Genomic DNA, 72,089 nt, shown 5'->3' on the forward strand with positions numbered 1-72,089 from the left:
AGTTATGTTGCTCTCTTTGACAGAGGTTTTGGTAAACAACATAACAAGCAACACAGGCCCAGGACTAAGATAAGTTAGGCAAGATTTACACATTTACACAGAATATTTTGGAATTATTTTTTGTTTATTATTTAGTTTTGTAAGTTGCTAAGACATACTTATTGAAACTGCACATGTGTTAATACTTTTTTTAATTCATTCATTTTTCACACCCTTTTCCTAAACAGTTACCACAGATCTCACAGAAAGACACAGAGCTCTATTGGATAAACAGTGTTAAACAAAAGGAAAAAATAAATTCACAACTGATAGAAATGACTTGCATAATAATGAATCTCCAATTCACCTGTGTGAAACTCAGCTATCAGTCAAGAACAAATTAAATAAATGTGAAGTTCTGAGTATTTTTGTTTGTATATTCTGTTTGTTGGATATTTCTACCCATAAGTTTCCTTTGGTTGCTCTAATGTTTGTTTTATTTTCATACCATGTATAGTATTCAAAATAGTTTGAAAAGTATGGAAACAAGACTAGAATATGGCTGCCTGTGGTCAGGCCAAAAAGAATGACATGGAAATAAATAAAAATAATGTTTCAGAGTGGTTCTGAGTTTGGGTGAAACTCTTCGTTGGTTCGGTGAAGAAACGCAGTTCCGAAGTTGTACCCTAATAAATGTGTGAATTTGTCCAGTCAAATTGCTTACTGTAGGACATACATGTCTAAAAGTTCATGGTCCCAGAAAGACCTGCAGACAAGAAAAAAAAAATAATGACGAAATAGTTCTTAGAAAATGTCTTTTATTTTTATTATTATTATTGTTATTAAAGTATTTCAACAGGGAATCTCAAAAAAAGGTGTAAAAGCTGCTGAGAGCAGCAGTTTAAAAAAAATCTCTAGTAAAATCCTCTTTGTATAAAAGCTTGACTGCCTTTTTGGCACATACTATAATTATGTAAAATATCAACAAACAGGCGTTCAACTCAAAATAAGGTTGACCTGGTTAAAGCTGTACTTTGTTTGAATTGTGTAAGGATTGATTGAAAAAATATACTGATATTCCATAAGTTGTGTTGTTTGAAGGGAATATTTTCTTTTGTTGCATGTGTTGAAAGTTTTGTGTTGGAGCATTTTGCTATCAAAATGTATTATTTCTGCCAGAAACTCTCTGTTTAAGTGTGTCTGGGAACTGTTTGAAAATGAAACTTCTGAGTGGACCAACGTGTTTAAGCAAATGAGAAAAACTTCAAAGCTGCAGTCAAATTCCTTGTATGTGCAGACATTCCTGACGAATAAAGCTGACCCTAACGACAGCACAGGCAAAGTGGATCAAGTTATTATCAGTTACATTTAGGATTGGGTGACTTGTAATTTTCCCTTATTTGCCAAATATTCTGTTCTGCTATGTAGCATCACAATGTTGCCTGTGTGTCATTGATAATGTCAACAAATGCATGCGTCTTCCCCATGAATAAAAGTATTTTCACTGGCGTGCCAAACGATTTAGGTGGTAAGTGAAAACACCAAGGGCCAAACTTAGTTTAGGTGCTGCACAATTTAACAATAAATACCACAGATATGTTGACAAAACAATCTCAATCTCAGAGTTAGTAGACCATGAGTTCAGATTGTTTTGTCAACTGCTGTTTCCAAGGTCAAGAATTCCCTGTGAGGCTCAGCATGCATGAGTTTGCCTCTGAACACAAACCACAGAGATCAATGCATTACAAACCTTATTGATTTTATTCAAACTGTACACGTACAACAGGCTTATCTCATTAAAAAACAAGTAAAAAAGACAAAAATGAGTATCCCCATGAATACAATATGCCTTTACAAAACTGAGTCTGTGTTTACTTGGTAGGCTGTATATGTTCAAATAAAAAAAAACACTTGCATATTCCTTCTGAAAACACAAAGACAAACACAGCTTTCTGGTGTCATCGACACTGGCAGATCTTAGCTGCCTGAAGGCAAATACACTGAATAATAATTTTGCCTCATTGGGTTAAAACATGGACAAGAGAGGACTTGTGTAGTGGAGCGTTGACCTGCTTCCTAACTTCAACCAGGGTTTGAGGTATGTGGTACATTCACATGGGAAAAGTATACATAAACTGCTTTAACAGCACTCTATGGAGATCGGTATTTAGTGTATTAGTATGTCCGGATTCAGGACACAGCTTCAGAGATTACAAATAACGAGTACCAGGTCTATAAGTTCCTAATGCTGTGAGTCCATCCTCATTGTTGCAGTGTTTTTCCATTCATTCAAGAAAACATGTGGTGTATGTAGCGAAAATGTGATCACGAATACATGCGGTAGAGAAGTAGAGAAAATGTGCTTATAAATACATGTGGTGTATGCAGAGAAAATGTGCTATATGACAACAAACAAAAACCTTCTGGCAAACATATGGTGCCTCGCAGCCGACTCAGTCATGATAAAAACATGCTTTTCTGCTCAGGTTTCCCCACAAGATCTCTTACAGATTTTAGTATTTACTCAGAGAAATAACCTGTGCTTTGCCGATTCGGTTACAAAAGCCCGTGTACTGCACGCAACGGGTCTAAATCACTGGTTACTGTGATTTCTTACTTGAATTAAGAGTGTTGAGTTACAGGTGATATTTCAAAAACTACCTGGTTTCAGAAAATGAATGAACAGTACTGAAATACACTTTTGGATTGTGTTATTGTAATGATAGGAGCACTTAGTTGACAGGTTTCATTTAAAAAACTCTTATGAATGGGTCATTAGCAATTAGCAATTGTGTTGTCATAAATTGCTGTATCGTCTATTCCTAGATAAAACACTCCACCTCTGCTGAACACTGCGGTATCTTTTCCGAATTAAAAAAAATACCACCTTTGACCTCTTTCTTGGTGTTTCCACAATGAAGAACAACAGACACAAGTCCTGTTTGCAGATGCATAAATAAATGCAGTTTCTCTTTGTTTTGAAGGCTCCTGTAAGCTTAGACACTAAAATAATGAATCGAATAAAACCCTTAAACGTTCAGTCTGCTTGTGAAAAACACAAAACACTTCAAGTGAATTTATAAGGAATTAAGGAACATTCAGTTTCACTAGAATACAGATGTGAATGTGTACAGTTGTCTTTATCCAGGATAAAATCACATCAAAAAATTCTGAGCAACCATTTCCACTCAGCATGGATTAAATCTAGATCCTTGAAATGGAGCTTTGGATGTCTTAAAAGCCTTTTTGATGGGGGGATCCAACAGTTGAGAGACCACACACAGAGACAAACAATGAGCTGTTGTGTCTTCATTGCAGAATGGTGTGTGTGTTTGTTGTGTGTGTGTGTGTGTGTGTGTGTGTGTGTGTGTGTGTGTGTGTGTGTGTGTGTGTGTGTGTGTGTGTGTGTGTGTGTGTGTGTGTGTGTGTGTGTGTGTGTGTGTGTGTGTGTGTGTGTGTGTGGTCTCTTTTACTGTCGGTCATTTTTAACACTATTGACCTTTAGGATAGCTGTGCAAACCAATACATAACTTCATTCACCTTCGGAGTGAACATTCAATAGTGAAGCAAATACACAAAAGTCTGAAAAATTAAAACATAAAGTAAAAAATGAAATAAAGTTTTGATTTTGTGGCGTGGAGTCACAAGTTAATGGACTTTTTTCTCAGAAGAAAACAGGTGAGATTGTACTCTGCAATATATCTAAACACACATATAAAATAATTTCAGTCTTTAGCTAAAAGCAGAGTAAATTCAAAAATACATGTATAATCCAGGCATCCCTATGTGATGAATTCAATCAGAGGGTGTGGCAACTGTAGGGATCGAACCTTTGACCTTTTCGCTGCAGCATGGACAGAAGGCCTCACAGCTTGACACCAGTCTTTTCTGTTATGGTGCTCTACTGAGAGACTCAGAGTAGACAGGAAGTACATTCAAACTGTAATATTAAGGTTATAATTAATAATATGTAAGGAGTTTCATATTAAAAGTAACCTCACCAGTCTGGCATTACAGTCCAAGGACCAGTATGGGCATTTTATAATCCAGAGATGCAGAAGCCAGGAGTGTGGACTGTCTGATGACAAAAAAAAAAATATATATATATAGACCCTATTGAAAAGTCATCCAACTTCTATCGAATATAGATTAAAGTTTGGTTGTGTCCAAAAATCCTGAATTGCTGTCACAACCTGAAAACACATTTTTAAAAGTCCAAAAATAGTATTAAAAATGAAAGCTATTTGACCTCATTTACATGGTTATTATATCCAAAACCCCTTGGTTTTGGGCCCTTTTCTTCCTCGGAACTTTACACCGTCGTCTCTCCATGGTTACGGTTGCTAAGGCGTTTGTAGAACCTCCGCCATGACTGGAGAGTCTTCCCGGACCAGACCCAGAAACCAGAAGTGATCCCGACTATCATGGTCATCAGGTATTTAATCATGAACACGGTGAAATCTGGGGTCATGGGGGCGAAGTTGTGAACCGGGCAGGGTACGGCGAAGCGCTTACAGGTCTGCATGTGCCAGGTCCTCTGCCAGTGCTCCCTGAAGGCCTGCTCGTAGAAGTAACAGGCGATCACTATGGTGGCTGGTACCGTGTAGAGCACGCTGAACACGCCGATCCGCACCATCAACTTCTCCAGCTTCTCCGTCTTGGTGCCGTCGTGCTTCATGATTGTCCGGATCCGAAAGAGGGACACAAAGCCGGCCAGGAGGAAGGATGTGCCGATGAACAGGTAGACAAAAAGCGGGGCCAGGACGAAGCCGCGGAGGGCGTCCACGTTGAAGATCCCAACGAAACACACCCCGGTCAAGACGTCGCCGTCCACCTGGCCCATGGCGAGGATGGTGATCGTTTTGATGGCCGGGACAGCCCAGGCGGCCAGGTGGAAGTACTGGGAGTTGGCTTCGATCGCCTCATGGCCCCATTTCATCCCGGCAGAGAGGAACCAAGTCAGGGACAAAATCACCCACCAGATGGAGCTGGCCATACCAAAGAAGTACAACACCATGAAGAGGATGGTGCAGCCCTCCTTTTTAGTTCCCTGAGCCACCGTCCTGTAGCCGTCATCCTTGAATTTATCCACACAAACAACTTTGTCCTCCAGGAAAAACCCAGCAGCGTAAGCCACCGCCACCATGAAATAACACCCAGATAAGAAAATGATGGGCCTCTCGGGGTATCTGAACCGCCTCATGTCCACTAAATAAGTGAGTACTGTGAATAAGGTGCTCACACAGCACAGGATGGACCAGATCCCGACCCACAACCGGCCGAATTTGACCTCATCCTCCCTGAAATACATGATGCCGGTTGGTTTAGTGGGCTCACACGGGGCCCCGCAGTCGTTGACCCCCATGAATCGGTAGCCCAGGTAGGTAGGCACCTCCAGCTGGAGGGGGCAGGAAAACTGCTGGTTCGGGTTGTGCTGGGGCGGGCGCTGGTTGGGTCGGACCATGTTGGGAGGAAGGGTCACAAGGTCGGGCGCGTAGGGGGAAGACGAGGACGCTGGGCTGCTGGGTTCGGAAGTGTTCTGGCCCACGCAGATCTCACCGGCGCCGTGGACAGGGAAAGCCTCGCAGCGGAGCCGCTCCGGCCACTGGAAGCCGAATTTGTTCATGAGGGCTTCACACCCCTGTCGTGCACGCTCGCACAGGGACCGACAAGGGGGGATGGCCTGCTCCAGCACCGTGCAGACCGGTGCATACATGGAGCAGAGAAAGAACTTTAGATCCGCAGAACACTGGACCTTAACCAGAGGATAGAACTGGTGCACTTCTAGTCCCGCGTCCTCCTGGTTCGTGTGGCCCAGGAGGTTCGGCATGATGGTCTGGTTGTAAGCGATGTCGGTGCAGAGCGGGATCGAGATTGGCTGGCAGAACCCGTGTTCCGGGATAGATATCCCACTCTCACTGTTGTAATGTTGAGCAAAGGTGGATGAGGACAGCCCGCACACCAGCCACATGATCCGCAGCAACACGGAGCCAGTGGACCTGGCCGCCGCCATAGTTGTTGAGGAGGAGGAGGAGAAGGAGGAGGGGGGGAGGGAAGGAAAAAAACTTTGATCCAAGTAGGGCGACTTGAAAACGGCTGAAAAGCAATTCAAATCTACATTAATTGTCGCAACACTTAGCTTGTAGTCCGAGAACTTCGAGTTGAGATTGCCGTAACCGTCTTTTCCTCGTGTTTTATGAAGATATATCCAAGTGAAACGTTCGTCGTGTCATGACTTCTTGATGGTCTTTGTAAGTGACTCCAAGCAGCCCACTCTCACTGCCGACCCGGTGAAAATAACACTTAAAGTACCATTTTCTCGAAGCAATGCAAACCAAAGTTATTCCAGCGCGCCTTACACGTAAGTGTTGTAGCTTTAGCGCAAAACGAGACACGTTTAAAACTCAAAAAGGGTTATATTTCCATCGTTTTTCGGCTTGACTTCACACGGAGCGTCGGTTCACATGCTGAGCGGTTGGAAGTCCAGAGACTCGCTCTCCTCACTCCGTGCAGATTCCACCGGTTTCCAGGCGCCCCCTCCATTCACAAGACCTCCCGACAGAGACCAGGGCGCCTTGAAACCGATGCCGCGTCTCAGCCAATCCTAGCGTTTGTTTTCCTATAGGACTCGTTCTTGATTGGCCTTTTCCATATTTAGGGGAAAATGTGTTACAATAATTACATTACACAAGATATATTACGAAAAAGATACTACTATTATGTGTCTGCTGCCAAATTCCTTCTCCAAGTATTTTTACTTCTTTATTCCCTTACTTTCATGAATGTTTCCTGCATTTATTGAAAAACAAAGCAAACCCTACTACAGTAGTTACCAAATCTTTTCTGCAGTAACCCCGATTCCCTTTCAATAGATAAAAATATTTTCATTTAGCGAAAGTTAATTTTAAGTCAATTATAAGATGTATTAAAAGTAAACATGTGATTCAACTCTTCAAGTAGGCTACCCTACGTTACTAGTCATTTTTTCTTGGGCCAGTCAAGTCACTTAGGCCTACCTGCAGTATCCTAGTATTAGTATTAGTAGTACCTAATATGTTTTAATGTCCAATTTATCTAAACTGTTCAAAAGTAATGACAATGAATTTGTGTTATAATTATTGTTATTCAGTTAAATAACTGTGATCAAACAAAAATCAAGTACCTGTCAATGTTTTGTTCTGGCCATTAGGTTAATTAGTGATATCAATCATTATCAGGCTATTGGCTAGCTAAGGAGTTGTGAGGAAATAGATTGCATCGCTTATTTTTAATCTTTGTTTAATATTTAAACTGAAAACATAAAATGAACGCAGACAAGTCAATCAAGTGATCATGTCTCAAGTCAAGTCACGAGTCACTTTAACCTCCAAGTCGATCAAGTCTTTTATTTTCTGTCAAGTTGCAAGTCACCAAATCTCAAGTCCACATCTGTGAGCAAAAATAAAAGTCTAATGAAGAATATACTTAAAAAGAAAATGTCTGTGCTACTTTTGACAGCACACAGAGTCCCAGTCCTTCTGAATGGCCACCCACAGCTCATAATTTTAAGCAATTCAGCGTGATCAGCGTACAACCGTTCAATTTCAGATGCATGTGCAGAATCTGCATGTTGTAACAGAGAAGCAGACTTATCACATTAATCCATATTATGCTTTCTGTCCTATTCTATCATGCTCCATCTTCTACATAATCAATCACACCCCTAATATAGCGTGAGGTGTTCTCTGTTCATGACAGAATGTTTATGCCTGTTTGAGTTTGAAGCTTTTTTCCATCTACACTATTTTACTGTGCAGCTGCAAAGTGAGGCTCTCTCCAACTCCTCACAGAATCTCTACACACACAGTCACTCACTGTGTGCAGGACATGTAAACACATTGCAGCACAGTGAGCAAACCATGAAAAAAGACCTAAATGGATTCCAGCCTCTTAACCACTCAACCACAGCAAGCACCACAAGAACCTGTTGCTGTTTACGGCTTAAAGAGTTTCAGTGCAAACAATCAGATGCAGCTCCTGAACTGATCTGTATCATTGTGGGAATTAACAGCAACAACAGTCAAGGCGGCAGTAAATTGGATTGACAGCATGATCAATCTGCCTACAGGCAACCAAGTGTGGGAGGTGTAGGAGGTTCCTGGTGGCCTTACTGCATTTGGTGTGTTTCTACCCCTGAGTGGGATAAAAGAGGGTGGGGGTAGGTTGGTGTGGGGGATGGGGCAGGAAGAAGAGAGAAGGTCGAAGAGGGCAGGGGGAGAAAGAGAAGGAGCGAGAGCAGGAAGGGAAGCTGAACCAAAAGGAAAAGTCAGTGGAGTTCCCAGCTGTAAACTGGCTTATAAAAAAGAAGGCAAGTTAGATTGAAATAGGCTAGTAGGCCAGTCTGGATTTCTGATCCACCACACAGTCATGTTGGTCTAGAAACTGATTCTGACAAAATGTCTTAGTCCTAAAGAATCTTCCGCTGTCTCTCACACTGTTGCCTATAATGCAGCTAAAAGGACTGAAAAGGTACTTTTTAAGATGGTCGTCCAGGACAGAGATTACTTTGTCTCATTCATGTCTCATTCAGCAACTACAGTCCCATAAAGATTCTCTTCACAAGTACATTGAACGCAAAAGAGGCTAAAGTTGTGGGCCGGGCAGCTATCAATGAACTGAAAACTTGCTATAAAGCACCGTAAAGCCAAGGGGAGCTGCAAATTCAGGTGATAATTCTCTGAAGGTTTATCACCACGGGTGTGCCCCCTTTAAATCACACATTTTTTTTCAAACTGTCTTTTGATACATTGTTATTTTAAAAAGGATTCATTAACTTCCTTTAAACTATATGAAAAAACTTTAATGCTCCCCGTTACCTTTTGCTGAATCTCAACATGCATTTATTAATTCCCTTCTTTTACTTATCTTCTTTTTATCTTATCTAAAAATGGTTTATATTTCCTTTACTTCATAATTTTAAATGACATTTCAAATGCTACCTGGAACTGTGTATTCAATAAAACTGTACATAACTTTTCAGTGGCTAGTTTACAATGCAGACTTTTTTACCTGTGTGGGTTTGTGGATGGAATTAGTCTTAAACCTTATTGGTAGCGGTGTCTTTACCATCTACCCAACTTCTAATATGCACAGTACACTCTCATCATAACCAACAATACACTGATTACTGAAAAGTGCATTGTATTGATGAGTCAAAGCGGTGGAGGTTTGTCCACTTGAAACATATGCAATGTGGTGTCTGGTCACTTTCCGGACCGTAAGCTTTCCCGGGAGGCTTTTTAGAGACATGCGGCTGTTGTGGGGGTCAAATATGTGACCCCTGTGTTAAAGTAAGCTAAGAAAAGGTATTACGATTACATGAATATATGAGCTGAAGGACAAACACACAGAGATGTTAGCTGGGGGCCTGAGCTCAATTATCAATTTAAGGGACGAGTCAAATTTTCTGGCTATTGCTTCGGATTAGGGTTGGTTTCACTGGTTGGGTTAAGAATCGCTGTGTAATAATTAAAGACTTCAGCTATTAAAGGTATTGATTAAGAATTTTTGTTAGTACACTGATTTCCCAGGAGGGTATTGGGCAAATCCCCATCTGAATGTTACAGCCCGCACAATCTCAGAAACCAATGGCTATATGTCTAACACAATTTAGCCTCTAGTAGCAATGGCTAATATTTCGGGTTTTCTGTGGTGAAGCCAGTGGCAGGTATTGTTTACGGTCCGATTAGCAACTTGAGAAGCGATAATGTGTCGGAGTTGAGAGATGCCGTCTCTACAAACAGATATCTGCATGAATGGAAGCAAGGGTTATGGATGGCTGGATGGCTGGATGGACAGTTTTTTTGGGGGCTGCAAAGGCTCTGAATGAAGCCCAGTAAACCAATAAAGAATTACATTAACAACATAATTACTTTGGTGTGATTCCTAATATTGCTTGTGAAAAGTAGTTCAACATTTTTGCTGCATTTCCTGTATAACAAATATTTTAACACATACTTTGTTCAATTTTACAGTTAATAATGGCAAAATGATGGTGCCTAAATGGTCTTGAAATGAATTTTATCTCGTTCTTGCTGTCTGTCACTCACTCACATGGACGAACACACACTTGCACACTTGTCGCTTCTCCCTGCGGTGTAAAACCCAGCAGTTAGTGGCCACACAGGTCAAATGGACGCACTTTATCATGGTGAACTGTAGCCGTTTGTTTGTGTGTGTGCGTATTTATGTGGATAGTGTCTGCAGTGGTCAAGCAGATGTGGGCAGTCCCGCAGGTTTTCAGACAGACATTCACTGTTTGGACTGCGGTCTGCTGCAGCTGGACATCTGCTGGGGGGGGGGGGGGTTAGGGTTGGGTGGGGGTGGGGGGGGGGGGGGTGTTACACAAACAACAACTAGATTTACAGTAGACCAAGGTGAAATAAACAAAACTGATGGTATGGACTGTGCTTGCTCAGTTCAAGGATAGCCAGAAGCGTGACCGCCATGCAAAGTATGTGAGCTACCGTGTGAAACCTAATACTGAACAAGTATTTAGATGTGGAGTCGAGGTGGAAAACACAAGTCTTTTTGTTTGGTGTGAGGAGATTTTCAAATTTGAGGATGGCTTACAGGACATGTTGGCTGACCACGTTGGTTTAACCAGCTTTAAGTGTGTTGAGGAGTGAACTAAAAAATGTTAATGCACCACAAGAGTTTATGTTTACGCGTTAATGAGTGTGATTATGAGGCGTGGGATTAGTATTTTGGGACCTTTTGCATTTGAAAATGTAGAAACTACATTCTGCATCTGACTTAAGTATATTGTGGTTTCTTGAAACCCATGCAGTCTGTTCAAATCTCAATGAGACAACTATAAGACTTCATTATTTAACTATTCATCTGTTGATTTATATGAAAAGTCTACAGGGGGTGATACAGATACTTTACAGAAAAGTCAACAAACATTTTAAATTATTTCGTTTTTTGCGGCCTTGTGCCCTCTATGTCAATATAAAACCACTGCGTCTTATGCAGTTACTCTTTAACTACTTACTGTTTTATTAGAATTGTCTGCTGTCCCACCACGTAAGGGTGTGAGGTTGGACATTTTGAATGCCTTCTTTGACCTTCTCCACTTTAAGTCTGGTTATCTGAGATTTAAGCAGCTATAATGAATGATAGTAGGGCTCCAAGGTGGTGTGGGGGTTAGCACTGTCGCCTTACAGAGAGAGGGTTCCTGATTCGAGTCCGGGCTTTGGCCCTTCTGTGTGGGGTTTGCATGTTCTCCCTTTGTCTGCAAGGGTTTGCTCTGGGTTCTCCAGGCTTCCTAAGGTTAATTGATGACTCTAAATTGCCTGTGAGTGTGTATGTTTGTTTGTCTCTATGTGTCCTGCGATAGACTGGCGTCCTGTCCAGGGTGTACCCCGCGCCCGATGTCAGCCCCCTGTGACCCCGAAAGGGACAAGCGGTTGAAGATGGATGAATGAATGATAATGATTTTAAATTCACAGTGGTTCACCTGGCGGTTCACCTAATGGTGTTGCTCACAATGACAAACCCACAGTGCATTTTCTTTGACTCTACAGTTTGATGGAGCTGTATAGTGATTTTCAGCAAATTGTTTAGCTGATAAAGACACTGTTGGCTACTTGTCCTGCACCAAACAACAGACGGACAAAGTTAGCGACTAGCTGGTGAACATAGTGGAATATTTAGAAGATAAAAAACAAGATATTTCCCTCAGGAAATGATAGCGAGACAAACAGAATTGAATCTCTATAAACTAATTCTGCATAATGTAGAGTCTGTAGGCAATGGGACAAGATTTTGGGTGGCTGAAGCAGTCTGGTTTCTGTTTTGTAGTCCAAGTAGTATTTACCAATCATATTTGAGAGGGCTTTGGTTGCATGTGTAAACAGTAAACTGTCTGTGTGTATTTGTATTTGAGTTTATATTCATAACCCATCCACTATCATCTGACAGGAATTTAGCTTTTCATTAGCTTTTTTAAATGCAGATATCTGTTTATAGAGACGTCGTCTCTCAAGTCCAATTCCATTCTCGCATCTTTAGTTGCTAATCAAACGGTAAACAATGGCTGTGACTCAGAAGAGGAAGTCTTGGCCCAGATATCCACTGCCTACACCCAAAAGCCCAAAATATTAGCCGTTGCCCCCAGAGGCTAAATTGTCATCAGACAGATAGCCCCGGGTTCTGAGATTGAACAGAGCTAAAAGGAGAGTGAACGAACAAGCTTTCCATTCCTCTGGTGGACACAAACACAACTCCAAATGAATGTTAATGTTCCACATCTGCTGGATCTGTAAATAAGAAACTGCACGCTAACAAGTTTGCCATATTATCTTGTAAGGTAATGCTATGTCAGTGTTTTGTACACAGCCAAAGGTATAGCAGGTTTACTCAAAAAACAAATGTACAGTTACTCCCCAACCAAAAGCTCAAAGGTAATAGAAAGAGTACTACTATCAAGGTGAAACTAGCAAGTAGTCATGGCAACAACAATGGAGGAAAGCAGAAATAGACCTGACAACTGAAGCTAACCTGCTGAAACACAGTGGATAAAAAACGTCTGATTGGCTGAGGAGGATTTTGTTATGTCAGTTACTTCAGACTTACAGCAACACATCAGGAGGAGTGATGGGTGTTGAATAAGGCAGATTTAAAGCCAGCTGTAAAAGGTGCGACAAACAAAAAAAGACACACTCTATTCTATCCACTGTATGCTTCTTTATTAAGCTGTCTCCTGCCTCCTTGTGTGTGTGCGTTTGTGTGAGGGAGCTATGGGTTAGTGTATATATATAGCATTATAGAAGTATGTGTGGGCCACTCGTCTGACTGGGGGGAGGGGAGATCGACCAAGAAGTCAGCAGAGAGAGAGAGAGAGAGAGAGAGAGAGAGAGAGAGAGAGAGAGAGAGAGAGAGAGAGAGAGAGAGAGAGAGAGAGAGAGAGAGAGAGAGAGAGAGAGAGAGAGAGAGAGAGAGAGAGAGAGAGAGAGAGAGAGAGAGAGAGAGAGAGAGAGGAATGCAGGCAGCTGGTTTGTGTCTGTCAGTGCAACACAGAGAGCCTACAGTACTGGACTACTCTCTCTCACATACACACACACACACACACACACATAAACACACGCACGCACACATGCGCACACACACACACACACACACACACACACATGCAGTGATGAAAGAACGATTTATTTGGACCAACAGAGTGTGCGTTCGGTCCACTGGCAGGCAGCAGGAAGCTCACTGGCTGACATCTCAACTACTTGCACAAAACCTTCATAAGAGAGTGTGTGGCATCACAAGTCCTGGAATTAAAATGCACACAAAACATTGGATGAAAATAATAAAATACCAATCAAATAAAGTCAAAGTTTGCATGGTCTGGGTGTAGGTCGGTCATTGTATTGATCAATTAAATCAACCTTATTAAGAACAATTGTTGGGATTTGTTTAGTTTTCATTGACCTGAAACATATTTCTATTCTGTAACTTGTTACTTATCAGCTGACAACATACAGCTATACTTAAATATCTGTGACTAATAATGGCCGGATGCTACAAGGCAATAAACGGTTTGGAAGGAATTATATCAGAATATATAAATCACAAAACTGCTGCCAGCTGCACTGTGAGGCTCTGCTTTGAGCTAAATGTTATAACATGCTCACAATGACAATACTAACAGGCTGATGTGAAGCAGGCTGATGTGAAGCAGAAGATGAAAACTTTGAATGTTTAGAAGTGAGTATAGCACTACTGAAATCCAGAATTGTAGAATTGACATGGTTGAAATATTGGCACATGGTGAATGAGTAACTCAATGTCAGATGAGTATATTAAGCGAGCCAGTGCAGGCCTTCATGTTATGGAGCCTTTAGACACGAGGGTCTTCCAGCCTGCAGGTCCCTGCTCTGATACTGATACTGTCTGCCAGATGGCAGCAGGGTAAACAGTTTGTGCACAGGGTGGCAAGGGACCAAATTTATCATTTGGGCTTTCCACCGTGTGTGGTAGGTGTTCTGAATAGCAGGGCATGCCAGTGGTCTGCTCCACTGCTCTTACCAATCGAGCCTTTCAGTTGTAAGTGGAGAGCTACTAAATGAGAAATGCAACCAGTCAGCATGCTTTCAATGCTCTTTAAAAGTTTGTGAGGATAGGATAACTTCTTCAGGGTCAAAATAAAGAAGTGGGCCGTTCCAACCACTGTTTCTGTGTGAACAGTCCAGACGAGGTCAAGGAAACTCCTGACCCTCTCAGAAGGACTTTGACTCCCTGCCTGTATGCTTACTTTGATGGTTGTGTCATCTGCAAATGTTCTAATAATGCATGAGCAGTGCCTTGTGACATAGTTGTGAGTAAACAGGTGGCACAGCAGAGAGCTGGGGACTAGGGATGTCAACGGCTAACAAGCACACACATACAGTAACCCCGTGTGTTGTTTCTGTGTGAGGGCTGTTCCTTAAAGAAGTTTGCAACTGGTATAACACATTTTACATTAAAAACATCTTGTAAAACCCTGCAGCTCTGATCACCAACTGACATCTTTCACAAACAAAAGCTATATCACAACTGAATCTTGAATCTAGTAACTATACTATCCCCCAGGCCGTCTCCCTGGTCTCTGCATACTCCCCCTGCCATTGCATGTCCATTTGCACTAACATGTACATATATTTATATCTTTCATCTTGTCTTCTTTAGTAAATACTTTATATTTATTTTGTATTTTTCTGTGTTTTTTGTATTTTTGTGTATTGTGCACACAGAGGAGAGAAAAAATCGCAGTCAAATTCCTTGTATGTTTGCACATACATGATTCTGATTCTGATTCTGATTCTGATCACACGTATAGGTGTTGTAATTTGCTTGAAAATGAACCGGTTATTTACCAGTCAACTGGTCTTGTCTATCAAATGCAAAATTAACCAAAACTTATATCCCTAATGAAGACGCAGCCCTGGTGGGGTTGCCAATTCTCTCCACCTGAGGCAGGAGATCAAGGAGCCAGCTGGAGAGCAAGATGTTGAGTCCCTGGTCCATGTCACCAGTACTGGCATTGGATCTAGATCCTGGGGAGGGACTGAGCATTTATTTTGTCAGTGTCATCAATGCACTTTCTCATATAACTGACGATGGATCCACTGTTATTGCCAATGAGTCTAGTGTCAAAACAGACAAACTCAGTGGTCACTCAACACTGGACAGTTGGTAGAACCGGTTTGTCCTGTTTGAGTCTTTCCTTGTATGCTGGGAGAATGGAGATATGATCTGCTTCCCAAGGGCAGGGTGGGGGAAGTTTGTATAGCAGTGGTCCAATGTGCATTAACCTATAGTAGGTACTATATGGCTACATGCTTGTAATATACTGGCAGAAAGTTTTTCATGATTGGGCTGTTGCAACTGAAAGCTGTGGACATTCTCCAATCACTGATAATATCATTCCTTTCATCCATGGCGTAAGCTCTTTTCTGCTTGCTGTGGAATGTAAACTACAGTGGGAGTAACAGAGCCGACCTCTCGAGGGAGGCAGAAGAGTCTGGCATCACGTAGACGACTCTTCTACCTCCACTGAGAGCTTGTGTTGAGTTGTGTCACGGCTGTAAACATGAAATCCGGTTGTTAATTATTCAAAGTGTTCAGTTCATCTACTTGTTGTTAAGGGACTGAGCATTAGCCACAATGACTTGGATTAACATGCTCTATGTTGTGAATTTGTGGTTGGTACTCATTGTGAAATATGTTAAAGTGTGTATAGTATATCGATCATTTTTTATGAGCATCAGTTAAAAAAGTAAAAAGTAATACAAAATGTTCAAAACAGACAAGTAGTGTGGGAAAGTTTGTCAGAGCAGTCATTAATGGGTGCAAACAAAGCATAAAACAGAATACGGAAGGGACTGACACTGACAATATTAGACTATAAGAAACCATAGAAACAATATTGATGCTGTATTTGACCTTTCAGATAGACTGCATTTAACAGACTGACTAAAGCAACACAGTAAATCTCTGTTATTTTCTTACCTACACAGCCATCTACTTCCCCTCCCCCACAGCACACACACACACACACACACACACACACACACACACACACACACACACACACACACACACACACACACACACACACACACACACACACACACACAGCAGTCGTGGAGGTGATGTGCTAATTGATGCAAAGTAATGGAGGAGGTGAAGCCACAATGGCTGCCCCGCTTAGCTTTACACAAAGCCCTTTTTGCTTGCATGACTTGTATTCCGTAAACTTTGTGTAATCTAAGGGTGTGTTTTTGGATTGAGAATTGATCGGGAGATTTTTTATGAAGAAAGAGAGGAGAGGAGGAAGAGGAAGATTAAGAATAAAAGCAGAGGGAGGAAAGAGGGAACACGGAGAAGGAAGAGGATTAAGAGGGGGGGAGGCCTCCTGCGGTTCTGAGGTCAAACACACAGCTGTGGTCATCACCTTTCACTGCAGGAGACTCACACACACACACGCACGCACACAAAAACACTACTGTGATCATCACCCTCTGTGGGAGCTTGACCTGAGCCAGATGGTCACCGCTCTCTTTTTTACGACTCTCTTTTTCTGTCATGTCCACACTAAGCCAGTGTTTTTCACACTTAAAAAAACCTGAGCTTTTTTGAATACGCTCTCCAGAGTGGATACGTTTCAAAACACCAGTCTAGCACTGTAGTGTGAACGAGGCAAACAATGCCAAATCAATGATGTATCAATAACATGCCTTCACAGCCTCAAACTCTCTGTAATCGCTCATTTTGAATGCCAATGAAGATCACACAATGCGGGTTTGTGATTGACCCCGTCTCTAAGCTTATGCTGTAAAAACAAAACAAAAAGGTATCAGTAGTGGAGCATTTCCAAAAACAATAACAAAAGATTAGGCTGCGAAAACTAGGACATGGAAAAACTATAAAAAGAACATTTGTTCAATGTGATCACTATGCAGAGTTGTATGTTTTATTTTACATTCAGCTGAGCTTCAACTTCCCCTGTGAAGATAGTGCTATTTCGTTTGACCTTTTTTTTCCCCCCTCCAAGTTCCAAAACTCGACACTGCACCTTTTATCTTAATCCCTACCCTTGGCCTGCCATGTGCAAGTGCTTGTATTGTTTTACTGAAAGCCAAATACACCAAAACCCATTTATAAAACAATTTCCAGTTATATGATGTGTTTTCTGCATCCAAAATAAAGGAATAAATGTCACCACCTTTGCCTCTTTATAAGCTATGTCCCCATGCTGCCTGACCAAACAGATTTAGTTGGTTTCTTATGCACACTCACAACATTGTAAGTATACCATTGTACATTTGACAACATTCTACACTGTATGTCTTGCATAGTTTGCTGCCTTGCAGAATGTGTGGTTTTATGCTCATAATGGATACTTTGGGGGATTATGGGAATATTTTGTGTGGACTCATTTTCAGGTTCATACTTTAGGGATTGTGCATGTTTTGTATGTTTACATGCTTTAAGGTCTTTGTTCACCGAGGCCATATTATTCCTATGCTTTTTTTTAAAAAACCATCACCTGAAGAAAAACAAAACAAAACTGTTATTTGTTAGCAAAAATGTGTAATGCAAGATAAGGACATAAGCACAAGGAGGGTCTCACCTGCTGATAGGGGAGCCGTGGTGGTCTATTTTATGATATCAGCGGCTGCCGCTATCCGGCTGTTAAGTCTGACGTAACACCCTTTCAAAATAAGATTTCTGGGTCCAAATGCTCCGTTGAAACAAAACAGACACAAAGGTCAAACATGTGAACCATTACATCACCTCTTTCGTCTGTTAAACAACTTTTTAAATGATGAGAAAGAGGTAAAATGACAATTACGTTGTTTTTTAAAAACTCAGATCTGTTCAAACAACGGGGAACATGGCACTGCGGCGTTGTAGAAATAAAAGGCTTGGACCCGGGAATCATATTTTGAAAGGGCGTTACGTCACGACTTAACAGCCGGATAGCTGGCCTGTGTGTCCAGTGTCCACGTTCGGAGCAAGCCTCACTGAACTCCTTGCTCCACTATTGTGCCACATCGTTTTTTGCCAGAGAAGCTCAAGGCTCTGAAGTGTGATATTCACTTGTAAATGTATATTATATGAATTTACATTTTGAATGATGATTTTTGCATGGGCAATGCCTCAGTTGTCATACAACTCTCCTTTCCTTTTGATGGATATAAACAAAATGCAAAAAACACAAGTTCTTGGACTTGGTGTGTAAATGTGATTGGCACAACGTGAGGACATTTTCAAACATGTGACAATTTTTGAAGAAAACTAAGGGCTCAGAAAAAAAAGCCCAGTCTGCTCTCATTGGTCAACACTTACCGGCCTGCGTGTCTCAGCATCTCTGCACCGTCATTGCAGTCGGGGAATGACTGTACCAACACTGTAGCAGCCCTTTCTAGGCACAGTTTCTGAAAACAGGCTGTGTGCATTTCTCTGTTGGCTGACTGTTTTGATACTTTCACAGTATTTATATGGTACCTCGTCCTGCTTTATAATTAAGACATGGAAACCTCACTTTTTACAATATGGAACCTTTAATTGAACTACACTAACTAAATTAACTCAGTTTAAGATTAATTGTTGTTTCCTAGAAGGTAAAACTTCCTGCATCCATGGGAGCTTACTTGTGTGCTTGTGTGTGTGTGAAGATCATGCCAAATTACCCTGTGCCTACAATGTTTTTATCAGGCTCCAAACATGTGTTTCCAATGTTCTTTAAATACGTTGTCTACACACACATACACACACGCACAGTACTTCCAGTGCCAGATAGTTCAAATTAAACCCCTCCCTTGTTGTCTGAGACAAAGTTCTTTTTTTTCTTCTTTTGGCATCAGTCTACATGTGAATAAAAACTGATAAAGACAGCAATGCAAAGCTGACTGTGGTTGTGTATCAATACCAAGAACATTGAGTCGGATCTTAGACACAGACTACACAACTACAGACGTTAACTTTGGCAGATTCACCTGTTGAGAACAAACTAGTGCACCAGTGATGTCTATTTGGCTGGAAATAGGAGAACGTCAAAAATTACAATTATGGCTTATCTTTGTGTCTATACAGTAGGTAACTATAATTTGTATTTCAACAACTCAGGAATCCAAAGATAATTTATAATATTTCTACTTCTTCAAAGTAAACGACAAGCTCTCACATATTCTAAATCAGTGCATTATATTAAGTAATAGTTACCAGATATGGAAGTCGAAATTATTGTCATATTGATAGAGAAAAATAATCAGGTCTTTCTCTATCAATAGCAACTGGAGTAAATGTATATAATAAATATGCATGATTTGAATACTTTATAACCTCTAAGGAAAAGTTACAGAGTGCTGTGTGTGTCACCTACTGCTCTGCTCCTCACGACATTGTGGTCAATCAAACCGCTCTCTCAGACTTTCTGTGTCTCTGTGGCCTGGCTGCAACACTGTATGGTTTTATCCACCCACCCACACACACACACACACACACACACACACACACACACACACACACACAGCTCCACAGTCTTGTAAATCCAGGTTGTGTTGTTTCCAGCAGCAGTAGAAGTTTATGAGGGTTTGGACAGGGAAATACTGGCTGCTCAGGTCACGACATGGGGTTACCGTGTGCGTGTATGTGTGTGTGTGTAGTTTATGTGTGAGCATATAAATAATATGTAAGGGCTTTTTGAGTGTGTGTGTGTGAGTGGCTCACTGGTGAATGTGAGAGTGCTTTGTGCGTGTTTGTGTGTTAAAATTGGGTACACGAAGATTGGAAGATGTGTTTTTTCTTTAAAAAAAAGAGATTCTTTTAGAGTAGCAGGTTAAGTCTGATTTTGTGTCAACTATAAATTGTACAACTTGGATTCAGTAGCTTGTTGCATGATCGTGCGGCCCCCATCTTTGCTTTCAGTTCTTTTCCATTCACTACAAATGCTATGTTACATTACGTCCAACACTTTTCAAGGCATGCTGTGTGTTTTCCCTGTCACCTTGTCAGCCCTAGTTTCCTCTCTTTTCTGTACAGTTGGAAAATGATTGTGCAGAGTCTTAAACATGTTCCAGAGAAAGGCAGATTATTGCCAAAGTTTTGTTACTGTTGCATAGAGATACAATTGAAAACACAAGTTAATTTCAAAAGTCAGCTGATGTGGTGGGTTCAAGTTATGGTGAGATTTGTTTCAACAGGAACTGGTGAATTTTCAGTAATCCAATCTGATGCCGGTGGTTTGAAAATAGAACAGGATCAACAATCACGTCAGCAGTGATAGAGCCGCACTTCACAACACTGACATGTCTGTGTGGTGAAATTCAATATTAGATTAGGAAGAAGAAGGAGCACATGCTGCATTTAAGACCCCAGAAGCTAATGCCAGCAGCTGTGATCTTTTAATGTCTTGTGTTCAGTTCCAAAAGAGCAAAAATGTTAGAACCTTTTTCTCTGGATTCCCTGCACTGGTTACTTTTTTCATTTTCCCCCCTTGTTTTACTGCTGACAGTAAAAGTCAGAGCCAAAACCTGCTGGACACTTTATATAGAAAACACTAAAACTGCAAATAGGAGCTGATCACGAACATGGGTGAAAGGAAGGGAAGGGAACGGAAAGGGGAAACGGATGTAGCAGTACAAGATCCATATAGACACAATGTGTATATCTATTAATGAAGGTTATATAATAGTATGGACATGGGAAAGGGACACATGGCTGGATAGTCTAACAAACAGTTCAGCTTAAAGAGTCCAAATGTCCATCACTCAAAAGTTGCCCAAGGGGTTTGGAACTGTAATATGATTGAGGAGTTTGTTAAGTGACATGACGCACCTTGTCAGGATCAAGAAGGACCACAACTATGATGATCTACTCTGACTGGGTCTCCTATAACAGAGAACAGCAGAATGAATGTTTTAGTTTAAATACTTTTATAATTGGTAATGTATCAAAGTCACCCGTAACCCTTTTTGGGCATTGGTAGAGTGTGAGTCAGGAGTGGTAAAATCACACTAAAATGCCGTGGAGCAAATGAGCAGATGTTCCACTTACCTCTAGGTATTTCTTCAGAGGCTGACTCAGTGAACCTCCAGACACCAGACTCATGGAAACGTTGATGTAGTCTTTCTCTAGCGAGGACTGCACTTAATCTTGATACAATAAAGGAACAATTCCAATAAAAACAGCACTTATTACAAGGTATCCTGCTTCAGAGACTTTGTAAAAACAATTGAACATTAATTATTATTATGTATTAGTTATTTAATATTGTGGATTCAAAGTATGTAATAATATTTAAAGGGTTACTCTGTATGCCTATACAGCCTACATTTAAAATCATGGTACGTGTAATTGGGTCCGTGTTAGTGGCGTGGTTGAAGGCTACCTCTTGTACTGTAGGTCCTGGTGCCCAACATCTGGGCAGCAATCTGAGCTGGAAGAGGGCAGGTGTGTCCAATGCTGCTTTTATATCTCAGAGGAGGGAGACCTCTGCTGTCCCAACACATAGCTGATTAAGGAACCAGTGCTGCCCGACAAAACCAAAGTGCAGTAACTAGGAAATAACACTAAAAAAATGGCTTTAAAGTTTGTTTACTGTCCCGACAACTGAATAGTTGGCACATTTATGACAGATTATGGTTTATTGATTTGACATATATCTTTTATCCAAATCAATCCTCAACTCATTATTTTCAGGAACCCAAAACTGTGCAGAACATGTTATTAGTGATTTTGTGATCTGCACTCACATACATTCACATTGATATAGGCCATGCTTACATTAGTCTTGTTATAATAAAAGCGTCATGGAAGTAGGTGAATGAACAAACCGTCTTGCTGTAGTTATAGCTGAATAAGTATATAATGTTAATTATATAGTAACAATTAAGACATTTACAGTTTTGATAATTCCTTGATATTTAGTTTTAAGAAGTACATTTTCAGTAAAATAGGTTATATTGTTAAATTTTTGTTGTCCAGTAAAATCGTTTTGGATTTTACTATCTCATGAAAACAGCTATTTATTCAGTTTGCTAACATTGCTTGCTTGCTTGGTAGAGTGCTAATATAAAACAAACACACAAAAGTAGTAGCCTGTATTTAACCGACGTGTGGTTTAGTGTAATTTATGAACACATCTTTTATCAAATACTCATGTTATTCTAAGACTTTAAATAACGTTACAAGTGGATGTTGCTCAAATAATAGAAAGGAAGGCTATATAATCACATTTCCTTGAAAAAACCTTTTGGAATATCAGCTGTATAGATACTTTTGATATTATCAATAATTTGGATAGTCTGAAATTTATTGAAGGGATTAAAGGTTGGCCAAGATTTTGGAAAATGTAGCTTTATGGATGTGAAATTGTCCATGTAGAATTAATAAGTTAACAGTCCATTGCATTGTTTTCTTTTTCTTTCTGTAGTAGAGAATTACATATTTTGCTTCCAAATTAATAAAGAGATTGTTTTGAATGTTAAAATAGTTCTCAATTCTTCCCCAGAACTCCAAACTTTACTGACACTCCCGGAATAAATGTGTAGACCTTTTAAAAATGTAAACATAAACATTCGAAATGTGTCCACGTTTGATTCCTGTTGTAGTGAATGTGAATGACAGGAAGTTAACAAGGACCAAGGCTGTTGCCTAGCAATGGAATTCCATTAAAAAGGGCTACAATCGTTTCATCTTCAATTAAAAAAAAAACCCACTGCCGCTGAAAGAAGGCAGGGATAACTGTCTCTGAGTGGATGCTGGCAGCCTGGCTTGCATGTGCTCGCCTCTTCAACACACCAGCAGCAACAACACATAGAAACAACACATAGCAACAACACATAGCAACAACAGGTGTGGCACCGCCGCAGTGTTTGTCCCTGCCCGGCTGCCATCGGAGAGGTGGTTCCCATCAGCCGACCAACAACACTGAACTGTCAGAGACAACTTCTTCTTTCTGTGCGCTGCACTGATTGGAATATAAAACATGTCATAGCCCAGTGTTTCTGTCGTGACAGCTGCAAACCGTTACCCGGACTCATTCAGAGTGGCCGCTTCATTAATGTCCGCGAGTTCAAACTGGCACTTGGTAAGTTTAGTTAGCTTCTTTAGCAGCGGTAGCATGAGGCTAACCAACTTCAGTGTATCCGCGTTGCCCTCGCTTATATTGTTAATACACGACCTTCATGTGTTTGTTTTTTTTAAGGGAAAAGCTAATTTCGCTATTTGTTAAAATGTCGACGAGTTTAACGTTATGCTGGACACGGTAGTTACAATTTTTTCTATTTGCACACGGTGTCAAAACGTTTATTGACTAACGTTAATCTCTGCGGAACGTGACGTAAATGGCTTTAAGTTAACGTTAGAGTGATAACGAGCTGTGCGTCGATGTCATGTGTGTTTCCATAGATACGCTTACAGGTGAGTCACATATGGCTACGTTTTGATATAGTCACTGTAAAGCATGTAAGTAGACATGGAGCCTCATTAACACAACTTTCAAATAGTTTTACTGGGTATGGAGTTGTTGTGACTTGTCATCAGAATTCATTAAAGATAGAAAGAAACCACCCCCAGCGGCCCCATCACAAACTAGCTAACGTACCTTAGCTCACGACCAAAATCTATAGCACTAAAGTTTATTCTTGAACTTGGAATGTTTAGTTTGACAGATTAAAGTTAACTCAAGGTTTCTGAACGAACTGATGCAGACTAGAAACCAGTAATGGAAAGTACTACTCGAAGTACTGTACTCAAGTACAGGTTTGGCATACTACATTTGAGAAGAAGTATTGTCCACTGCATTTATTTTGGTCACTTTAGTTACTAGTTACTTTATAGATTCAGATTATTAATCCAAAATATTATCAACAAATTAAATAGCATCTATCGTTGCATTAAAATACACTGCGGTATATAAAGTAAATGAATGTAGCCCCACCTTTAACAGCTACAACATTAAAGCTATATTGACATTTGTCTATACATAATTATAATCTAATAATATAATATTCTGAAGTGGGACATTCTGCATAATAAATACTTGTACTTTTTGTACTTTTCCACATTTTGATTCTAATACTTTTGTACTCAAGTAACATATTGAATGCATGACTTTCATTGTAACAGAGTATTTTTGCAATGTGGTATTTCTTCTTTTACTTAAGAAAAAGCTCTGAGTACTTCTTCCACCACTGCTAGAAACGGTAGATGCAGTTGAAAACCTCAATGAGTCTTATTGGGTTGTCAAACAAAATGATAATATATTAGCAAATGTTTGCAATATACATGTATTAATGTATAAATATTAAGGCAACTAAATATTTACTGTGATGGATTACCAAAGTCAAGCAAGTTATAGAGATCAGTGTAGTGTATTTCGTAGCACACTTCAGTATGAAATGAAAGCTTATCCTCTTTGGACAGTCAAAAATCAATAAAACATTATTATAATGTTATAATACCATTTGAAAACAACAATTGCTATGGTCCTCATTTTGCAATTGCAAAAATAACTAACAATATTCTGATCCTAAATAACCATCAAGACTATCATTCTCATGATCGGTATTCAAATAATGTGTACAGCTTATTTTTTGCATTTACTACATATTATACTAGTATCATAATGTTTACCACTTATCGCTGTTTTATTACACTTTTTCTAATGAACTTTTACTGTACTTCTCTATGTGCCTCTGCAAATTACCCCATGGACAAATGACGTGTTCTAAATTTCAATGTCATCCCACATTTTTTAAAAACTATGTTTTTTCTTGTTTTCACAAACAGGTGTCATACAAAGCACAAGCACTTGGAGATGATCTAAAAGGGTGTTCAAACAGGACAGAGGAGATTTTTATTCCGACAAAATAATTTATTGTTTGGAGTGAACAGAAGACGAGCTTTGGAAAAATGTTCATAAAAACCCCTTCACTGTCCCATGGAATGGAGAGTCTGAAGTGATGGAGAACAGAGAGGAGAGGTAAACACACACACACACACACACACACACACACACACACACACACACACACACGTTTGCCTGCTCCTATCCTAATTATATCTCCCCAGCAACCTCCACTGGAAACATGCTGAATAGCAAAGCAAAATACCAAATTGTGATTCCTTTATATGTGACCTAGACTAGATGTTAAAATAGATCTCTCAATCTAACAGTCAGTTAAAAAATGAGTAGGCTAAGCTCCATGATGGGCTATAGCTAAAACTTAATATGAGCAATATGAGACCCAGAGTGTCTGGTCTGTGTTTGCACCTCTGCATTATAGTTATGAAAAATATTTGTGTCCAGTTCAGTGTGAACAAGTCATTTACAGATGTTGTTTTACTCCCTCAAAACATAACCACATTTCAGGGCCTGCAGGTGCTGAACAACCAAGTGTTGTTTGAGGGATGAGTGAGATCCAACTTTGAGAGAACTCATGTTTGTCACTAAACCACAATACATTTCTACATTAGAAAGCTCAGGTGCTTTCTGGACCTGGATGGGGGTTGCCAGGTTTCCTCGGCATTCAGCTGGTTTGGGTTTGGACAGAATGTATTTAGCCTTCCAGGTTAGTGATTGATTTGCATGCATTATTGCAGCCCTGCAGATGAGCGGGCTCCCACCCCTCCAGAGCGAGGACTTCTCCACACCTGGCAGTCAGCGGGCCCCAATGCGCAGCTCTGTCCAGAGAGAGTGCTGCTGTCCAGACCTGTCCTACAGGCCAGCCTTGGAGAACATCATGGACTCCTGCTGATACAGGGTGAGTGTGTTTCTGTGTGTGTGGGTAAAATGGACTGTTTAGCAGTTCAGTGGTATTACACGCACAATGATATTGTGATCTATAATTCTTATTCTCAACCTATTGAATATAACATGTTGTTGTAATGAGCTAATGATATGACATGATACTTGTCCATATTGCCCGACTAGTATTGCAAAGGTAGACTTCTCATCTGTGTGTATATGTAGCCAGGGCATAGGTAGTTGTGAAGTTCCTGCTGTGAACTGGTCTGTGGTTGCTGTAGTTATGTTATTACATCTTCAACAACCATATTCCTCTCACATCAAACAACGAAATAATTCTTCCCTAAATTACAAATTCTAACTGAATTATAAGCATCTTAAAGTCAGGATTACCCACTACCCTCAGTTGTTTTCATTTTCCAGGTGGACAAGTGTATTCTTTCGGAGAGCTGTTGTGGAGGGATCTGAGCATCCCGGTGTCTGCTCCGGTGCTGGAGGTCTCTCTGCTGGGGAGGACGGTGGTCCGTGTGGCTGCCGGTGGTTTCCACTGTGGAGCATTGAGCGAACAAGGCAACGTCTACATGTGGGGGGAGAACACTGCAGGACAGTGTGGGCTGACTGAGAGGGGCACGGTGGCAAACATCACAGGTGGGTGAACACCTTACTTCCTTTCTGCCTTTCTTCTTTCCTCCCACATTCCCCTTGTTGTGTAACCATTCTACCCACTGCTTGTCCTCCTTACTTTTAGGTTTGTTACTTTCCCTTTCTCTCATTTAGTTCATCGATTAGTTAATACATGTCAGGGAAACATTCGCTATGTAAAACATCCCGTGTCAGTTTCAGAGCCTTGCCCCGTCACTGTGGTGGACAGTGAGGTCGTTCCTCCAGCAGTGGTTCGGGTCGTGGATCTGGCTCTTGGACGGGAGCACAGCTTGGCTCTGTCGGACAATAACGAGCTGTGGGCGTGGGGCAGCGGCTGCCAACTTGGCCTTGTCACCAACAGCTTTCCTGTGTGGAGACCACAAAAGGTAATTTGTGTAAAGCTTAATAAATTCAACATTTAAAATTCAGTCAGAATGAAAACCAGTGATTTAACCCTGTTGTGGGTATTGATACTATTGTTCAATTTAACTGGTGAGAGAGATAATCAGACTAAATGTATATGAATTGATGAAGAATCTATGACTTTTTGTATGTGTGTATTAGAGCACTTGACAAAACTCACTCACTCATCACTCATCTTCAACCGCTTATCCGGGGTCGTGTCACGGGGGCAGCAACTCTAGCAGTTGACTAAACTGTATTTTTTAATTTAATAAACACATCTGTATCTTTTCTATTTCTGGAACAGGTGGAGCACTTAGCAGGCAGACATGTAGTCCAGGTAGTTTCTCTTCCTGATATCTTCATAACTACATTGAAATGACAAAGAATAGTATGTTCTGCATCCAGAAATAGCATCTCTATTTATTTCCCACAGGTGGCTTGTGGTGCCTACCACAGTTTGGCCCTGGTACGCGTTTTACCTCCACAGAATACCAGGAATCCTTCTGAGAAGAGAGAGCAGGGTCAGTTACCTCACTATGCAGTCACAGAAAGGAAGGATGCAGTTGATGGTGGTCACTACTGTCCGCTGGGAGTGGAGCTGACTGAAGTCATGACAGGCGAGGTAACTATTCCCCGAGAAGGAGGAAAGAAATGTGTTTGGGCAGCCATTATATCCTGTTTTAACCAGGGCGACATACTGTAAAATAACAACATTTGTATTAGACATTGTAAAAATGTTTTAGGTTAAGTATCTGTGTTCGTTTTAGAGATTCTGCCCTTTCAGCACCGTTTGGTTTGCATTCCCAGACTTCTCCCGGAAAAAGAGGCCCCAGACAAAAGTTCCAACCTGGGGGAAGGTCAGCCGGCAGCAGCCCTGAAGATGGCAAATCTAACAGTGAACAGTACGGTATTACATAACTTACGGGTCTCTCTTTTATCCCTATATTTTTACATTTTTGAGTTTAATCTTTTTGTTTCACTTTTTCTCTGCTTGATCTCTCTTTCCCCTCCCTCCATTGCAAAACATCAGAAAGAGTCTTCCAGTTGGGCACAATCTCGCTGAGACAGACGACAGCCCCAAATCTCACCACCTGTCAGGCTGGAGAGCGAATAATAACTCTTTTTCTGATGAAGTGGAGCTTCAGAACCTCCTCCAGAAACTCTCTAGTCACTCACTGGAGATGTGCCATACCACTGGACCAGGAGATACCGACTCACAGAGCAGTTACACTTCAGGTTGGTAATTCAGTTCTGTTCCTTCTGCCTTTATTTTGAAGTTATTTTTTCATTTGTGTATGACTTCATTCATATCTTTATCCCTGTGTTCTTTTGCCTTTTTGTTCCTACATTTGTTCATTTTTTTCACTTCATTTGTTCATAGCTGTTTGCACCTCATTCATTTCGTCATTCATTGCTTTGCTTGTTCCATTGTCGATCTCTTTTTTAATTCTTCATTCGTTGCTTTGTTCGCTTCATTGTTTGTTACTTTGTTCTTTAGTATTTAATCTATTTCCTTTCTCCTAAATGTTTTTTATTTCTTCTCTCCTAACGTTGTTCTCTCCAGATGAAAGCTGTGTTTCCTCAACTCCTTCCACGGATCTGTTGACTTCCAGTTACAAAGAAGACTCGAAGAGTCAAACTAACAGGTAAGACCAAGTTTACTGTGGTTGCAATAAGGCACTTTGTTTGATCAAGAATATTAGGCACTGCAATTGATCAGTGTTTCAATAATTTCGTTTTGAGAAGTTGTCACTCAAATAGCAAAGAGCAGTTTTATGTGATTCTTCTTCACCTCTGTTTAATCTCTGTGAAAATAACCAAAGTGGAGCTTAACTTTTAACATTTAAAATAATAAAAGGGATTTTCACTAATGCAGATAAACACTCAAAAAGCAGGATCTACATACCAAGACGATTCTCATCTGCAGTGTATTTGCTGTCTGATCTTTGACGCTCTTTCCTACCGTAACAGTGACATGGCCATGGCGTACTCCTCCTCCCCAGTAGGTTTGGAAGAAGTCCGGCTTTGTCTGAAGGCAGAGAAGCGGACGCTGCAGGGACATAAGAGCTCCAGTCTCACAAACATAAACCAGAAGGGGCAAGCAGCTGCAAACAGGAGACGCTCCCTGCCTGGAACACCCACCCGTGGTAGGAATGGCAGGGTGTGAACAACTTGACCACACGTTTGGGAAGTATTGACTCTCTTGCCAAGCGATAGATGGGGATATTGATACTCTGAGTATGGAACTAGGAGGTTATTAGCTGCAAGAAGCTTTTCATAAAGAAATATTTAGCCATGGGCAAATTAGCATGCTTACGGTAGTTTTAGAGTCCCTGGTAGTAGTAGTTTATTATTATTATTATTTTTTTTTTTTACTTTAGCAGAGCAAGGCTAGCTGTTACTTCCTGTTTTCAGTCTTTGTTATGCTAAGCTAAGTTTCTTTTAGCTCCAGCTTCAAGTGTGCAAATATGAGAATGGTTTCTCTTCTCAAAATGTGCCACCCCAGATGCAAATGCACTTCTCATACATGATCTGGTACCAATGAAGTAAACAATATCTACATAATCACTGTGACGTTTCAGCCTGGCTAACAAGGAAGAATAATCTAAATGTTATCTCCAACAGAAACACACAATACAATCTGCCTGTGTTAGCCTTTTACTTTGACTTACTGAACCATAATGGATTCTCCTGGATCTGATGTTATCACCTCAGATCAACTGATATACAAGTCAAGATCACAGCATGAGCATACACACGCTCAGATGATAAATGTATCATTATTATCATGAGATGGCATTGTTTGTTTCTTGAGATTACACAATTATTAACCAGTTATCAAGAGAAGATAAGCCAAATGAGATAAATATTGTGCACGTATGACCTTTTCCCATAGCTCAGTGAACTATAGTGTCATAAAAGACAGGCAGACACATGGTTGGAGCTTTAGGGAAATTGTCATTAGCAGACTTAGCAGAATAACTTCTTGTTCCCTGTTTTGCCCACAGTTTCAGGAGTGTCAGAATGAAAAAAAACATTCAGCATTAACACCTTTTCCAGTGTCAGTTTATTAGATATTGAATAGCAGTAAATAATCTATAACCTTTGTTAACGCATGTGATTGAATAGAACGGCTTATAACGACTTAAGGATCTTCCACACAACTCATCTCATGTCTTTAGTATGCCTCCGGGCCAGCCAGAGCCATGGCTGGAGGCATAATGTTATGGGGTTGTTAGTGTTTTTATTTTATTTCTACCTGCTTTCCTCTGTTGTTGTTGTTGTGATTTCCTGCTCTGTGCCTGTGTTGTTACATATCACAGATGAATTGCATTTGCAGTCTTGACAGATGACAACTAGTAGCTGATGGTTCAGTTTGTTGAAACAACACTTTTTACTGGTAAAAGTGTTTATCGTTCTTTCAGGGTCTCCACAGCGACGGCGGCCTTGTGCTTGCAGGCCATCCTCTGCTGGTCGGACCCAGGCTGCAGATACGGAGGAGGCTGGAGATGGACTGCCGTCTCTGGAGACAGAAGTGTGGAGCTGGGGCCGCGGATCTGAGGGGCAACTGGGCCATGGAGATCAGCTCGCCAGGTTTGACTACAAACACACACGTACGCTTATAGTATTTCCCTACTTAAATGTAAGGATGTGAAAGCACCATGCCATTATAGCCATGTTAACGCTTTGGGTAAATCACATAATAAAAAATAGTGAACAGATAATAGGGAAGTAAAATGTATTTTTGTAATGGTAAATGTACTTTGGCTAATACAAAATGCACACTGAAGTATTACGTTGTTAACACATTTAAAAGGAAATTGGTTTTGTATTTGTTATACACCGATTAAGCATTATGTAAGGGATGATGTAGAGCGAGCGGCTCATTATTGTGACAGGGTGATGCAGGACTGTCAAGATTAAATTCATAATAATGACCTGCTTGCGCTACATTATCCTGCTTATTAAATGGCTATTTACTAAAGACATCAATACTTGGACGCCAAATATTGTTTTAAAAGTGGTCCTCCAGTGTCTATTATTGGAACTGTGTCCATAGCTGTGATCTGCTACTCAGAAATAACAGACCGTAGAATACTGTAATCGACCAATAAGAATCGATTATTTCAACAATTCTGTGAAATAAAACACTGTAACTGGGTGATAGGACTTACGTTACATGAGATAAAGTTTTTACTGAATTAAATGACATGAAATGCATTTTAAATTTTAAAGTCACAAAGAAATGAAATACGTAAGGCTAGACGGACATGTGTGTAGACTTGTATGTGTATGTGACTGTCTGTGTTCGTGTGTGTCCAGACTCCAGCCTCTGTGTATCAAGTCTTTGACGGGGGAGGAGGTGATCAAAGTCGCTGCAGGGTCACACCATTCACTGGCTCTCACCGCTAACTGCCAGGTAACAGGACACAAACATGCGATTGTATGAGGGCCTTAATTGACATAATACTCTCCCTAGCCTACTGACTACATGCCTTTCCTAATCCAAGGGCTCACTCACACTGTCCGTCCGTACCCGTGCTTTAGGGTACTTGTCCCCCCTCCCTCTCCCCCCGCGGCCCAGGCCCGTTTGTACTCACACTGCCTGGGCCTCTCGTGAATGCTTCTTGCCTGCCTATATGTCATCACGCCATAACACGTCACACACATTGATTAAAGTAATCGCGATGTGTCGCTTTGTTCTTTCCACAGACGTCAGCGTTTTTTTGCGTCTTGTCCGACTGTTTTTGAATATTTTCATCCGACCAAATCTGCAGTAAACACTCCACCTCCGCATCACACCAACGTGAACCTTTTGCCGCCATTGTTTTAAATGTCCACGCATGGTCTGTCCATTTTTTTTTTTCTATCTCCGAACAGGCGTGCATAAAATTACGTCAGAACCGCCGTAGGCCTCGTGCTCATACACATGCGCATGCTCGTGCTCATACATGTGCAAACGTGCTTTACAAAAGCCCAGCTCTCCCAAACGGGCCGTGGCCGGCAAGCGTGGGAACCTAGGCACGGTATGGTTGCACTCACACTGATCAGACGAACTAGACTTTAGCTGTGAAACCTGTTTGGACACGGTACGGATGGACAGTGTGAGTGCGCCCTAAGTCTACCCTCAAGCTTTAAATCAAGTCTCATACAATGCTTTAGAAGAGTGACGACCAAAATGTCATAATTTTCGAGGTCAAAAAGTCAAATCTGTCCTCACAAACATAGAAGTACAGGAGCACACACACATTTACACCAAACTAACTAATCTCGTGTTTTTCAGGTTTACTCATGGGGCAGTAATATGTGTGGACAGCTCGGTCATGTCAACAGTCCTGCCACTGTACCTCAGCAGGCAAAGGTGCAGCAATCTGTCTGTTCTTTAATTCATTCAGTGCTCAACTACTTCAGTGCTAAATACTTTACAGTATTTTGTATGTTTGGTCATGTATTGATTTATTTATTGAAATGCTTATTATTTTCTTTTCCTATTCACAGATGTAAATTCAGCAATTCACACGATTGGTCAGGCAATTCATCAGTTAATATTTGCCATATTCTGACAGCATATCACACAGAATGTTGTTAAAAAAATAAAATTATAGATGAACACATAAGGTGGATGAAGATCGTACTGTAAAATATATTCATTAAGGACATGAATATGAATGCAATATGCTGAAATAACAGAGAGGGAAGAAAAGAGATACCGTATACCAGGCAGCATCTAATAATATGCAGTCAAGTAATCATGTTGTAGTCACACTAATAGATCTACAACAAACCAGTAAATAACCTCATAGCATTCTTTGTTTTGGCCACTGTAGATGTCTGATGGTCTTCGGGTTTGGAACGTGTCAGCCGGTCAGAGCCACTCCCTCCTGCTGGCCGATGGAGACTGTGTCCAGCCGGTCCTGATGTACTGTGGTCATCAGCAAGAGCCAGCATCAGTGCAGAGTGAGAGGTCACCCCAGAGTCAAAAGTCAACCCAGAGGTCACCCAACAGAGCAGAGAGTTATACAGTCAGAGCCACCTTGCTGCCCTTCTGCATGGAGGTTTGTATGCTTATACAGTAATATGTGTTGTATCAGAAGGAATCTTTGATCAGACAAGAGCTAGCATTTTGAAAACAAAACATTCAAAGCAACATAGAGAAACCAAGAAATGATGAAGGAAATGAAAAGAAAACTTAACAAAAATATAATTTCGCTGTTGATGTGTGACTTGCATGTTTTTCTTCTGTGTTTGTGTAGCTGGGTTACATTAGCAGCGTGTGCAGCGGTGGTCAGAGCTGTGCAGTGCTGGCAGACCAGAACGTTACAGGTTTTATCTCAGCTATCCATGAGCTGGCCTCCAGAGAGAGACAGTTCTACTGCTGGTTGAGCAGCGTCAGGAAGCTCCTCCTCACACCGCTATGCAACAGAGGTGAGAGGGTCTCTGCACTGGCTCCTTCTTCGTCGATTAGCACCAATTGCTTCGATGTATCTACTCTGGGGGTTTTGAGTATGGGAATTTGAATGGTCCTCTTAAATGTACATTAAAACAAATGGAATTATGGCAGTTGGAAAGAACTCCACATAAAATACAGCAAATTACATGTGATGTAATACATGCGTAATACAAGCATCTGATATGCGAGAATCATGAATGCATCAAGTGAATATATATATATATGTGTATATGTACGTGTGCGTGTGCGTGTGTGTGCTCTCGTCCATAGAGAGTGTGTGTCCGTCATTAGGTGGTCCATGCACTCATCTCTTCTTCTCTCTCTGTGAGAGTTTTGTTCGTCTGAGCGTCCTGATCGGTCAACACTCCACGTCACTCAGCTACTTCCTGCATGATGTGCAGGGCTGTGATGTCACTTCCCTTCCCCTGCTGACGCATACTGAGCACTTTCTGGACATTTATAAAGAGTAAGGTTCCTCTTTTTGTCTCAGCACACAAAAAAGCCCATACTCTATTAATTCTGACATCCTCATATTGGGCCTCATTTATCAAACGAACGTACGGCAGAAAAACGTGCGTACGACCATTTCCTGGCAAACTTCGGCATTTATCAATTTGGACGTGAGCGGGAGCTACGATCAAATCTCACGTCAGGCCTGGGATCGTGTATGCAAATTTCAGCCTGTGTATTTGCGGTGCAGCACAGCAAAATCTGTCTGAAAATAATTAACAAACCTCAGCTGTCATTAAGCATAAGCAGTCACATATTAAATACAGATCAAAACGGATTCTTAAAATAAAAGTTGTGGTTGGAGCAATTGATTGTACTCATCCATGAATGATTACGCATTCATCAATCGCAAAAACTACCACTCGATAAATGTACAGGTGATTTGTGATGCCAAGCTATCGCTTTTAAACGTGGCGGCCAGGGGGGGGGGGGACGCCACACGTGATCTTTTATATTTCAAAACAGCTCAGCTCAGCTCGGCTCCAGCCCCCCGCGACCCGGACGGGGACAAGTGGTTGAAGATGAATTAATTAATGAATGTGTTGGCGCGCGTCTGCAGGAATGCGCATTGCAGAGCCAAAGTCATCTCCTCGGTTAGTGGCTACCCTCGATAAATTGCATTAAATCAAACAAGGTATCAGTTGATTAACATCTTGGTATGGTTCTTCTCGGTGACAAAGGTATCCTCTAACGGAATACCTAATAACCCCGCTGGCAAACCCCGCTACAGAGCAGGAGCGCAGGTTCTGCAGTGCGCACACACACACACACGGGTCACAGTGGAGCGCTGCTTCGGGTTGACTGCCTCCGTTATTCTTTTCCATACAGCGTTTTTATGGGCCCTTTTTATTCCACTCTTAAGACTGCCAAAAAGCACATCTTTATTTTGCTCCATGTTGGATGTCAGGATGCCGATCTCTGTGTCGGAAAAGTTTCTTTTCTAACCAGCGTTTCTCCTCTCCATGTTTGACCTCAGTGGGCGAGGCCTCCGAACCAGGAATATTTAAGGGCGTAACATGTTAATGACGATCGAATTCAGCCGCCGCATTAATCAAGGCCCGCTCATTCGTACGCTGAGATTGGTCGGATACGTTTTATTTTTCATTCTGTAGCTTTAATGTTCCTTCAATGCTAAAGTTCACTTCTGTAGCAACACTAAACGACTCCACACACTAAATCTGTACTGTATTGACGCCATACGTCTGTTTGAATTCAAAGCTTTTTGAATTTGTAATTCACACTGTAGCCAAACTGTAAACTCATTTTCCTGAGTCTCAGTATTCTGCTCTTTGGGATTCTGAGAAATAATTTGGAAAATCATTTACATATAAGACAAAAACCAGAAAAGTCACACTGATTTTCCAGAGCAAATAAAATGAAAGTGTACAGAGTTTCTGTTGACAGTAGATAGTGCAAGGAATGAATAGACTGGTGGAAGGATAGTAAGAATATTACAGATATGAGATATAGGGTAAAAGTTGATTTCAACATGGACTTGTTAGTACATTTATTATTTTTTTATATTGAATATAGTAAGTAAAGTCAGATTAAAGCCCAAATGAACACGTGTCCCTCTCCCTGTGTCTTTCTCTCTCCAGGTATTGTTCTTCAGTGGGTAACTTCCAGGTGATGGGTGGATTCCGATTACTGCATAAACTCTCAATGTAAGAGCATCTATTTTTTTCACCTCTGCTAAGAGGTTTTGTTTTCAGCTTGATTTGGTGTATATCTGTCAACAGGCTTACAGAAAAACGACTGGCTCAACTATCATGATACTTGGTTGAAGGAGTTTGCCATGGCGGCAACTGTGCATTTTTGGTCGAAACACAGCCTTAATGTTAGCATAGAAAACATTCACCAAAAATGCTAAAGCTCATGCTAAATGTCCAGTTCTTTCTGCCATATAGAGTAACCATATGGATTAGCTCCCACCAACTGAAAAAAAACTGTTATTTAGAGGAAAATACTGAAAGATTATTTGTCTTTCTCTCTCTCTCTCTCTCTCTCTCTCTGTTTCTTACAGTGAGTGTTTAGGCTCTCAGCAGACCATGCTCGCTCAGCTGTGTGTTTCAGACCAGTCTGTCAGTGGTGATGTTGTTGATCTGGTTTCCTTGTTGTACCGGCCTCTGCAGCAGCTCCACCAGTACAGCCGAGTCCTGCTCAAACTGGCAACCTGTTGCGATGTGGTGAGGAGGAAACTCGGCGCTCTCTCTCTTTCTTCTTCTTCCTCTTCTTCTTCTTGCCTGCACATTTGTCTGCACTCTTTAGATCTTTCTTCTTTTCCTTCGACTTTCTCCTAATGTCTTTATTTACCATAATTGAGTAACTTTGGATATCTTGTAACTTATTTCAATCATTGTATTGGCTTGAATATAAGACATTTTCCATTTTCAACACCTGTTCTTAGATAAAGAATGCATCCTCACATGTAAATTAAGATTCTGTAGCTTAAATGATGTAATCTATGACGTTTTTAATTGAGTTATTTAACTGTATGTGCTGTTAACATCTGAAGAGAATAAGCCTTAACTATTGGTTTGGGCAGTTTCGGGCTTTCCAAAGCTTTTTGCTGGTAATAGACATTCCTCTATTGTTTTTCTGTCTCTTTAACATACCGTCAAGCATTTGGGAGTGGTTATTTTGGGAGCCATGTGACATACTTTATACTTATTGTCTACTATTATAATAAGATAGATTTTGAGAACGTTGTATTCTTGTCTGAGGTTTATGCTTTATTGCTTTCTTCCTCATCATATTTACTACAGAATAGTAGAAATCATTCCACTGAATCTTCCTCATTCCGCATCTTCCTCTTTCCCTATTTTGTGGGCATGATTAAAATGTCCAGATTTGTTCCAGCGGTCAGGCAGTCTGCTTGAATGTCTATTTTGAACTGTGATCTGTTGATTAAGGTATACGTTCATAAGACATTAAAACAGAAAGAAAAAGCAATTAAACTTATTTTTTCTCTGTCTCTCCCAGTTGACTACAGAGTATCAGTTCCTCCATCAGGGCTGTAGTCAGTATGACTCCCTGTCTTTGTCCCTGTTGGGGAGAAAGAAGGAGGCAGAAATCACCTTTCTCTTCTGGAAGACCCACTCTGGAAAAACTAATGTGAGCACGACTCTATGTTAAGTTATTTAAACCTGCTATCATTCTTTCTGATTGAGCTGTTGGTGTAGTTGAGAAATTGGTGCTCATGTTGCGTTTGTTCATCAGGAGGTCCTGCGTCTCCCACAGCGTCGTGTGGTGTGTGAAAGCAGCAACAGATCTCTGACTCTGCAGAACGCTGGGCGGTTCTCCAACCATTGGTTCATATTGTTCAATGACACACTGGTGCACACACAGGTACATCACATGCAAATACAGAACATCCGTACAAAGTCTAGCCAAATTATGTTATTTTTCTTCTACTGCGACGATTAGACTTCTAATCAATTAACCGATCAACAGAATAGTAATCTGCAACTATTTTGACAATCAATGAATCGCCTTTTTTCGACCTCTCAAGTATTTCCCGAATTTCTCTGTTTTTTTTATATCATACTAAACAGAATATCTAAAACTTGACATTTAAAAATATTGCCTCACTATTTTTCACTATTTTCTAACATTTTATAAGCCAATCGATTAATCGTGACAATCGAAATCCCTTGTGACACCACTAATTCTCTACAGATAGAAGTTAATACATTAGTAAGAGTTGAGCACATTGTACCCACCTGTTGAAAACTTCATATTAACTTTAAATTGTCTGTTGGCCGGGTCACATGCTTGACCAGCCTTTGGCGGCTACCTTTGCTTAAAATGCTGTGGCTCGCACACAGTTGTGTTCACACAGGGTATAGTTGCTGCCTGCCTTTATACATTTTTGTCAAATTTAATTCATTTGTTGAATGAAGGTTGAGATTCTGTTCACAGAAACAAGACAGAATTTTTTGAGCTAAATACAAATATCTTCATTTGAGCAGTGGCCGAGCCGCGCTGCTCGCACAGGCAGTGTGGCTGCGGCAGCCTGTTAACGTAGGCGCTGAAATAAAAAGCCACAGATTCTGTGGCGCACACGTGCTGCTCACGCAAGATGTGTGTCCAGGTTTACAGTGAACAACAACACTCACTTATTATACTTTTATCAGAGGAAATCTACAGAATGTTTGTTAGTCTGCACTGAATCGGTCTTCCTGGTATTTCTGGACATCTACCATGTTTTGCAGATACAGTTTTTATTTGTATATTGTATCTTTCATTCACTCAGGGTGCCATTCCCTCTCAGAGCTTTGTAAGTATATCTGACACCACTTTACCAAACCACCACCAGTTTGAACACCCTGAGCTTTGTGATGCAGCAGCATGGGTGGGCTGGCCCTTGTTCAGTGCTTACAGTCTGACAGGTTTACATGGCAGTAAGCAAATAAATAAATGGTAACACAGGACCTGGTGTAATGTTAAAGGGACTGTTCATACAAACCCAATACATTCAACTGCATACATACATACATACAGTACATAGCTCAAACTAATGTAGGTCATGCAAAGAGCCCTACAATAAATCCATCTCTGGAGGTTATAATGTTTATTTTTTGTTTTGGAAATTTAGCATTGAAACTCTCAGTATTAGTATTTTGTCCACCCCAATGAGGGTGGATTAACTGAATTAATATCTGGCTTTGTAATATTTCACACCTTAGCATTGCAAGTGTCCTGTGTTTTTTTATTTTAATTTTGAACATGTCTTGATGGCTGATTCTGAGCTTTTAGCTGCTACACTGCTGTGCTACATGTGTGGATTTAGGTTTAGACGTGTTTGCAACAGTAACTCTAATCATTGAGTGGTGAAAACCAGATGAGCTCGTATCTCATGCTGGTGAAATGATGCAACTCACCACTGCATTCTAGCTTTCAAAAGCATCTGATCCAAGAGACAGAAACATCAGCAGCAGCAAGACAACATGTTTGTCACTGATCCGGACCTGTTCCATAAAACAAGTTGACCAAATAAGCCAGTCTGATTTTGATAGTTTGACTAATTTTCAGGTGATTTGGTTCTACACTATAAAGCAAATTCAACTTGTTATCATAATAACTGAGCTTGAATTATATTTATTTATGGAACCAATTTAACTGAAAATGAGTCCCACTTTCGAAATAAGCCTGGTTTATTTGGTTAACTCGCTTTATGGATGACGACTTGCAGGAGCTGTCGTGCCTGTCTCTCCCTCTCTACTTTGTGTTTGTTTCAGTATAAAACCGTTTTTCTACTGAACCCTGACTAATAGTTTGCCTTCCTATCTGTTTGGTGTGGTGTGGTGTGTTAATACACAGCGGATACTGTTGTGGTGAAACCTGTCCTGTTTCTCTCTGTGGTTTGGGTTCATCTACTTTGTTGTGTAGTTGACCTTTGACATCTTGCCTTGTACATTTGATAGTTGAGCTTTAACATTAAGCTGAACGGATCTGAGGTTTTGCATGTTTTTTGTGCATTATCCATGGATCACTTATACTTAAAACTTAAGAAAACCTAATGTATTGTTTGGAAAATATTTGTAATTGAAGTTTGGTTTGGTTTTGTCGAGTGTGTTCTGGTTTAGTTTAATTTACCTGCCATAATAAAACAGAAGTTATTTGGAAACCTTCATGAAGCACCAAGAAGGTAAAAACTCCATTAAGGAAACTATTGACAAATTCCTCACATTCATAATATAGTAAAACTGATATATAATACATTTGTTTTGATTTTTTGTTAAACTTGGTAAAAATAGACTTGTAAAGAAGCAAATCTATCGGCCATGTCCCTCTTGCTCACACACATGATCTGGATTTGGTCATTGTGTTGACTTTGTAGTCTCAGATAATGTATTCTCCCACATATAATGTCCGACATCTGCAGAAAGATGGTGATAAATACCTGACCCACTGCTCTGTCTCTCTCTGCAGTTCTCCACACATCACGTCTACCCTCTGACTTGTCTGTGGGTGAAACCAGTTACCGAAGACAGCAGTGGACTGTGAGATTGTTGTTCTTTAAAAAATCGAAACTATGAATGTCAAAGCTAACATGACTAATGCTAAAAAAGAAAATCCAAACATTATGGCTGCCACAAAAATTTAGCAATGACTTGACTCTTGACTCTTGACTTAATTCTTTGGATCCAGCATCTAGTGGCTAGTAGATGAACTGCATTTTCAGGCATTTCAGTGCTAGTGAACATTCAGCCTCTGTGGTTGTTTGCTGCTTGGCTGATGTCTTGGTCCAACTCTGGAACTACATCATATATAATGTTGAAGAAATGAAGATGTTTGTGTCTCAGATTGAAACCTGGTTCATCATTTTCACCTGGCAGTGGCTGGATCTTGATTGTACATGAGGCAGGTCGAGTCGAAGCCTAGATACTAGCCTTTTTTTATTCTCCAAAAGCTTGTAAAAGTAGCAATCTTAAATTCCCTAGGTCTAATTTTTACTTATTTTATAGCTTTATTATTCAAATGTTTTATACAGATCAGGTTTATTATAGTCCTTGTGTTGTGTGTCTTCAGCTATGCCATCAAAATTACATGTCCAGAGGAGAGTTTCACCTTGGTGGCCTCGACACCACAGGAGAAGGTACATTTATGGTTTATACACTTATTGCCCACCTATCGCAGCTTGGTTATTATTCAAGAAGCTTTATTCCAGTTGTGTTTTTGCAAATGATGAAATGGAGGGATTTATAAATGGCATTATCAGTAGTCTGGCATTATTACTAAACAATGAAAGCGTCAGATTTGCATTTTTTAACAATCTGACTGAACTTCTTTCACTATTGAAAATGCAAATACGGGGAGAAAGTGTGAGCAGCTAGGATTTAGTCAGGAGGTACTGAAATGTCAGTCAATGCATTAGGATTATTTTGTTCTTTCATGATGTCAAAACTCTCCGCTCTTATTCTGCCTCTCCTATATGGTCATTCTGTCTTTAAAACTTCACTTTTGTTTTCTCTCTCTCTTACCAGAACAAGTGGCTACGGTCTCTTAACCAGGCAGTGGATCAGGTCCTGGGTGGTGCAGGTCAGGGGTTGTCACCGGGGGTGACAGCAATGTCTCGCACTGCCTGCTACACGTTCACTGGAGATGGCCGGTTTAAAGACGCCCATTACACCGGGGGCTGGCTGGCCGGTCGAGTTCATGGCAGGTTAGAGAGTTTGTTTGGTGTGTGTGTGTGTTTCATCTCCATCTCTGCAGCTACAGTACGTACTGAATGATGTTTGTGTATGAGTGTGTTCATGAAATGTATTGTTAAGTGTGTGCATTGTTTTTTGTCATTGGACTGTGAACAGACTATTTCCAGTTTTAAATACAGACTTTGTTGAATGAAGGCTCAAGTTGATTCTACCTGTAGTAGCCAATTCAATGGCCACATAATGTAAAGCTGGCTGGGTGCACATTATTGGTTGTATGTAAATGTATTTGCCTTTACAGAGGCACCATGAAGTGGCCAGATGGACGCACCTACAGCGGGAATTTTAAGAATGGACAGGAGGATGGGTAAGTACATTAACTTGGTGAAGTACTAAAAAGCTGATTAATGTAAATATGATGCATCTCTTTACCTTTTAGGGAGACCTGAGATCAGTAGATACAATATTTAAGTACTTGCAGAAACAAAACAAAAAAGCGGTTATTTTCATTCATGTTTTGCTTCAAATACGTGTGTGTGCGTGTGTGTGTGTGCATGTGTGTGTGTGTGTGTGTGTGTGTGTGTGTGTGTGTGTGTGCGTGTGTGTGCGGGCGCGTCTTTACAATTGTTTTCTCCCATCCCAGCTATGGAGAATGTATAATACCTAACAAAGTGCTGGATAAACCAGAGAGCTACCAAGGACACTGGAGAGATGGAAAGATCCATGGTTTCGGCAAGTACAAGTCAGTACATTGTTTTCTGCTGATTTTTAGTAAAGTAGAGAGTCAAGTCACAGGGGTCATGTCTGTAGTCAGTCTTAGTGCCTTGCTCTGCATTCGAACATATCTGTGTGTGTGCATTCATGTCTAGGTATGCCAGTGGCGAGGTGTACGAGGGCTGTTTCTTTAATGGGCAGCGGCACGGCTATGGCATGCTAAGCTCTGGTAAACTGGCCAAGAAGTCCTCCAGCGTTTTCATTGGCCAGTGGGTCCATGACAGGAAGTCAGGATACGGAATATACGATGACATCACCAGGTCAGATTATTGGTTTGGCACAAAACCCCAAAAAAGCTCAGCTGACATGGGTGTGGGATGTTGCTCGATTTTTAGAGTATGAGCTCATGAAGTGCGACAAAATAAAGGACAATTTTTAATATACCCTGACAAATTAGCACAGTTAATTTTTCTGATTAACTATAGTTTTAGGTGTCAGTCACTAATCACTTTTCTCATGTGCTCTCCCCAGAGGTGAGAAGTACATGGGACTGTGGTCGGACGAGCAGCGGCATGGTGGTGCTGTGGTTGTGACCCAGTGCGGTGTGTACTATGAAGGGACCTTCAGAGATAACAAGATGTGTGTAAGTTCACCCAAAAGTATGGACTTTAAAGGAAGCCCAAGCATCAGTTCAGTGTGCTTTGACAAGGTAGTCTCTGTGAGTTTTCCACTTAAAGGAGTTTTTGATGTTGATCATTGATCATTCTATTTTAAGCTACAAACCTATTAAATATATCAGAAGATAAAAGTTGGAGGACAACAGCAGGGATGCTCTTTTGTGTAGTGTCATTTAGAAACACAAGGTGGTGCCACTGAGCCTTGAATCAACGGTAGGTACCAAAAGACTAAAGAAATGCTATAAAAAAATATGTGAATAAAATAATATGTATTGTTTTCTATCAGGGGCCAGGTCTGTTGGTTTCGGATGACGACACAGCTTTACATGGGGAGTTTTCTGATGACTGGACTGTCAATGGGAAGGTAGAAAGCTCTGTCTCCCTTTGTCTGTTTGCTCTGGTTGTGTCTGTCATGCTCTCTGTCACTGTTTGTCCATGAGGGACTAACGGTATTTGCAACTTCATCTCTAACTGGGTGTCCTTGTATAGCACATGAGTAACTGGAAAATTAATTGTCTTTTTGTTCTTAATTCTATATGTCACATGTCACTAGCAAGAAGCCCTGAACAACCACAGTATAATTTCATACACGTTCACTTCTCCCCTCCCTTCTTCTTCAGGGTGTTTTATCCCTGGCTAACGGAGACTGCCTGGAGGGCCTATTCAGTGGAGAGTGGGCCGCAGGGCTGAAGGTGGTTGGAACGTACACCAAACCAGCTGCAGATGAACCAGAAAACAAAGAGAGAACCAGCTTGCTGTGAGAATTACTTTTTATGTTTAGACCTGGAATGAACCTGCATCCTGCACTGATCTATTTAAATACCATGTGAATGCTGCGCTGCTCATGTTGTGTCTGCTATTTTACAAATGTTTAAATATGTGCATGTGCAGCAAGGTGGGTCAGTACATGGTGCCTGCAGGTCAGAGGTGGCTCTGCGTGTTTGATGAATGTTGGAGTCGACTGGGCTGTGATGCTGCAGGGAGAGGAGAGAGGACTGTAGCCTGGGACAACATCGCTGTTACTATAACGACTGCACGCCGACAAAGGTAAATACAGCAACACACACCGAAGCAAATGGTTTCCTAACCCGTGTTTAGACCCAAAAATGTCACGTCAGCATCACGTTTGCATGAGGACAGCGTTTACGCAACACTGAAGTTGTCTGAGCATTTCAAAGAGTCAAGCAGCAAAGCAGTGGTCACACTTTCTGTGCGGTGTGCAGTTTTCCTTGCAGCCCCAGCACGGCATGCCGTAATTATTTTGACGAGGATCTCACACCACACAATGTTTCCCCCTCCCCCAATGTTTAAGAGAGGAGAGAGGAGAACATTTTTTTTAGACTTGACGCAGACGTGACTTCAGATCACGTTTTCGCCTGTGAGACGCAGCTTGGACGTGAGCCTGCACAGAGCCGGTGCAGACAGCTACATACATTAAAAGAGCGTATCTGCTGCATGAGACATGTAATGAAAAATCCTCTGACAAACTTGCGGTTTAGACACGGAGTAAGACACACAGCTGTGTATGGAAATAAGCAAGTGCATGTTTGTGTGTGTGTGTGTTTGTAGCCCAGATCTCAGTAGGTCTCAGAGTAAAGCATTGGAGTGTTTGGAGTTTATTCCTCAGCATGGAGAACCGGTGACCACCGCAAACTATGATAACATACGAAGATACCTCATGAAGGTACAGCTGTGTGTGTGTCTCTGTCTGTCTCTTCCCTCTCTGTCTTTTAACAATCTGTGCATTGATTTGTGGAGAGGAAAGTGTTAGCTTACTGTTTACTGTTGTACTGTTCTAATATATTCAGTTAGACAAATATCAACCTGTATTGAAAAGATAACGTTTATTGTGAAGGAACCTTTATTGTGAAGGGACCGGATGTGGTGTTAAATAATGTGGTTGTTGTTGTTGATGATGGGTCAAGATGGCGAATAAAATTGGTGTTGAGCTGCAGTAAAAGTTTGTATTCTTATCTTTTAACAGAAAGTATTATATACAGTTTAAGGTTCATGAAGGTGCAATTTATTACAGGGCTGTTGTATAAGACTGCATTCGTTTTAGCTTGGTGTAGTAAACTCATAAACTGGTAAATAAAGATCCATCAGGCTCTGGCTAATGAGAACAGGCGAAGAGAAAACCTCTGTAAGAAAAGTACTTTTCGCAGAAGTACTCCAGAAGTGTAGATACTGCCATAGTCTCTGACTGAATCAAGGATCTGTTTCTTTATCTGTGCTTTGTTCTGGTGTAATACTTAAGTGTGTGTATGACTGTGGTTGTGTGCCAGGCGTGTGAGACCCGTCACCACCCTCTGGGCTGGCTGGTGGAGACACTTGTGACGGTCTACAGGATGACTTACGTGGGTGTAGGTTCCAACCGCAGGCTGCTCAGGCAGGCCGTCCAGGAGCTTCTGGCCTACCTCACACATTTCTACAGCATTGTCAGGTACATTCAAGTTCTGAGTTCCTCTTCACCGCTCAGCTCACAGCCTTCCGTAAAGTAGTGTACATAGCACTGCATGGCATATTTTAAAAATTATTTTAGTCACTTTACTAATTAGTGTAAATTTTCGCCTGCAGGTTTCTGTTTCCAGGATTACCAGATGATGGTGGCATCATCCCAGACCCCCCTGCCTTCCAATCCAAAAGCAGGCAAAACTCCGCAGAGCAAGGGTGAGTGTCAACACACACATATGAATGGGAATCTGAACAGATATAAAGTTTAGATAACAAGATCCAAACAAGACTCGGATGATCAACGTGAAGTTTGTCAGCTTGTCCACCCCCGTGCTATCAAAATAGACGAGTTATATGATACATAGAACCCTCCTCTCCCTTTCTCTCCTTCTCCACCTTGTCCTCCAGCAGTGTTGTGGTGTTGAGCTGCTCCTCTCTGCTCCTCCCTCAGCTGCTCCCTCGACTCTACCCTCCTCTCTTTACCCTATACTCCCTGCAGGAGGAGCAGGAGGAGGCCCAGTACTGGGAGCGCATCCTCCGACTCAACAAACAGCCCGACCAGTCACTGCTCAGCTTCCTGGGAGTGCAGGAGTGAGTGTGTGCATTAAGATAAACAGTGTAGTTCTGGTTGTTGAAATACCTTTTGCAATTCCGACCCATCTCTCATGCTGAGCGCATCTTTTGTTTCTGTTGTAGGAAGTTCTGGCCAGTATGTATGTCAATTCTGGGCGAGAAAAAGCAGGTCAGATACTACATGCTACATACTGTTTTCTCCTCATGTACCGTTTCTTAATTTCTGTACTCCATTTCCTCCTCTGGCTTTCAATCAATCGCTCACACACATAAGGGATAACCTGGGATTCAAACCTTGATTCCTGGGATTTGTTTTGTCCTCTATAACCGCCTTGCTATACTTTTATCACAGATTGTGTCCAGCAGTAAAGATGCCTGCTTTGTTTCTGCCGTAGACACACTCCAACAAATCAGGTAGCTACCATGTGACCTGACATGACATAATTAGTGATGTTACTAAATGGGATACAGTATAAATCTGTTTGCAGTGTTTATATATGTTTTTGCCCTGACTGAAGTCTGTCAGGGAGTGCTTGCTCCCAGGCCATGCACGTCTCCAACAGTGAAAGTTTTAGGTAATGATGGGACATGGTACGGTCCAGATACAACGTCTGAAATTGTTTGGGTGATTGGCGTATCTGGTGATACACAGAAAGGGGTACATGGTGCTTTTTGATGCTGGATTTTTTTAGGCTAGTGACAGTTTTTTATCAGCAGTACTTCATCCGAATATGGATGTTCAAACTTTAAGCTTTTTCTTCTTTTTTGGGGGGAAAATATTTTTGAATTGCAAATAACGTTCCGGTTGGTTACATTTTCATCAATTCTTGTGATAACAAGATGGCAAACTGACAGCGGGACTGAAGAGGTGTTAAACCTGATGTTACAAGCTCTGACAGAATAGTGAAATAATGAAAGTGCATTATTATTTGTATAAATGTATTTCTCCCTTCCACGTGCAGCACCGCCTTCACCCCGTCAGACAAACTCCTTGTCATCCAGAAGACGTTTGAGGAACTGACCCAGGAAGTGAAACCTATTCTGGATGGCAACTACCTGTGGTGCATGGATGACCTGCTCCCTCTTTTCCTCTATGTTGTGCTCAGGGCAAGGTGTTTACCACACACACACACACACACACACACACACACGTTTATTTATTCAGGGTTTGCACAGGTGCTGGAAATCCTTTAAAACACTTGAATGTTAGTGTGGTTTGAATTTGGTTTGAAAAGTGCTTGGATTTTTGAATTAAGTGTTTCAAACTGCTTAAAATGTCATGATATATGGGTTGCAATATATGATATAACAGAGAAAAGGAGATCTCCATGTTTGAGACACTGAAAACAGCATTTTCTGACATTTTTGCCTGAAATATTCTGAAAAATTAACTGATGATTATGAGGATCAAAATAGTTGGTGCTTATATTTCTGTAGATCTGTTAGTCCATTATTTAATTTGTTAATTCTTTTTCTTTTATTTGTCGTCCTTCTGTAGAAAGCTGTCTCAAAACATTGTGTTGGTTGTTTATAGAACAATAACATCAAATTTAAAGTGATGAACAAATGTAATAATAAGCATACTGAATACTGAGTATTGTACTGTATAGAAATATGCAGTTTACCACAGCTGTAAGGTGCTGGAAAAGCAAGAAAATGCACCTTGAAATGCTTGAAAAGTGCTTGAATTTGGAAAAGGTGTAGGAACCTGAACCCCTTAACTTCCATTAAGTTATTACTCTGTATACAGCGTTGGTATTATGACATTGTGTTGAGCGGTGAGCAGACACTGCAGGCTGGTGACTGAACATGTTTCTGCTGCACTTCTCTCCAGGATCAGGAACTTGGGAGCCGAAGTCAGTCTGATAGAAGATTTAATGGATCCCAACGTTCAGCATGGAGAGATGGGACTGATGTTCACCACGCTGAAGGTGGGACCCCCCAACACACACATATAAAGATTTTACTTGTGGTGCAAATACACATCAAATTTTACTTCATCTTTTTTTTAAATTTACTAACTAAAATAACACATTGAGAGGGCTTTGTAGCCATAAAGTGCTTCTTAGGACGTTTTTGAACCTGCACTTTTAGTCCGATTAAGGTTCGTCCTCCCCCTTGGTGTGGTTTGTTTGAAATGGTGTAAACACAGTAATCGCACTAGAGTGTGGACCAAACTATCTGGTGTGCTCCACCAGTCTAAGCCAAATGGCTCCTGTAGCCAGCTGTGCACTTTGACTTGGCAGAGCACACAAACTGCGGTAGCTTGCGTAATGTGTGGTAATGTTTCTCCAAAGAAATGTAGGTGGAAAAAATCAATTCATTTTCTACAATGTATTCATTATCATCAGTCACAAGTCTTTTGTCACTGCATCATCAGTGAAATGTCTCTGCTGCAGGCCTGCTACATCCAGATCCAGCAGGAGTCTGCTATGTAGGAGCGGACAGGAAAACGCCACACAGGCAACAAACAGCAATGAAAGCACTGCCAGGAGACGCACAGCACTTTTCACATAGGAGCTGCCAGAACAAAACCAGTGAAACCACCAGTATTCGACTGGAGGCCACTGGGAAGCTGCACTGAGGCTGCACTGACAGAAGGAGAGGGGAGAGTGTTACTCCTTCACCTTCAAACAGGAAAATAATATGTATGTACGTTACATCACACCAAAGTTCTTTCTTGTGGAGAACTGTTTTCATTAGAAAGAAACACATCGCCCTCTACTGGACATTGTAGAAACTGCATCTTAATTTGGGAAGATGAAACTGTAGATCTTCAGTAATAATACATCAGCTCAGTTTACATTTCTGAGTTCAATAATATTCACCAGAAATATGTAATGTTGTCAATACTTTGCAGTATGTTTTTAATTTGAAGTATTTCCCTAAAGGGTAATCCATTAGTATAAACAGCAAGGTCCCTACGAGTCATTGCACTGCGTATCACTCCAAAGTGAACTGACTAACCCCGTAACTGATGAAAATCTGAAATAATAACATAGATATTGTTTAAATGTCCAGGCACTCCTCAAAGAGTACAAAGTTCTAAAGTTGTGTCTTCTGTCTTTCCACGTGTTTAATTTAAAAGTAAATCTCACAGGACAGGTACTGTAAAAAACTAAAACTAAAAACTTATGAACCATAAAAACTGCATACAGTAGACTGTGTATGAGTGCAGTTTTGTTAAAAAGGAGCAGTTGAAGCTGCTGGTTGTCATGACAAACTGACAGAAACATGTTGCGCTGTTGGTTCGGTGTCTGCTCTGTAAAACCGAAAAGATTTTCTCGCACTTGAGGATGTTTTTAGCACTCGTAGAATTTACAGAGAGCACTGTGTTTTCATGACTTTTCACAGGAGACAGATGGAGTCAATACAGCAATGTCAAAATGAGCCTCCTTTGGTTCATCAAGCAGCTGCACCAGACGGGACGACGGGTTCTGCTTTTCTAACAAATACAACTCAAAGTTGAGATAGTTGTTTTACTGTCTGTTTTAAAAAAAAACAAAGGACACAGCACTTAATGCCTCAGCCAAAATCAGCCGGTCAGAAAGCTTCTCATCGAACAGTATGAACTCAAATTAGATTGTCTCACTTTGTTTGAATATGACTGAAAAAGCTCCATTTCAGTAGCACCCCTTCTCACTCCCCAAACTAATTTAGACTTTTACATTTATGAATGCAGGAAAATATCACACTAAACCGACTTTCAGTTTCTTGAGACTTTAAATTATTGATATTTATTCCGTTTTGAACACTTGTACTGTAGTAGTCCTGTAGTACAAACCCAACCTGCACGTTGAAACTAACCACGAAGCAATTTGTCTCAGGTGTGAACATCTGATATAATAAGTAGTGTAGCAGTGAGCTGACCAGTAGGACAGAAACACGTCACTGCAGAGGGAAATGTTTTATTTTTTACTTCAGGTGATTAATGAGGGTACACTGACGAGCTGAGCATTGAGGAAATGCTCATTCCTCTTTTGATATTTCATTCAGTTTGTTATTCTGTGGAGTGCGTTTGTGTGAATGTATGAACAGGTCTGAAGAGGAACACTTTTAATGTTGCACTGACAGCTTTTTAGTTTAGTTCAGCAAACAAGACGATATTCACTTTGTCATCAATTTACAACCGTTTTGGCGTCCAAGTTAACAGGTCAAAAACCTGTCTGCAGATTTCAGTGGGATTTGGGCAAACGTTAACCCTGAAAAAGTGATGACTATAGTGATGACTTGGTGTGCATCCAATATTTTTTGAAAGGATTAATTCACATTGTGAGACAGGACATTCTAAACATTGTGACCATTTTCTTAGGAACTACTGCACTTACTTAAATTAAAAGATATGGCAATGTTTGCCATGGTTGTCTATCACTGTGTGTTTTATAGCAGCTAATAAGACATTTAAAAAAAGTTTGGCTGTATTGTCAGATCCTCAGAGTGCATCAAAGTAATAATTTTCAGTACTAATTTTCTTGATCTGGCAAAAGAAAAAGTTTACGATCACAGCATTTGTAGCTCATGACCGCAGCAGTTTCCGTGTGATACAGTACAGAAACCTTTTTGTTTTCTTTTAAGAACCCGAGGGAGATTTCAATCACTTTTATTTGTTTGTCAGAGCTTTATTAAAACTATAAACGATGTATCAGAAAATATATATTAAGCATCACCACGGTGTTTGGATCCCATCTGAACACTGAACAAATCCCCTGATGTGTTTAAGATGTAGACTTGCTGTCATTTTACTGACTATGATGAACTGAGCATGTTTTTAGGTTGTCAGGATTCAAACTGACTGCAGAAAGCTCCCATTGAACTGCAGAACACAACAAAAAAAACATGCCAAATGAAAGAAAAGCAGCTTTTTTTCCTCATTTTCAACGTTACTGAAATACAGTAGCTTTATACTGTATTTATTGTCACAAAACATTGTTTTTTTGTTCAAGAATGCAGACCTGTGTGTGTTTTTGCTCTGAAAACAACTGCAGTGTGACACAACTAATGATGGATGAGACAAAAGCATTCACTTGACCTCTGGACAGTACAGGCGTTTCACATGTCTGGTGTTTCACCTGCAGTTCTCATCGGCCGACCTTCATAGAGCATACTGACGTGCTAATGTACTGACGTGAACTAAAACAGAAGACGCGGTTAGGATTCCTAAAATGGTCATACGTGATATAAAGTTTCTACTATTTGGGTTCAAATATGTAAGACGCCATGGTCTTTTGTAAAAAAAAAAAAAAAAAGAAAGAAAGAAAAAGGAGGTTTCATGGTTGTTGTTTTTTAACTAAGTCTATATTTTTGTAACTTCATCGATCATAGAAGAGACGATCAGGGGAACTGATTGCAGAGTGTTATTTAGTTTTGATCTATAAATGCAGTGAGATAGGAAATGACAAATGTGTTCACTCAGAAAGGGGCAATAAATGTGGTTTCATTCTGAAAATGTCTCCTGATGAATATTATTTATTTGATTTTTATTCTTTCTTAATTTGACTCCTTTATTGTTCGGTTGATTGATTCATCTGCTGACTGACTCTATCTAGACACAATATTAACAAGATCCCCGAAGCTTTGACAGCTTTGTTTTAAGCCCTGTGTGTTTGAGACACTTCCCAGGACCTCGTCCATGCACAGCACATGGTCTACCTGAGCTACATCCCCCTTATGCAGTGGCAGTTTAAGGTGGTCAGGGGCCCCTAAGCTACTGTTTGTTTGGGCCCCCCACATTATTAATCATGCTTTATCAGAAATAAACCCGCTAGAACAGGAGAAGAGTCCACAACCTAGAAAAATCCTGTCAATGTAGGAATTTTCTTCAGTAAATCTTGGCCTCGCTGTTCTTTCAGTCGTTGTGCTTTTCTTTTTCGTGCTCTGTTATCACATTTCCTTTCTGACATTTTGCCGCTCTACTGTCTAGTAACAGTGAGTGACGTATCATTTGACAACAAAGCTGACCTTAAGAACCTGTCCACATAATGGCAGCTGATTGGGTAAATGTGTCACATATTTATCCAATCAGTGACTGTTTTTAATGTTCCTACGTTTTTTTTCCCCCAGTGTAGTAAATAAAAAAATAGTCACACATCTTGGGCCTCTAGGCTGCAACCAGCCCGTGTAGTAAACCCCCTCTGCCCGTATGGGCTTGTTGATGCTACTCGATAAATTGAGGACCCTTCCTCAGCGTTTTAGTCAATCAATTAAATGTCAGTAGGAGATAGGACAAACTCCTGTTGTGACAGCAAGTGTTTTGCCTTTGGTCTAGTCATCATCCAGTCATCAGTTGATGGTGGTTAGCTGCCTCGCAGCAGTCCACTGACAGCATGCACAATCTGTGGTTATGAGGCCAATGCACTGAGGTTTTCCAGAATTAAATAAAATATAAAACAAATACTTTATTTTGGACATCTGAGTGCACATATCCATCAACAGGACCCTGGAAAGAAGCATCCTATCTGCCTGATGATGACAACCAAAATAACAGTAAGCTTTATATTTACAACACACAGAATAGTGCTGCTGAACCAGGTCAGATTAATTCACACCAGTGAGATGCTGTAGGTTGGATAATGGCACAAAACAGACACAAGAGGGAACCATTTGCTTTTTTTAGTATGGAACGTGAATCCTTTTCACTTCCCACAAGTTACAGTAATTTATGTTCTCTAACTCTCTTCTGAACATCTTCAAAGTGTGGTTATGGTACAACAAGTAACACACACAAGGGAAATGTCTTATGATGATTGACTATCTGCCTACTTGACTGACGGACTGAAGTGGTTGCCGTCGATTGAACTCAAATTGCTGTAATGGCATGGAAGTTTCAGTGACATGGCTCTGCCCATGCAATGATTAAGATCTGGGTTAAAGTTGCATTCAGTATTTGCATTAGTGTCACAGACAACCGTCACGACCATCAGCGATGTTCTCGTCATAGATAACTGTTGATTCAGAACTATTTCACTAATGTCACCAAAGCCTCTGAATGTCACACCTGCCCCGATTATGGACATTACCAAGGCTGTAACGAGAGCAGGTATCTTTTTCCATTATTTATTCATGTTACTCAAAGATAAAGTGACAAAGACTTCATGTGTGTGTGTACGTGTACACAAACTTCAAGGCTGCATCTCTAACGACACCAAAGACATTTTGCGTCAGCTCACTGTCTGTCTGAGCAGCCTGAATAATCATTTTAGGTCAGGAGTTTCCTTGCTGGGCGGTTGGATCGGATTCAATTGACGAGTGAAGGAACATTGATTTAGATGCTGGCGCTGTATTTTTTTCTAAAATGTCAGGTCATCACTCTCAGCGCAGAGAGAAACCTCCAAGTATTGATTGTACCAAGAGTAAGATTTAATTTGGGTGAATCTCATCCCGCAGCTTTAATGTTGCTTGATTTTTTTTTAAATGTGTTTTCTGTCCAGTTGAAACATGCTTGGGAATTCTTTCTGCAAGACTGCCGTGATATTAACGTAGCACTTGATTAAAACTGCATGTGGTAATTCATAGCGTAAAGTGTGAAGCAATGTGTGCATTGGGAGACAAAGTGGAAAAAAGCCTGTTTGTACCTTAGGGGGGCTACTATATGGTTAGTTATGTAGATTATACAAACAACTAATGAAATAAACTAACAACAAAATGACAGTGACTCAATTTACATCAGTGAAAATTGTACTTTCAGCCAGTAAATGAACTCTGGCTGGTCCTGAATGTAATGGTAATGCAACAACAGATATTGTTTGTTTATAACTTTCTGACTTTTTAATGTCAGTGCCCCGTAACTGTGTGTCAAAGCCTGAGGTTGTTCAGAGAAACACAGGAACTGCAGAGTGTTTCAAAAATATCAAACCTGCTGGCTTGTGTTTTGGAAAGACAGAAGCAAAATAGAAAAGTAGGAGCTGTTTTTTTTTTTTTAAGAAAATGTGGAAACAAGCGGAGTGACCTTAAGGAGCAAACCCTGCAGCAGAACACGCAGTCTACTGTAGCTTCTGACTAGTTTAGACGTTTCATCTGCATCGGTGACCGAAGCATACGTATCAGCTACATTTACATTGGTGCTGTGTTGCAAGTTATGGTCAGGGAGGATCTTTGAGGATATACAGCAGGAAATAGTGGGTAGATAGGAGAATTGGTGGAATTCTGATGGAGAAATATTGTACACTGATGACGGACCAACCAGACTGCAACACCAGTGAGTCATCACGGATGGAGGAGGTCCACAATATCTGGAGAAAAACACATGAACACTCATCAACCACCTGGAAAGCCAGAGATGGTGCAAACTGGCCTGACGAAGCCCGCGGCCTGTATGCTGCGGCTTCGTCATGCCAGTTTGCCACGGACAACGACAAAGTCACAAACCTCCAGGACGACAGAGATGAAGGGCTTCCAGTCTAACAAAGTCATCCCTATCTCAACTGTGGGCCTTCATCTTAGAAGAAAATGTAAGCAGAGGAAGCAAACTATACAGTACTTTTGTTGTACCGTATGTCATCTCTGCCCTGTTTCAATACGTATTCATTAGAATCACGTTTTAAAAAGTGTGTTGCTATATAAATACTGTGAAAGTATCAAAAAAAGAAATACACACAGCCCGTATTCAGCAACTGTGTCTTTAAAGGAGCCAGGACTTCTGTACGGTTGTGATGTCACGACTATACTATATAGACATAGGTAGAAAGTGCTGCTACAGTGCTGTAGCAGTCATTCCCCGGCTGCAATGATGGTGCAGAGATGCCAAGAGCGCAGATGCAATCATGTCTAGGTGGTTACCTAAGATTTGTGGAAGTCTTGCAAGATGGTTAAGGTTAGGCGTTGAACTCAAATGGTTAAAGTTAGTATAGGTGGTCAGGAAGTGAGTCAGCACAAATCTAGGGTTACCATCTAAACATGACGATGCAGATGCAGAGGAAACATCAACCTATCACAGGTCTTAAAGAGACAGGCGATAAAACGTGAGTGTTGCCGACAGAGGGTGAATACAGGAATATTCAGACAGGATGAGAAAGATAATGTGTTTTTTTAACATTAAAGTTTAACTCCAGCGAAAAAGGACCCCACGGTCTTTTTCGGCATGAATATCATCAAAAAAGAGATATCCACACAGTTTTTCTTGTTAATCAACTATCATCAGAGGAATCCCAGAGCCGCTAACAGCCAGACATGGCTAACACTGAGTAGCTTGGGGAGGAGCACTGAACCATCCATAACGTCTTTTTTTAACCACTAATACTGCTCAAACTAGCACCAAACCTCTGCAGTAGCATGATAAGAGTCCACACTTAAAACGAAGCACAAACAACGTAGTATGAGAACCCGGAGTTTATTAAAATAAAGAGTATTTTACAATGCTACAAACCTTCGCTAACAGGCAGCCCAAACAAATCGATTACCGAATACATTCAGTAATTTACTTTTATTACATTAGTGGTTAAAAAAAGACGTTTTGGATGGTTCAGTGCTTCGCCCCGAGCTACTCAGTGTTAGCCATGTCTGGCTGCTAGCGACACTGTGGGATTTCTCTGTTATTAGATGATCAATGAAAAAAACTGTCTCGATGTCTTATTTGATATATATTCATACCAAAGAAGACCGTGGGGTCCATTTTCGCCAGAGTTACGCTTAAAAGCATGTAAACATGTTCTAGTAGAAACCCAAAATACAAGTATGAACCTGAAAATTAGCAAATTTTGGGACCTTTAGGATTTGTTAAAATGGCTTCCCACTGCGTGAGAGAGAGAGTTATTGATTTTGTGCCTTTATTTCTTTTATAAGGTGAATTCCTCTTTCCTCTGGATTGAGACTTGATGTGATGTTACACACAAGTTCTTTCTGCTTTCTGCTCTTTAGTGATTTCTCAGACGAGCTGAATGAGATCAGTTCCATAAAAAAAAGGGGGGTGTTGAAATATCGGCAGTTTTGTGGTGCAGTATCTTGTAATATGCATCATTTAACAACACCGTATATTCATTTTTGGCCTGTGTGGTTTTTGTCCAATATGAAGTTAATGCAAATCAACTAAGGTGTGCTGACATAACACATGGAACTGTTTGTGTTTCTGGCTGTACCACTCAGCGAACGCTGGCATCCAACTCATGCAGAGAGACCGAGTGTCTGTCAGAGCTGCAGTTCATCAGGTTCAGGTTGGAACAGCTTCTGACACACACACACACACAGACACACACACACACACACACACACACACACACACACACACACACACACACACACACACACACACACACACACACACACACACACACAAACACAAACATACACACATTTTTGGTGGTTTGCCCGTTCCTCAGCTGTGTTTGTCTGCAGAGAGGACGAGAGAAAGTAAGGCGGAAGAGAGACAGACAGGGAGAGCACAGGAGAGAATACAAAGCAGGAAAGAAAGCAAGATACCAAGTCTCATCATGTTAACCCTCTTACTTCTCCTCCTAAAATCTTCCTGCCGGCACCACAAGAGAATATTGGAAGATTAGAAACAAGGTGTAACTGTAATCTAGATTCATATTAAGAACCCAGATAACCTCCACTATCTGTTTAAGAAGTGAAAGTCGCTGGAAAGGAAGTGAGCAGGCAAACAAGAAACAAAAAGACTTCTACAGCTTATCCACAAAGAAAGGCTAAGTTGTATTCACTTTCTCCGGTCCTGTGTTTTTCTCTGCCTCTCCTCGGGTTCGAAGAAGGACACGGGATTCTGGGTTATTGGCCTAGTTACCCACCGTGACTAAATGCTGGCATGACTGGCATGACTGGTACACTGGCGTAGCCAAGCCGTGTAGCCTCCGGTACATAACTGCCCTCTCCATTCATTCACCAGTAAACACTTTCCAGCTGACTGATATATATGGACATTAGTGACACGCCAGGGACATAATAACAACTAAAAGGCCATTTTCTTCCCACTCAACTCACAAATGAGCATATACATACACCAGTGTGTATTTTTTAAGCATAACCTTTATCTTTTAAACTGAACATTTGATGCTTATTTTCAGTTTCATACTTGTATTTGAATTTCTACTAGAACATGTTTACATGCTTGAATGTTCAATTAAAGACATTAATTGTCAATTATCATAAAACACATTATTTTTCTCATCCTGTCTGTCTGAATATTCCTGTATTCACCCTCTTTCTGGAAGGTTCCGGTTTAAGGCCTGTCTCTTTAAGATCTCCCCCAGAAAAAGCCCAGTCTGCTCTGATTGGTCAGTGTCTACACTCTCGGCGCCTCTGCAACGTAATTGCAGCCGGGGAATGACTGTAGCTGCACTTTAGCACCATTTTCTACCTCTATGTAGTATATTTGTGACATCACAACCGTACAGAAGTCCTGACGGTTCATACTTTCTTGCATACAGCACATAGACCTGTTTTATCATAAAGAAAAGACAAGGAAATGTAATAAAGTTTTTGAGGGTCAATTGTTGAAATATGTGCTTTTTAAACAAAACAGTAGAAGTCAAGTCTACCACTCACAAGATGTCTCAATTTGTCTTTTGTTACATCTTTTTTTTAATGACAATGGCTTTCAGAGAGGGATGTAGACCAAATATGAATACTTTATACAGTCGTCCCATTCAAACTGGATGAGTAATAAAACACTGTGGCTTATCTCAGTGATCCTTGGCATTCCTACTACTGACAAATAGAGGAGAGAGGAAGGACATTCATGTGATCATCCTCACCGGCAGACTTCAAACATGATATCCAGATTAGATTTATTCACTCTGTCCTTCGTGTAAAGGAAAAAGTAATAAAGTAAAACAAGACACTGGAGGAGGAGAGAAGCCAAAAAAATGCTTTGTGTATGTTTAGGAAGAAACACCGTTCTAACATCAGTTTGAAACTACAAAGTCTTCAAAGTCAAAAATGTTTTAGCCACTTGATCTCACTAATTTAAGGAGGCCTGTCGATTATCTGGAGTGCAAATACGAGTGCATATAGCAGAAAAAAACTCATGAATAATGATCGTATTATGGACTGACTTTTGCAAAAGATATTTTGACATACAGCATATTTAGTTATATATTCATGTTTGACTGACTGCAGCTGACGACTGTTACTTTCTGACAGTGAACCCACACATCTTTACATTTAAAAGAAAGCAGTGTTTGACCTTGTTCAAGCTCTCTTTTTCATTTTTCACACTTCTACTTCATCGCTTTTTGTGTTTAGTTGCAACACCATGCCTTTCACTTGCACGATGCATTGTGTCTTTGTATTGCCACAGTTCTTGGAGAGAGATCAGTGAGGCAGTGTACTGTACACAGTCAGGAGGAGGTTGTGACAGCAGACCTTTTGCCCAAGGCCTGTCTGTGAGTGGTCTTAAAATAATACCTATATGCAAATGTTATTGGTGGCTGCAGTTGTTCGGCCAGTGAAGAAATCCTAATTCTAGTCTAAGAGATGGGAGCCAAAATCCACAGCCTTTGTTTTTCATTATAACGTACAAAACAATGGTTGTTTAATGAATGGTTTATGGTTGTTGATTTATACTTGTAGAGTAATCTATCATCTATCACACTGATATTCTGTTTATACAAACACATTCAGTTTGTTTTAGTCACAAAGATGTCTCGGGGGAAAAAAACATTTTCCATCAGGGTGTGTGGAAACAGTCTTATCTTCCATGCAAAGTTTGAACTGCAAACTGACACTTCAACCTCTCAACCTTCACCAATGTATTCAGTACGGTTAGTTTAAGTATGGTGATTGTTTCAGCCCGATCCTTGCGTAAACATCACCATTAATTTGTGCGGGCATCTTGTGCTTCCATGAACACACATCCTGTATATCATATGTGTGTTGGTATATTTGAAAGTGGTCTGAAGGAATATATCCTGGTGCTTGTGAATGTGTCTGCACACAACAGAGTATCTGTGTGTGTTTGTTTGAACAGTTTGGTCTGGCCCTATACTGTTACTGTCTTGCATGTGATTTTGTGATCGATGTCAAGTACATTTCCCGGCTATGGGTCTGCATTTTAAAAAGATATAATTTCAAACATTAACATCACATGCATACACTCTACATCACACACATCAAATGGTCGGAATAAAAACTAACTGTCAGCACCATCTATTCCCAGAATGCTAACACTTCTGCATCCATGTTGTTGTGCTGCTCTAATGTACCATATGTGGGCACTTTGACGTCAAGGGAAAAACTAAGTTGATTTGACCTAAAATCTAATATTGTTACTTTTGTCCAGCTGAAAAAACAAGTTTCCAGCCCTAGAAAATTATTTTTTTTTTAAGATAAGCTGGTCAACTGTATCTTAAATATGTGTCGTAACACCACCTCTCACCATGGTGTTTGCCTTCACCTGATCTATTATATCAACTATAACTTCAAGCTTTATTGTCGACTGAAGAGAATTTAAAAGAAATCAACACAATGACCGTGAGCACAGCATTACTTTGAGCTAAATGCTAACATCAGGATGCTCAGAATGAAGACGCTAACATGCTGATTTATGGCGGGTAAAACGTTTCTCATGGTCACCATTTTATGTTAGCATTCTAATATAGCAGTAAAGACAAAGTACAGCTGGGGCTGATGGGAATGATTTTTGCAACATTCGTTACCAAATTTCAGTGCAAACCATCCAATATTTGTTGAGGTGTTTCAGATGCATAGACTGTTAAAGAAGTGGACGTAGCCGCTGAGACATCACCCACTAGTGAAACCGTCTGTTTAGTATTTTGTCCATCGCCATCTTGGTTTTTAACTCAAGAAGTGACTATATTTGGAAGAGAAGGTGGAGCTAAGCCCAGGTTAAATTATCCAAAACAGTCACTAAGCCTAGTGCTACAGTAGTGCTGGTGCGGGATCTTCCCTATATTCCCGGTCGCATAAGCATAGCATTTTGTTAGGGTTAGTGGTTACGGTTAGGGTTAGGGTGAGGGTCAGGGTTAGGGGGTAGGATTAGGGTCTACATAAGCCTATTTGCCGAGGAATTCGGCACTGGATCCGATGTTCCCCGGTCACATACAAAGCGGAGAACATAGGGACGCTCCCACTGGTGCTAGCTTGGTTAGCTAGATGAAAAAATGAGCAGCTGACTCAGTGTGTTTGAGTATAACCAAGCGCTGTAAAGGCACTTTAAGTTGACCAATATCTTACAATTAAGTTCTATGGAATTAAGAAATACTGTTAGAGAGTAAAAGTTCTAGGACACACACAACACTGTGGTGCGTTTCAGTCACTAGTTGTTCACTGCTGTTCACACTGATATGGACTGCACCGGGTATTCAGCCATGATAGGTAAGATTCCAAACTGTATGGAGCAAACAACGCTCAGTTCAAAGGGTACTGAAAACTGTGAAGGGAGGAACTGAGGAACCCTGAGCAAGGAGTACAGCTTATGCACGCTGTGGATCGTCACGCAGCCAAGGTGTCGGTTAGGTTGAGGCACAAAAACTACCGTTACATGAGACACGAACTCTGCTGCCCAGACATGAACTCTGGTACTCCGGGTGAAAGTCCTTTGTTTTGGGGCTTATCCCCAACCCAGACGTGCCTCCTTAAGCTAAACAATGTCTCCTGATTTTATTACATGAAATACATTGCAAAATAAATACGTGGGATACACACAAATTACTGTGCATTACTTTTCGTAAGTTGTATGTAAAGTGAATGAGAACAGCCTGCTTGGGTTACATTTCAGAAAGGGGAAAAAAGAGAATGATTCGAAGCACGAGATGAGACACAAGTCGCCCACTTTGTAGGCCAGACTGTCCTCACTAACTTTTCACTGCAAAGGAACAGCATGTTGCCAGTAAACACAAATCAAGTTTAGATTAGACAGCTATTTAATTTAATATTACTGACTTTTGATTAACCTTGTGTAACCTACACATTAGGCTACTAGTCTGAAGGAGAGAGCAAGTGGAAGAAAGAGAAGTACACAGCAGGTTTTATTAAGTACAGTACTTGTGGAGTAACTAAAAGAAATATGAGACAAAGGACTTTTGTCAGCTGGTCGGTTTGCGTTAATTAGCTGTTCCCACGCCATGTGCTCATTACCGCTACTTTCAGTGATGACTCTGGGTGTCATGTATCACCCCCAAAGGACAAAAACGCACAGGCACATACACCACAGCCATTTGAGCTACTTGAGAGAGAGCCATGTTTGTGAGCAGTGTCATCTACACGACAGTCTGCAGCCACAATAGCTCTTTGTCTGCCCAAGTGAAACCAAAGCATCTAAAGATCACACGAGAGACTTAGCCTGAGGTGATCCACGCAGAGCTCTGGTGTTTATGTGATTGTTAGCGTAGAAGGAAGGACATAAATAAATCAACCAAATAAATGTTGTGACAACAAAGATGGCTTTGCAAGTTTCAGCCTCTATGAATAAGTAAGTAAGTAAGTAAGAATATTTACATCTCAGGACAGGAGCCTACACCTGTGCACCTTTTCGTACAGAAGGCATCCATTGAAAAGAGCTTTGTTGAAGAGTGCCAGCTGCACTAACACTTTAAAGAGGACCTATTATGCTTGTCCGTCTTTTCTGACCTGTAAATGTTCTTATAATGTTTTATAGTCAATACCAAAGTGTCAAATCAAAAACTAGCATTTGCATTTAGGCGTGAGCCCTGTTGACCGTCTGGGTTGGCTGCTGTGCTCAGCTCTCAACGCTAGAGTGTCGGTCTCTGTCAGCGGCTTCTTTGAAATTCCTGATTTTATCTACGCAGAAGATGCCATGCTGCTACACACAGACACATCAGACAGAGGTGCTGCAGCAATGGGCATGATGAGAAATATAGTGTTATTTTAACATCAAAGCATGTATATTGATTATAGCTGACCTAAAAAAATACAAATATGACCCTGAAAACTAGCATAATAGGGCATATTTAATGTAACTGTGCGTTGCCATGATGCTGGTGCCATGATGCTATTGCCATGACTGGCTGAACCCATCTTATTGCAGGCAAAAAGTGGAGGAAATCAACACTTTTTATGAGTATTGTTTAAACTAGTGGGGGGTTTTTATTTTTTATAAATAACAAGAAAATAAAATGCTCTAAACATCGCCCTCTACGTGCCTTCAGTAAATTGTAGACAGGAGTGATTCACAATATTATCCTTATAAACAAATAAATGTGCTTAAATCTTTTAAAATTGCACTTAACACTACACTCCAGACAGATTTTAAAGTATTTAATAACCACTCTGCTATGCGTAATATTTAGTTTAACATGGTTAACCTGCATAGAAAGTAAAAAAAGGGTGCTGGGAGCACATCTACTGTTTCTCCCTCACTGAGATTTTCTGTATCTATCCTCGCCCCACCCACAGCTGCTTGCGCTCACGCTTGCATTACCGCTAGGTTGCGACTCATCAGTTATTACAATCTACTAGCTTCTATCCGGGTTGGCGAGAAGGCCTGAGGTTTAAAAGAAACCACCCATCAAGATCCCATTGGAAAGAACCAGCCATAGGCCTACTTCAGACAGGAGGTGTCAGGGCAGTAGACCCCTTTAGGTGGATAGCTGATCACCCTTGCGACTCGTGGAGCACCGCTCACGGACACAGAGCCCAGGCTGCCTGCCCATGAAATTAACGTTGGCAATCTGCAACTAAGTTATATTATCCGTAAAATAATACAAATTCTGCTTGATTTGAACTGTTACTTATGGACCAATGGCTAAATTAATGTTATGGTTAGAGGACAGACTAGTAAACTGCAGCCAATTCGCTGCTCAAGTCACTCGTTAGGGTATTCACAATATTCACCATCGTCCCGATAATTGAAATTCATCACAATGTTGTGTGTTTTCTTTTTTATCACGTTATAAAATATTTTATATCTCATCCCTAGCCGGCAGTGAGCTTAAATTTTTGATGCAAGTTTCCGGAGTAGTCCCTGCTCACAGCTGCATTACCACACAATGGTAATTAACAAAGACTACTGTTTATCTCATACAAGACTTCGCAGGAAGCAACGGCTTGGTTTCAATAAAGTACATTACAAGAGGGCAAAACGGATGCTGCAGTTTACCGTGACAACATGTTGTGTTGTTACATTAAACTGAGTGTGTGTGCATTTGTGTGACCTCTGACTTTCTCTTTTCATCTGGATGCACCATCAGACATTTCATCACTATTTCATCTGAGGGTCTGTCTGTTTGTCTAAACACCTGTCTGTCTGAATGCCTGTCTATCTGCTAATTGCCTGTCTGGCACTTGCTCTGTTGCCTATATGTTCTGGAGGGAAGAGGGGGTGTAGAAGCAGGAAAAGTTTGGGCCTGTCTGTCTGTTTGTCTGTCTATATGTCTGTTTTGTTTGTCATGTATATCTGTTTGTGTCACTACAATATATTGTATTGTTATAATATGTTATTTTGGGTTGGGTGGTGCTGGGTGAGGGGTTGGAAATTTATAAGCGTTGCTTCCTTCCATCCCCTTTTCAGACTGTATGTGTAAATTGTTAATTCTTCTTTTTTCTCTTCTCAATGTGTTGTTTTTTTTTTCTCATCTTTGGATTACAAGTCTGAAATAAATGAATAATACAATACAATACAATACTACATGTACAGTACATATTCACCTGACTCACATCTGTGCTGGTGTGAGGGCCTTTTAAGTTCAACAGCAAAGATTTGCAAAACTTCTTCTTCTTTTCCATGTCGATACAGTGACTACAGGAATGACAGGGCACTGTCTGCATGGGGTTCACACTGCGAGCTACCCGAAGTGAAAAATAACGTAAATGCAGTGTTAGTGGAGAGATCAAGAACATTTGTAAATGGCTGACACAAGAAATCACTGAGGATCTGTTGTGGGTCCACTTTTGGTCACTATCTAACAACCTGGGTCAAAATGTTTCATATTTATGAAGATGACACTATCATTTACTGCGGTATCTGCAGTCAGATTTTTTTGTTGAGTCGTGGTTGTCTGATCTGAATCTTGTGCTGAATGCTACAAAAACTAAATTGATGTTGTTTTTCTAATGTCAGGAAGACTTCTCTTCCTAACAATGTAACCTTGCAGGGCAGTGAGATGTATCAAGGTATTTTAATTGAAGATCACTTAACTTTTAATGCTCACATTGAAAACTTCAGCCCAAGCTAGGTTTCTGCTTTCCAAACTCAGTAAACATTTGTTGCCAGGAAAAAAAATGAGCAGTGACAGTTAAAGTGTTTCAGAACAGTTTGCCGTTCTAGACAGTACGGCAAAACCAGATGTTCTCACGCAGTAGCCAGTTGGGCTACAATGTCAAGAACCTGTTTGAATGTTTTTCGAAGGCTGTAGCCGTCCCTTCAACCGTCACTGCTTAAAGTCCCCAATGTATTGTGAGCTGCTATTGCATGTTTGTTTTACGCATTTTATTGTTTCCATATATGTTCAAAACAATCTAATGGGTGTTGTTACTCTATGTTTGTTTTATGTGTATTTAAGGTTATCGTGTATGTTTGAAACTACTTTGCACCGCTACTATCGTGGCCTTACCATGCACAGCAGCTGAATTTTTGCGAAGACACAAGCTCACTCGATAACCGTGGGTTCTCATGTCGCACCAAGGCTCCAAGTAATGCGTTTGTGTTCAGAAAGTGAGCTGGCCAATCAGCCTACTGTAATGAGCGACTGGCAGTTGAGGGGGGTGGAAGGATTCCCAGGGATCCATTGGAAAAGATTTATCTGGTTAAATAAAGGTTTTATAATAATCACGTTAATAATAGATTGGCTGCTCAGGTCAAGAAGATGATGTTTGTATGTTTGTTGTGGGGTATTGAACACCTTTTTATTATTACGCTGAACACCAACTGTATTGTAATGTACTTTAGGGTCAGGTAATGCTTCAAATGGTAAATGTGCAATACCTGTATAACTGAAAAGCCTTTGCTCTACATTTTCTTCCTCTCATCTGTATTTAGGCACAGTTCTGGATCCAGCCGGTGAATTTCTGCAGTGTGACTCCTTTCATCATGAGATGTTTATCAATTAATTACAAACGCCTCTTTTTGTCATGTGGAGGCCTGATGGGAAGCTGTTTCTTAAAACCTCCACAGAAATAAAAAGAGAGTTAACCACACAAACACACACACACACACACACACACACACACACACACACACACACACACACACACACACACACACACACGCACACACACACGCACACACACATGCACGCACACGCACACGTGCACACTTACATCACTTATAAATCCTCTATCACATCCCGATGAGGAATGTCTGATTCATCCATTGACACCACAAACACTCACACACTAATGACCCAAGTTAAATATTACCTCAGAGGTGGCACTGCTAATGTGCTGCTGGGATTTGTGATTAACCTGCAGTTGTATGACTCATAAAACTTAATCAATCACAAATCTTATTAAGGTTTCGACATTTTTTTTATTCAAGCTGGAACATCTTCACCTGCATTTGCTCCACTTGTGTCCAAGCATTTTACTTTGTAGGCATTCATGCGTACAGTAAATTACATAATATGTAACATGTATCTTTATGAAGGAAAACACCCAAAGCACGGTCAGTCGTGCGTAACATATTGATTGGTATTGGTCGATATGTTCATTGTGCTCAACCATCTGGAGTCCTGTGGATATGTCCATCACATTAGGCTGTGAGTAAAAGGAGGTGTGTTTGCTCGTCCTCATGCACCCAAACAGTAGGACGATGAGGTCATCAGGACAAATACCGTCCGTTGTGTTTCCACAGTGGTCTCTCACTGACCGTCCAACTTCCAAAACACACAAGGTGAACGTCACCTTCGTCAATCTTCTTACATCATCACCTTCTGGGAAAAGAAAAGTCACAACGTCCTCCTCATCTCTGTTGTTTTTTCTTACTGCATTTCTCTTGAAACTGGGTGTCTATTATGTTTCCACAGAGAGTGTGTGTTGGTCCCAAAACACAGACTTTATACAGGCCTTAATGATTGATAGCATGGAGAACAATGAGCTATAAACAATCCACATAGTGTAGTCATTGAGTGGAGTCAAAGGTGAACTTTCATCAAGCTTGTCTAGAGGATTCCAAATGAAACTGTTTCCATGAAATTCACTGTGGGATTTTAGAGCCCAACCAAAACCGACTGACCATTTACCCAATTTACAACCAGCCATTACCACTACCTACAGTTTTAATATTATGGGCAAATGTTTGGCCAAGTACAAGTCATTTATTTTCTAATTAGAGAATCAAGTTGAAAAAACATCTAGAAAAAAAAAACTAGAAGGGCACTCAGAGAGCACAGACCTCAACCAAGGGCAAATGTTTTGCACGCTCCAAAATCTTTCCAGAAGTTTTTCCCGTCCGTCTGGCAAGACAACAGTTTTCATTGGAACTACTTTCTACTGAACAAATGGTCCTGATGAAAGTGGTTGACAGAGAGAACCACTTGTACAAGCAAATCGATTCTTAAGTGGCACGTACAAATGTTGCATTCACCAATTTTTCACGTGTTTAGATTTTTTCTTTGGCACAAACAAAGTTCCCCAGTGGTCCAGACCTGTCACATGATCCATTTACAGATAGTCTGAGTCTCTACACGGCAGGAAAAAACACTCAATTGACTTATTTATTCAAAATGAACATGATTACCAGATCATCATCATTATGGCTGCCAATTAAGAGAGATTTTTTAACTTTTTGTTTCTGTGGGCACATTTCTTATCCTCATGCACGCACACCTCCTCAAACAAACCTCACAGAAAAAGGATTCATTTATTTAAGATAAAAGCACAAATTGTTCTTGTATGAGGCCCAATGTTTCCGGAAAAACAAGGAGCCTTTGAATATTTGAAATGTAATTTATTCACAGCTCTGAAAAGATCTCAAGATGTCTGCACATGAAACAAAACTATCTGCACGGCAAGACACCACTGGGTGAACCATGTGGGTGAACTGATCCTAAAATGACCCCAAATGTTTGCTTTTTTTCTCTCTTGCATCAAACTTCAGCATGATTTCCCCAAAAATATATATAATATAAACAAATATTTTTAATTGTTTTGTCTGGTCTAAGAATACCTACCTCAAATGCATGAAAGGGATGATGCTTAAATAAAGGAACAGTCCCATCTTTTCAGGAATCATTGTCTGTGCTCTGACAGCAGCTGGACAAAGAAAGAAACAGAATCTGTGTCACAATCTGCTCCTGCCTCTGCTTCTTCCTGACCACGTTTAACCTTTCACTTCCCCAGAACAGCCATTTTCCATCCCCCCATCTTTCTTCCCTGTCCCCACCCTCACCTGTGAGTCCCTCCTAGTCCACCCTTCTTTCTTTGTTGCTGTCTTCACTGCACCATAGCAGTAACCAAGCATAATGGAGCCATAAGAGGGATTATGTGGTTGTGAGGAAAGGGAGGTAGTTTTTTCTTTAGCACACCAGGAAGTGTCCTCGAGACCTTGGTTGTGGAAATTGCTGCCTGAGTGGGCAGGGGACTTTATTTGTACTCCTGCTTCCAAGTCTGTTAGCCTCCCATCCGCTAACCTCCAGTCTGAACTCCAGCCTGCAAGCCTCAAGGCTGCTTTCCATTAAACTAGCCTCCAGCATGCTATCCTTCACCCTGCACCTCGTCCCTTCCAGGCCTCGCTCCAGTCGCTATCCTCCTGTTAGATCCTGACCCTAAAGTCATTGAACGGCCCTCCATCCTGGTGACTCGACTGGCTCTTTCTCAAAGGGTCAGAGCCTCCAGAGGGCAGCATGGGGCTTAAGGACGGTGATCCCCTAAGCTGCCCAGCACCATAGAAACTCTGCCACCAGTTAAGTGTTTTCTATGTTCGAGCCTTTTCTTTTTTTGTTCCCTGTGATGTTTCCCTCACAGCCCTGACTCCAGTCCATGCTTCATTCACCTCCCTTGGTCAACTCTGCTGCTCTACCACCACCCTGCTGCTCCGCTCTGGATCTGCAGCTCACTCATCCCCCCTGGGTGTTATTCTGGACATCCTCCCACTCCCCAGCTTTCTGCTCCATTACTTCCAGTCAGCCAACTTCCTCCAGAATTTTACAATAAATACTTAATTTCGTACCAGACTCCTTTCTGTGTCTGGATCCAGTTTCACTTCAGTTCTGCAGCCCTGTAACAGTGTGTGTGTGTGTGTGTGTGTGTGTGTGTGTGTGTGTGTGTGTGTGTGTGTGTGTGTGTGTGTGTGTGTGTGTGTGTGTGTGTGTGTGTGTGTGTGTGTGTGTGTGTGTGTGTGTGTGTGTGTGTGTGTGTGTGTGTGTGTGTGTGTGTGTGTGTGCGTGCGTGCGTGTGTGTGTGTGTCCTTGGTTTGCAAAGTGCTGACCCAGTTTTTCTGCTGTGGGTTGGCATCACCTGAGAGCAGCACCTGGGCTGCACAGAGAGTCATTCACACAACTGCAAACACACACAAACCAAACAGCAGCAACGGTATTGTGTTCGTACGTCCATGAGAGCAAGGTGCCATAGATATATCCGTTGTGAGCATTTTTCTGCGTGTGTGTGTGTGTGTGTGTGTGTGTGTGTGTGTTTGTGTGTGTGTGTGTGTGTGTGTGTGTGTGTGTGTGTGTGTGTGTGTGTGTGTGTGTGTGTGTGTGTGTGTGTGTGTGTGTGTGTGTGTGTGTGTGTGTGTGTGTGTGTGTGTGTGTGTGTGTGTTGACCTTGGCTGTCTGAAAGGGGGGCTCAGCACTCTTTAAACAGTTTTGGAGCATCCTGCGGCAGGACTGGGTCGCCAGGAAGAGGCCATTTTCCAGCATGTTTATCCAAAACACACACACACTAAACTCCATTTCTCGTGATAAAAATAAGCATAAATTGGTGCTCTAAGTCCTTGATGATGATTCAGTTTGACTCTTGTCGAAGCGCCCAGCTCATGTATGTTGTCTGACGCACGGTTTTATCACCGTGTGTTTAAATATTCATGGTGGAATTCCTTGAGGAGGAATATTCAAATGATGCCCGAAGATCAAATAATAGTTGTTTTTTTTATTACACATTAAAATGCAAGATCAGACTTTCATTTTCCCCAGACGGCTCTCATGGGAGAACATTTACATGAAGGGGAAACCAGGTTGTGATGTTCATAAAACGGGTAAAATGGTTAGTTGCTGTAGAATCCATTTAGGTTAAAGTAAACTTCACACCTTTTATACACCTGTCCATCTGTTTTGTAGTCATCTTCAAGTTTAGTGCAGCTTAAGAGCTGAGAATCTTAAATTCATTAAATGTAGTCTTAAAATTGCACTTAATATGCATTAAGCAATATTTTCATACATATATATATATATATATATATATATATATATCAAACTTAATAACTACCAGTGTCTATATGTAAAGATATTGCTTCTACTGACAATCCCAATGAGAAACAACACCTCTCTATCCAGCTTTGTACCGCTTTTAGCTGCTTTCAGCCAAATGTTTCAGTCCTCCAGACCATCCAGACAAAATGGAGCCAGATAAATTACAATGTAAACCCCCCTGGATCTATCAAGGTCACCAAGTAACAAATTGGGACACCAGGGCCATACAGTTACTATATATACTGTGTGTATATATATATATATATATATATATATATATATATATATATATACAGGTATATACACATGATATATTCTCCAGCTGGACCTCAGGTCCCTAAATCAACAGCCTGACAGTGTAGTGGATGTGAGGTATCTGGCCTCTCTATAGCACTGTCGGATATGTTACAACGTTTTTTCTGTGTCTTGTCAATCACCTTCCTTGTATTGTTAACAATCCTGGGGAGCTTGTTTTTGCTCTTTGCACTCAAGTTGCGATACAATGCTGTCATGTTAAATGATGGAATGCTTTCACCCAGGCCTCCGTGTCATTTATTAGTATGTGTTGGCTCCTCAGCTTTCTAATTCAACACAGTCGCTGATCCAACTGACTGATCAACAGGCATTTGCTGTCACCTCAGCTGAACCAATGAAAGAGGCTGCTAAATCTAGCTTCAACGTCGGATGAACACTCAGTTTATGGGAGCTTGACAATAGCACTCACAAGGTGATCATAACGCAAATGAAACGTCACGTCTGGGAATCAGTGCTACAGTTAGAAAGCTTGGCTAAGCAGCGTCCATTTTCCCCATGAAAGAAAAAAAATGAACAGCGTGCTGGGTTCTGACAAATGTTTAATGTTGTAAACTGTCTAATGATACATGGTTTCAATCACTGTTGGTAGCGTGCTCTGTGTGGGCTTGTTGGAATAGGGAAAGAAAACATGTCTATGGCTATATAGGACTATCATATGCAGAAATTGACTGCATGTCTCCTAGCAACGGCAGCTCTCAGTCAAACACATAGAGGCCTGGATTTCAGTCTCCAATAACATGTCAAAACTGTAAGATGTGTGCAATAGCTGCAGTATCATTTTAGTTTAGTTCAAATTTAAGTTTTAAAGCCTCCACAGAAACTTTGAATTCTGGAAATTTAAAACAAAGTGGAATTTTTAACGATGTGTGTTTGTACAATCTGCGTTTGCATCACTCCATCTGCCTGTGTGAGGGGGAACACGTGAATGGTCCTCACATGCTTCAGAAACGAGGTAAAATGTGACAAAATGGCATGCAGTAAAACTTTTCTAGTATTCTGAGACTGCGGTGGAAGAATGATAAATGGAGAGAGAAACAGCTGACATGAAGAGACAGGTGGGCGGTAAAGGCTGAACAGGAAAAAAGGGCCAGGGGCAGCAAAGCAGAGAAAGGTGAGATCCGTAGCAGTAAAAAATGTTGTTGTGGAAAAGAAACTTGACTTTCAGACAGCCTAACATCAAAGAGGTGTCTGTCACACACATGTTCATCTTACCATCCTGAGAGTCTTGTGGGGAACACACCCGCTTTGGAAGACAATGAGCCTAAAGTGTTTGCATGAGCTCCTGTGGCTCGTTTCGCTGTGTGCATTTGAGATCTGTGTGTACATCTTTGCCTTTACAAACGTACTGTAAGTGCGTATGTGTGTCTTTGCCCTTTGACCCTTGTTCTTGCGCTCACTCTGGTTTTCAGGCTTGCCCTCATTGTGCTTCTTTTGTCCACGGCTGCTTTGTTTAGCAAGTGGTTGGTCAGTAAAACAGCAGTGGTTAGCTGCTAAACCAGCGCGCTGGTTTTGTGACAGCAGCAAAATATGAAGCGAGCTGGAGCAACATAACCACGAGATGACCCACACAAAGAAGTGCAGGGAGCACAAAGAGGGGGAGCAACCCAAACGCAGCAGCTGGCCCCTGCGGAAAGAGAGATTTGTTTTGGATTGACAGCTTCACTTTGAAACTATTCTTAGAAACGATGGAGCTCTTGAATGATACGGTTTTTATTCATTTCTTTCTAGGTGATGCATTAGAAAACACCTCTGCCTCTGCCCTCTGTCCCTTTACTTGGCCTTGTGGATATCGAGTCTGCACCTTTTTTTGGGCGTGGGCTGTTGTGTGTGGAATTAGCTAATTTTCTTGGATGTCTTGTATATAAGTGACTTAGTCACTGCTCATTATCTTGCATAGCCAAAGACAGTGCTGTCCAGCATCATTCACATACACTGGGCATGCACATGCGGTGTAAACATGAAGCAGAATGTCTACTCTGCAGGTGGGTGGGTGCCTGATCATTTTCAAAAGTCTCTGTCTCCGGCTGTCCAGGAGTTTTCAAAGTTAAACGGGGCAGCCGCATTTTCAAAAGGCTCTGTTTTAGGGGTACAAAACATCGGAGTAGTCTTCATCCTAGGTTTAAACGTAGCAAAAGTTATGCATTTTAAAACATATTAGTATGGATGTAGAGTCAATAACAGAGCATCTGTGGGCGTCGGATCTGAAAAATCACTGATATTTTGTATTTTCTAAAGTATTTTTTCACAGTGGAACGATTAAAGGCATTGCAAAATTATGGGTGCATTTGTTTACTTTCATTGTTGAGTAGAATAATTCCATCCTGTCTCCTCAAAATTCAGTTATGTGTGTACCTGTGTGATTGTCAAGGTAACTGTAATGTTAATAATACAATGAAATTGTTTTTGTTACACTACTTGTTACTGGGAAAAGTAATTTTTCTTTTTACTGTGATGTGTTAACCGATAATTTCCCAACACAGATCCTCTGTAAGAGAGCAAACTGTTGATGTCAGATTAAAGCTGTGTTTGAAGAGTGCAAACCGAGGCCACTGAAGACACAGCGGGGCGTCCACGAGTGAGTTCAACATATTCTCATCCACGGGTTCATGTGATATCTTACAAAAAATGTGCACGACAAATCGGATGATATTTCACAAATTGTTATGCTGTGAAATGGCAATCAGAAGGTCACCATGACAATTAAGTTTAGACAACAAAACTACCGTTGCATGACCAGTTAAAGGGATAGTTCTGCTATTTTTTGAAATGGGGCTGTATGAGATACTTATCCATAGACAGTGTGTTACCTACAGTAGTGACAGTTAGCACAACACCAGTTTGGAGAAGCAGGAAGATTTCCCAACATGGAAGCAAAGCAATGTACTGCTGTTAACAGAGGCAGCACTCTAAACGTATTTTAGACACCTAAGAAAAAAACATTTAAGTTTAAATGCATGCTATATTTAGAATATTGTATTGCCTTGCTGATGCGCTCTCCACTTTCAGCAGGAGGTTTGTCTCTCTGTCTTTCAGCTGTTCAGTCTCCCTCTTACAATTATTTTTATTACGTATTTTATTGATTTATGTTACTTCTTGTGTTTGTTTGTAGTGGAGTTCTGTAGTTGTTTGTTTTTATTTTACATTTTATTGTTACGGTGGAGAGACTGCTGG

The 72,089-nt window shown here is 40.9% G+C and overlaps 2 protein-coding genes across 5 annotated transcripts; one reads left to right on the forward strand and one right to left on the reverse strand.

The window, feature by feature from the left end:
* Window positions 1–1,721: 1,721 nt before the first annotated feature.
* LOC310952868 (frizzled-7-like) lies at window positions 1,722–6,460 on the reverse strand. Its single transcript, XM_083921666.1, has one exon. It carries the CDS (start codon window positions 5,990–5,992, stop codon window positions 4,292–4,294), a length of 1,701 nt encoding a protein of 566 aa, XP_083777792.1. The 5' UTR covers window positions 5,993–6,460; the 3' UTR covers window positions 1,722–4,291.
* Window positions 6,461–22,948: 16,488 nt separating this feature from the next.
* Window positions 22,949–50,744, forward strand: LOC310952957 (alsin-like). 4 transcript variants are annotated; one of them, XM_083921820.1, is made up of 41 exons: window positions 22,949–23,095; window positions 24,799–24,991; window positions 25,612–25,772; window positions 26,180–26,404; window positions 26,594–26,784; window positions 27,108–27,140; window positions 27,237–27,425; window positions 27,611–27,705; window positions 27,834–28,039; window positions 28,368–28,449; window positions 28,775–28,950; window positions 30,229–30,397; window positions 31,127–31,223; window positions 32,088–32,165; window positions 32,632–32,859; window positions 33,058–33,229; window positions 33,525–33,720; window positions 35,363–35,428; window positions 35,788–35,950; window positions 36,747–36,878; window positions 36,984–37,112; window positions 38,020–38,043; window positions 39,699–39,769; window positions 40,299–40,365; window positions 40,754–40,932; window positions 41,220–41,285; window positions 41,562–41,660; window positions 41,788–41,952; window positions 42,164–42,275; window positions 42,596–42,673; window positions 42,930–43,066; window positions 43,201–43,356; window positions 43,879–43,993; window positions 44,595–44,752; window positions 44,887–44,979; window positions 45,172–45,354; window positions 45,460–45,505; window positions 45,689–45,750; window positions 46,299–46,448; window positions 47,171–47,267; window positions 47,736–50,744. In XM_083921820.1, the coding sequence occupies exons 2-41, from the start codon at window positions 24,972–24,974 to the stop codon at window positions 47,772–47,774; spliced, it is 4,905 nt and encodes a 1,634-aa protein (XP_083777946.1). In that variant the 5' UTR covers window positions 22,949–23,095; window positions 24,799–24,971; the 3' UTR covers window positions 47,775–50,744. The 4 variants fall into 4 exon arrangements, with proteins under 4 accessions (XP_083777946.1, XP_083777948.1, XP_083777949.1 ...); XM_083921822.1 differs by having other exon boundaries at window positions 45,175–45,354; XM_083921821.1 differs by lacking the exon at window positions 22,949–23,095 and adding an exon at window positions 23,219–23,427.
* Window positions 50,745–72,089: the final 21,345 nt, after the last annotated feature.

Source organism: Echiichthys vipera, assembly GCF_963691815.1.
Source record: "Echiichthys vipera genome assembly, chromosome: 10".
Taxonomy (NCBI): Eukaryota; Metazoa; Chordata; class Actinopteri; order Perciformes; family Trachinidae; genus Echiichthys; species Echiichthys vipera.

Bases quoted from the DNA above. Each gene is read 5' to 3' on its own strand.
- LOC310952868 (XM_083921666.1), bottom strand. From the start codon at position 5,992: ATGGCGGCGGCCAGGTCCACTGGCTCCGTGTTGCTGCGGATCATGTGG.
- LOC310952957 (XM_083921820.1), top strand. From the start codon at position 24,972: ATGGAGAACAGAGAGGAGAG. The intron at 44,980-45,171 runs GTGAGTGTCAAC...CTTGTCCTCCAG, and splicing joins CAAAACTCCGCAGAGCAAGG to CAGTGTTGTGGTGTTGAGCT. The intron at 45,751-46,298 runs GTAGCTACCATG...TTCCACGTGCAG, and splicing joins GACACACTCCAACAAATCAG to CACCGCCTTCACCCCGTCAG.